The following is a 72089-nucleotide window of genomic DNA, read 5'->3' on the forward strand; positions in this document are numbered from 1 at the left end:
TTCCGGCGCTTCCCCGCAATTTCAAACTCACGGAATGTGTCATCTACTCAGCTTTGGGGGGGGGGGGGGAGCGGGCGTGTGTGCATATCCTTGTCCATAAACCTTGTACCTTATAAGTGTTTAGCCATGCAACAGTTGATGTGTTGCACCAACGATATTGTGCTGCATGACTAAATACTTATAAGGTACCAAAAGCGAGACCTATTGGCAATGCCAATGCTTGTTCTAAATGGCCCTTGTATTTTTATTGGAGCTGTTTGTGTTTATTCTTGTATACAGACAGACATGCACATACATTTCTCTATCTCTCTCTTTCATTACGGACAATTAAAACAACAGATTGATTTACATTTCTTTAACAGTTTCATAGCGAGATAAAGCGTTGTCTGTTCTTTTCACACTACAAAATGAAACAAAATGAATGAGCAATGGGGCGTGGCTTGCGCGCCGCTGCGAGATGGCGTGTTGCGCTTGAGCTCTGTGCCGAGCGAGGGCCGTCGGAGGTTTATCTACTGCTTCGAATTGCCCCATACCTGTCAAAAGTTGGCCTCATGTTTCTGACGATGCCGAGTGCTGCATGAGCGAGTTTCCTGCTCTCTGAAGCTGCCGGTGACTGCATTTCTGCCGTTTAAGGTGGCGCTCGGTGTTTTTACGAGCGACCGCCATTTTGTTTCCTCACTGACGGAGATGTTTTTTCTCCATAACACGACGGCGTTATTTCTACGAACTTGCCAGGAATGATGACAAACAGGTGCTGGTGACTATTTCCATACTTATAAAAGTCTATATTGGATTTCTTTCATTCCTCATGTTACATTGCTGCCTATTATGAGAGTATTTTGGATTTTATTCTACTATACCTCTCTTCAGAGCGCCTCCAATGCCTTTGTATGGTGCTTCTATGCTCTATGATACCCTGCTTCTTGGTTTTTTTTTGGTTTCGAAAGGCGTCCTTTGATACCTGCAGGGCGTGGTATTTTTGTGATGAGATTCCTCTCCTTTGTCATGTAAGCCCGCCATTATTATTATCCTGTATTGGTTGCTGAAAGTGCGCTCTCCACTTTTTGCTCATTTCTTTTTTGCATATTGAGTATACTAGTATCCTCTGGCTTTTTCCTTCCCTTCATTTATCTGAAGTGGTGTATTTTGCTCCCGCTGTGGCTGTGTGCTCTATGGCTGCGAATATGAGCTTCTCTTAAGAGGTCCAAACAAGTGTCTCCTACACCTGAGACTGCTCAAAAAGACACCAACTCCACTCTTGAGACTATTCTGACGCGCCTTAATGATGTTCATGACATTGCGCAGTCTACCAAGACTAACACAGATTTGCTGCAAGTGGAGGTGTCAGCCATCAGGAATGATCTCAAGGCTCTTTCCCTTTGTGTTTCAGCCACAGAAACACGTATTAGTGGTGCAGAAGATTCTATGCAAAAACAATCTAGGTCTCTTTGCCAGTTAGAGCGCTCAATGGCGGCATTGCGGAGAGATCTCACTGATCAAGAAGATCGTAACCGCAGATCCAATCTGCGCATTTTTGGTCTTCCGGAGGAAGTTGAGAAAGATGCACCTTCTATGATTGATTTCTTATATCAATGGATTCCTTCTACGCTTCAAATTTCTTTCCAAAGAGACTTTGAGTTGGAACGGGCCCACCGTGTTCCCACCTTTCGCTCTAAATCGGCCACGCAACCAAGAGCGATAATTTTTAAGCCACTGCGCCATCAACATACGGAACAAATTCTGGCTCATATGCGGAAGGTTAAAGCTGTCTCATGGAATGGCCATCGCCTTTCAATTTCTCAGGACTTTGCCAGAGATACGGTAATAAGGAGGAAAGGTTTTCTTAATCTCCAGAAGCGTCTCTCTGAGATGAATATCCCCTTCTCTTTTTCTGGCCCTTCAAAATTCCGCATTACCTTCAAAGGTCGTTCCAGAATCTTCGATGAACCTGCTGATTTGGCCTCGTTTTTGGACAATCAGATGGAGCTGCAGATGGAACTTCAAATGGAAGCTTCGCTTGATCCTGGTCCCTCTGGCACCTGATGTGGTTACATATAAATGCAATGAGTTTTCTCTTTTCCAGATCTATTAAGTTTGTCTTTTTTAGATATGCGTGGTGATCTTATTGTCCACTGTTGTTGGTGTGCTTTTGCTGTTTTTTTGTGCGTGGCTTTGTAAGCTATGTGGTGGGTTGTGTTTTTTCTCCTTTTCCTTATATGTTCTCCCTTCATATCTTTATGATGTAGTGGACCACTATCTCCGGTATATCTACTTTATGTATCTTCTATTCTTTCGTGGTATTGTTTCTTTATAGGTTGGCCTCACTCCTGCTCGCTTTTTTCGTGCTTATCAATCTTTTTCCTCCTTGCATGCTTTTTGTCCATGTCAGGTTCCGGTTCTTTTCTTATCTCACTTTATGGCTTCTTTTATTTCCTTAGAATTTTTGTGTGAGACTTGGTCTTATCTCTCTTTTTTTTTTTTTGTTCTTCTTTTCTCCCTGACCCAACTAATGTTACTTCCATTGTCGTATTTTTATTTGGTCCTTTCGCGTGATGTTTTGTCTCTTGTTGTTTTGTCTCTATGGAGTACGCCATTGATTATTAACTGTATTGTTGTATAGATTGGTTACATAAATTGCTTCATAGATGCTTATTAATTGCTATATAGAGAGTTAATTTTAATTTCTGTATAGTTAATTTTTATATCTATTTCATTGTTATATCATTGATTGGTTTGTTTACTTATTATTATTAACTGCCTCTCTCTACTAGGTCTAAATTACTATATTTATATTGCACTTTATAGTCTCATGTTTTTTTACTTCTATGGTTATATATTTAAGATATTCTTGCCTCTTTAAATTAAATTAAGTATAACAAGTTTTATATATTTGTGGACAGTTAACTAGATGCCTATCTTTAGATTTTACATATTTAAATATATACTTGTTTCTTCTATTTATCTTCCATAGGGTTTCATTGATTGATATACTGATCAGCTATTTCATGCCTTTCTCTATTATGTCTCATTTATTTTCTTCATACTGTACCTTATAGTCTTCTTTGGAAATATATTTCTTTCTCTTTATTCTTTCCTGCTTTTCATGATGTCTGCTTCGGTTTCGTTCTACCTAATATTAGAGATAGTTATTAGCTTATTTTTCATCATTTCTTCATTTGTAGCATTAGATATCTTTCTCTCTTCTGTTTTCTCCATTCTTTTATGATATACTTTATATGTTACCTATTTATCAATTTGGTATATACATGTCACCTTTATAGACTTACATGATGAATTGTTTTTGGAATACTCTAACTAATTCTAGTTCACATTTCAGATATTTCTTCTTCTTAATTAAGTATAATCAGTTATGTACTGTATTGGGGCTGTTTATGCTGATTGTATTTATTCCTCGTGATGGTCCCCTTGCTCATCTTCCCATGTTCCCCCTAGTATGAATTTGGTCTTTTTCAGACCTTCCTTGTTGGTTCTTCTCTCTCTTCTTCTTTTTACTTTCCTTCTTTCTTTTTCCTCTTCTTTCTCTTTTTCTCTTCGGATTTCCTCCTTGGATTCTCCCTGTTTCGTGTTGTTGTCTAGTGTCTGGAGACGAATTTCTATGGTTGTTGTATATCCTCTATCATATATGTAGTATCATTTTTCCCTATTATTGGCTCTATGTCTGGATTGAATATACTTTCCCTTAATGTTAAAGGGTTAAATCACCCAGTAAAAAGGTCAAAGATATTAGACTACTGCAAATCTCTTTCTTCGGATCTAGTCCTTTTTCAAGAGACAAAGGTCTCTGCCAGAGAGGCGCTATTTTTGAGGAAAGAATGGGTTTCTGATGTTGCTTGTTCAGATGCTTGTGGCAAAAGAAATGGGGTAATTACTTTAGTTTCTAAACATTCTGGTTTGTCTATTGTTTCCTCTGAACAGGTTACAGAGGGACGTTGGTTATTATCTAAGTTGTCTGATGGTAATGCTGATCTCTTTGTCATGAATATTTATGCCCCTAACAAGGATGATCCGTCTTTATGGAAAGTAATCACCAAAAAGCTAAATGACACACCTCATTCTGGTAATCTTATTGTAGGTGGAGACTTTAATTTACCAATGGATCCTATCCTAGATAGGAATTCTGCCTTTAATTTTCGTCCCCCTAAATCACATAAACAAATGATTAATATGTGCTCTCTTATCCATCTTCAGGATGTCTGGCGTCTTCATAATCCCACTGGCAGTGATTTCTCCTTTTTTTCTTCCCCCCATTCGTCTTTTTCACGCATTGATTATCTTTTGGTTCACTCCTCTCTTGTTCAATCTTCCTCATCTCCGCTTGTTCATCCTATTTTGATTTCAGACCATGCCGCGGTGACTTTCACACTTTTGTCTTTTGCCCCTAGAGCGAGATCTCGATCTTGGAGACTAAACACAGAAATCTTACATGATGATTCCCAGGTTCGAGAGTTTTCCAATGATATTGAGACGTTTTTCCTTGAGAATGTTGGTTCAGTCGATTCCCCTGTTGTTCTCTGGGACTCTTTTAAATGCACTTTCCGTGGTCAGGTCATCAAATGTATATCAAGGAGAAACGCTGCCATTAAAAAGGAACTCACGGACTTAGCAGCTGAGATTAAAAGTCAGGAATCTCTTTTTCGACAATCTAAAGATAAATCTTGCCTACAATCTATTAAGAATTTTAAATATACATACAATACTATAGTCACTAAGAGATCTCATATAGGTCTTCAGGCTCAGAAATCTAAGAAGTTGTTGTTAAAAAACCGTGCTGGCAAGATTCTTGCGGCTACATTAAAGTTCCAGGAATCTTCTTATAAATCTTCCCAAATCTCTTCTATTAATGACCATCTTGGTAAGAAAAAATTTCAGACTGAAGAAATTCTTGAGGTCTTTCGAGATTTCCATAATAATTTATATACCCCCTCTAACCAATCTTCTTTTGAACAATGCCAAGAGTTCTTAAAGACAGTTCCTGTGGAAACTGTATCGGAGGAAGATAATAACTCTTTGAATGGCCCGATTACCTCTGACGAAATTATTTCTGCAATTAAAGCTACTCGCTCCAGTAAAGCTCCAGGTCCTGATGGATATCCTATTTTGTTTTATAAAACCTTTATATCTGTGATTGTGCCGAAACTTCAATCCGTCTTTGATGCTTTTATGAAAGATGGTTCTGTGTCTGGTTCTGCTGCTGATGCTACTATTGTAGTAATCCCCAAAGAAGGAAAAGATCATTCGGACCCCAAAAATGTTCGTCCTATTTCTCTTCTTAACATGGAAGCTAAGATTTTTGCTAAAATCTTAGCTAAACACTTAGAATCCTTTATTCCTCAATTGGTTAATCCTTCCCAAACAGGTTTTGTAAAGGGTCGTCTTGCACGTGATAATAACCGTACTTTTTGTCACATTCTCGGTTCAGCCAAGCGATCCAATCTTCCGGCGGCGGCCTTGGCCCTTGATGCTGAAAAGGCCTTTGATAAGGTCTCTTGGCCTTTTCTACGAGCTGTTTTATGTGCACACAATCTTGGTGATTCCTTTATCCGTATGGTTATGTCTCTTTATTCCCGACCTAGAGCTAACATAAGAGTAAATGGAGCTACGTCGTCCTTTTTTAACCTTCGCCAGGGTACTAGGCAAGGATGTCCCTTGTCTCCTCTTTTATTTTTGTTATCCATTGATCCTCTTCTCAGAATGATTGACTTACATCCAGACATTAAGGGGTTCTCTTTTGGGTCTCATCAGATAAAAACAGCTGCTTATGCGGATGATGTTCTTATTTTCTCTGATGATATTGCACTGGCCATCCCTGCTATCTCTGATACGATTTCTCTTTTCTCAAAGGTTTCAGGATATACCCTGAACAAAGATAAGACAGAGATGTTCCCCTTAAATGCTTACTGTTTCTCTTCTCATATGGGTTCGGCGGGTTTTAAGTGGCAATCTAAACAACTAAAATATCTGGGTATTTATTTTTGTTCCACCCTTTATGCTACGGTTACTTATAATGAATCTCAAACTATTCTTAAGGTGCGACGTCTTTTAGAAACTTGGTCTCCGAAGCATATTTCCTGGTGGGGTCGACTGCAGACTCTTAAAATGATGATAACACCTATTATTAATTTTGTTTCTTCTATGCTTCCGATAAAGCTCTCTGATTCCTTCTTTCACGAACTTGATTTACTTACTTCCAAATTTTTATGGAATGACAAAGGGGCTAGAATTGCTTATAAATTCTTACGGAAATCTTACGATATGGGAGGCTGTAATCTTCCTGATTGGGGGAAATATCAAACTGCTTTTCTGGCGTCTCAGGGTGCGCTCTGGTTTTCTTCTCCCTCTATTCATGTTCCATCTTGGTTGCTAATAGAACAAGAATTGGCCTCCCCTCTGCCGACTGCCTCTTTTTTAACCACGAATACCCTTTCTATTCCATTCTCTCGATCTATTATTTTAGACACTATTGCTGCGGTTCGCAAGGTTGATAAGAAAGTGTCAATTCCACTGCATAAAACTAGATGGTCGTCTATTTGGCGGAATTCTAAAATCAAAATTATTATTGATCCAGAGTTGATGTCTTATTGGGCTGGGAAAGGTGTCTCACTTGTTAAACATCTCTATGACTCCAATAATGATCCTTTCCCTTTCTCCTCCCTAGCTCAACAATTTTCTTTATCTAACTTAGACTTTTATACCTTTCTTAAGATAAATGTAGCACTTGCTAAAGTGCACCTTCATCCTTCTTCCCCTACGATTACGCTTTTTCAATTATGGATCAGGACTGGTCATGTAGCGTCTAGGATTTACAAATTCTTGTCGTCCTCTACTCTTCCTTCCCAAACTGTCGCACAGCAAAAATGGCTACATCATTTTGATCATAGTGTTACCGATCATATCTCTTCAGACACATGGCAAGATATTGGTAAGCTTTCTCTTCGTAACCAAATCGCCCCCTCATTAATGCAGTCTAAGTTTTTCTCTGTTAATCTTCTTCACTGGACTCCCATTCGTTTGTATTTGCTAAATCTCAAAGAAGACAATCTGTGTTGGAGTTGTGGTCTTTTACGAGGCGATTTTCAACATATGTTCTTTGATTGTTCCCTTCTCCAACCCTTTTGGGATTTAATTCACAAACACCTCATGATTATCTTTAATATTAAGTTTCAACTCTCTTTTCCATTAATTCTTTTAGGCCCGTTGGCGGCCCCGGTCCCTTTGCCTTTAGATTCCATGGAATTACAATTGTTGGATCTTTTATTGACTATTGCAGTCAAAGTAATTCTCATGGAGTGGAAATCTTTCTCTTCAGTTTCTTACCATACTTGGTGGGCTTGGGTTTCCTTTTTACGAAGTGCTCATACGTCAGTTGATCACGCTCATCTCTCTCCTTCTATATCTACTGGTGTTTGGAAAGCCTTAGATACATACATGAAATTGGCCTCAGAGGGGTTGGTGGATCAATATCCTTTTGATTTGTCTGGTTAATGTTGTCTTGTGTGTCGGGTGAATCCTTTGGAAATCTTCTCCTCTTCCTTCACTCCTCCCTGTCTTTCTTCATCTCTGTCCTACTTTTTCTGTCTTTTCTTCCTTCCTTTCTTTTTTTTCCTCTCATCCCTAATTTGCTATCTGATGGTGATACTTTTGATAATTACTTCTGCCGGTTATCAATTTTTTCTTCCCTAATTAATTTATTTATCTGATATCTGCAGATTAATGAATGTTAATGATGTGTTTCTTATTATTTAATTTCAATCTAACATATTGTTTGTCTTTATCTGATATCAATTGTATCAATTTTGCTTGTATCCTATGTCCTTATTTGCTCCTTTAAAATAATAAAATTCTTTTGAAATGAAAAAAAATTAATGAGCAATGGAGAGGAACAAGACCTCACAATTTATGGAACACAAGCAGGTACATTTGTTAGAAGATACGCGTCTTCTTATGAGAGAAGGGCGAGATGATGCTTTCAACTGCACGGATCCCCTACTTGCATTATTTCCAGGACCGAAACCCCCCAGGGTACCCCCACTGCCTTCACTGTGCACCCCAACTGCAAGAGGAGACTTCTTTTAACCAGACAGAGCTCTTCTGCTTCTCCTACCATTTGTGTCATATTTAAGCTTCAACTTTGAACTTTAGGCTCCGCCTCTCAGTGATTTTAAGCTAAGGCGCTTTAGAGGTTCCAGGGTGGGATGTATGCTTCAGCAGCTCAAACTGGCCATTGTCATTCTGTATGCTCCCTGCAGGGCCCAGAATTACGGACAAAAGGCGTCCGTAAAAGCATGGGCATCCGTAGGGTGGCAAGGAGGGGTGCTGGGGGGGGGGGTCAAGCGCCCTCCTTGCCCCCCCCCTCCCCCTCCCCCTCCCCCCTGCGGACGCCCACTCATGCTGAGGTCCCACAAAATCCTTAAAATGACACTGGGTGAAGATCGGTAGGTAGAGAGAAGAGGGGTTCAGATAAAGAAATAGACAGGCGAGCTGGAGGGAGAAAGTTTTCTTTCCCAGGGGGCCCCTAGGCAGGGGAGGCCTGGTCTCGTGCACACTTTGCCCGTGTTTAAACCCTCTCTGAACCCACGCCCCTGGTGTGTTTCCCCCTCCACCTCCGTGGCATGTTCCTCTTTACTCCTGTTCTTGATCTGTGTCTCGATGTTCACCTGTATAGCAGGTGTGTTTCCATGTCGTCCACCATGTTCTTTGTGTGCCCTTTGATCTTAGAGTGCTCATCTGGATTCCGGGTTCTTCCTCACACAAGTTTGTAGCGTGTTTCTACTCGTGTTGTTGGCGTGTTTCCTCTTTACACGTGTTCATTCTATGTTCCTCCTTGTTCATGTAATGCTCCTGACAAATTCTCTATCATGTGTGCTTTTTGCTAGTTCGCCCAGGAACCTGTTCTTGCTGTGCCCCCCTTCTTCTGTGTTTTGTGTGTTTTTCCACTCTTGTTTTTGCTTGTACCTCGCCATCTGTGTTCTTAGCATGTTGTCTCACAGGTGTTCTTAATGTGTTCACCATCAACAGGGTTCTCGGCGCGCTTCACTCTCGCCCAGCTCTTGGCGCGCTTCACTCTCGCCCAGCTCTTGGCGCATACTTCTTCTACACGTGTGCATATGATGCTCCTACGCGCTCGGCGTGTTCCCTCACACATGTTTCTTGCCTGTTCTAGCTCTGAGGTCATACCTTCTCCCCTTTGTTTTCCTTTTGTCTCCCGTCATCTGTGTTCCTGGCATGTTCCCTCTGACTGGTGAGCTTTCCGCCTCACACTTCTCTGAATGTGCTTCTTCACAGATTCCTCCATGCCCATGTTTTATGTTTTTAGTGCGTTTCCTTCTCCTTGTTGTTTGCACGGTCTACGGAGCTCCGGGGGGGATCGTGTCTCTTCTTGCCCCAGGTCGCCCAGAAGCATGGCATTGGCAGGGAACGTGTTGGGATTCGTCCTCCAGGGCGGGTCCAGGGCCGCGGAGGCTCCAGCGCAGCGCGGCCTCCACCCGGGAGCAGGTATTACTGGAGAGGGAGGCTCCTGAGACCGTCGGGCCCTCACACCGCGAGCAGAGGGCCCGGAGCCATCTCATCGGCCCGACCCGGGGACCCCAGCACCGGCGAGCCCTCAGACAGCGAGCAGAGGGCCCGCAGACATCTCAACGGCCCAACCGGGGGACCCAAACACCAACCAGCCCTCCCCAACATCGGCCTGCCCTCCTCGGCGCGCCCCCGGGGCCTTCAACAGCACGGGGCCCAGAGACCAAGGTGCCGCTCTGGCGACCACATCCGGGAAGGAGGTGAGTACCTCTGCCAGGTGCTCCGAGTCTAGAGTACGCACTGACCCATCTCTCACCAGCCTCGGGGCCAACCCCGCCGTCGATCCTGCCTTCATCCTCAGTATGCCCCTTGAGTCACCACAATCAGAGGTGCTCTTCACGGGCCTGCCATCCCTTTTTGTGGTGGCCCCACCTGCATCACCTCGGTACCTCAGTGTTAGCAGTCCTTCGTCTGCCCCCCTCTCTTAACTCGGTGTTTGGGCGGCATCACCAGGCTTCCTTTCCAGCCTTCGTTTCAGGGGACCCTCCTATGAAGTTACCAGACCTCTTCATGTCATATGGACCGACATATTGTAGGCCAACTTTTTCAACATGGTTGTGAGCTAGAATCACAGTACAGCTGGTTCGATTGAGATGAACAAGGACTACAACTCCCAGAATGCACTGTGTTCCAAATAAAAGCCCATGTCCCTGGTGACGGCATCATCTGGTAACATTAACCCTCCCGCCTCCCTCTCTGCACATTAATGAGCCTGGGGTTGTCTCCTTAACGTGAGAAGATATACTCACGCGCCCTTTGGGCCCAAGACTCCCCCCATCCCCCTCTCTGTGCCTCAGAATGACGGGCGCCTCGCCTGCCACCCTCGCTAACCTCAATGAGCGGAGCACCTTCTCTCTCTTGCAGCAGCGTGAGGGTCCCTCGCACACCTACCTATACCTTAGTGTGAGAGATCCTTCTCTGTAGTCAGGGCTTTAAGTGGGTCGGGTCTCACCGGTGCTGAGCACCGGCAGTTGTTTTTCAATGGGGTCTCGAAATGAGTCTCTATCGGGCTCTGTTTTGTGCCCTGGCACAGGCGGCCCGTTTTCCCCGGACTGTAGTGACAGCAGACACATCGATGTGCGCTGCTCACTTCTCACTAGTGGAGAAGTTACGGCGTGACGTCATGCCAGGTGAGCTTGTAGGGTGAAGGGAAATCCTTTAAAGAGTCATTTTCTTTCTGGATTTCCCTTCTCTTTTTGAAACTCAGAAGCGGCAACCTTGTCGTTGCTTTAAGTAAAATCTTTTTCAAGTCATAGTTGTTGCTTATTTATCTTATGCAACTAACAACCATTGACAAAACCAATAATCTTGACTTCTTGTAGGTATGATGTTACTTGTTGTATCATTTATCTGGATGCAATGACAGAAACAGCATAATACAAGTCAGGAGGCACACTATGCTAAGCACAGATTTTTAGCTTATGTGTTTTAAGCCATGCCCTTAATTACATTGGCCACTCTAATTTTGAGAGACCACAGAGTTTTTTCATCCCACTTAAAGCCCTGCCTATAGTTATTAATGGTGCCACGTCATGCGTGACTCCTTCATGCAGTCATAGCTGTTAACCAACAGAATGTTGCATGTCTGAGTTTATGAACCCCTAAACTCCGTGTTTCACGGGAAACTACAAATCCCAGAATGCAACGTGATGTAGCCTAAAACGTCACGACTGCCGAAGTAATGGGGTCACACATGGCAGCTCTGCTTCACGTGTCCCCTACTCTGTAGCTTAGTGTTAGGGTAACCTGACCTGCGTCACTTCCTCTGTTCGACAGTTCTTTTCTCTTTTTACCTGGTGTTCCTACTCACCAACCTATGTCTTTTTGACATGATCGCCTACCTTCCCCATGTACATGGCAACAAGAATTATGCGGAAGTGGGAGGCCAAATAATTCAATACTATTGAATGATGTATGCGGCAAGGACAGTATTTAGCAATACATTGGTTCATTTAAATCGCCCGAGCAGAACGAACATTACAGTACGTTTCTTATTTAGCTTGTAAGTGCCTCGCTAGGGGACACTTTAGGATTCCAGACATGTGACCTTAAAAAGAGAAACCTTGTATTTGTTAGCCTTCCGTTGAAATATCTGAGACTCTGAGAAAGGTGTCTTTGATTTGCACATGAATTTGCGTTAATGCTGAAAAAAAAATCAATTTCCCTCTACAGTCCATCGACTGGGATGTTTACATTAACTGTGCAACTTGTCACCTTTTAAATCTGTTGCCGAAGGAGACCGGTTATTTTCCATGAAGTTCTCAGCACACGGCTTTATGGTGGATTATGTGGCAAGTGCAGCAAATTCATATTCGTGTGGAAAATGCAGCAGCCGCACAATTGTGTTTCCCCTGTGGGCCTTATCATGGTGCTCACCTTTCCCACGGTTTTCATATTCTCTTGTGTACAGTGAGCGTAAGTAACACTTCCGGTCTCTGTTGCCTCTTTGAATCCTGGTACTTGTGGTCCAGCAATAACTATCTGGGAAGAATAAAACATACGGTCCAGGATGCAATGATAAAAGCAGCACACATGTAATCAGGGACAGTGTGTCAACTATGTGCTAAACTTCTGTCTTCCTGTCCCAAACAACCCTACATCTGCCCTGATGCCTGCCCCACTTCCTGTCCCTTAGATCTCTCATTCCCTTCTTGTCCACCAGTAACACCTCCTGCTGCCTCTCACCCTATATTTTAGTCATTTCCTGTCTTTACCCAACTTCCCTGCCCCTCCCATCTTTCCCTCTGCCATGCAGGTTGTAACTGCACGTGGCGCTGTGCCAGTGTGACACCTTCAGCCGGCCTCGGCTTTCTTGTCAACACAACTTTCCATGCTGGGATTGTCTGAGCCCATAATAAGGGCCACTGGAATCATGTGGCAATGAAAATGTGACTCGCCAACAAATGATGGTTTTGTGTGGCATCTCAGCACAGCGGCATATTTGTATTAACACCACCCTTTCTAACTCCCAGGGTAAAGCAGATTGTTTAAAATATACGATGTTGCACGCAACAGAAAATAAACCTGTATGCAAACTTTTTTATTAAAAGCTGTGCTTCTTGTAATCCTAGTTATGTTTTCGAACTGACCTTTAGTTTTGAGTTTCCATTGTGCCATACACAAAGGGCATTTGAATACACATTGTCCCATAAAGAAGCAAGCTGCAGGACTGCACTGTACATTACTAATGTAAAATATAAGGGTCTCTCCAGGAGAACTGTTAGATCCAATAAGACAGGAGAAATACCAGTGAGAAGTAAAATGTTTGGGATTGTTATACCCTGTGAGTGCCCTCTTCAAAGAACTGCAGCTTTGTGAACATTGAATTTGACATAAAATTAATTTGCACGGATAATGAAACAAAAATGTTTATGAATAAGAGGAAATCGTTAAACACACAAACTTTGGTGGGAGGTATGTTAGTAAAAAGCATAAACGCTGGAAATGACCCAGTGTAACATCCCGACACATCGTTTTCACCCACTGTGCCACTCTAGACAGAGGCCTGCCTTATACACATCAGTGCTGGCCCTGCTCGTCGTGGAAGTCCACCCCAAACTGCCAGGCATTGCCCCCTTCCCAGGAACAAGCAACCCCAAATCTGTTTCAGACTCATTAGGTCTTGCCAGTGAGGTGTAGCTTGGACCCCGTGGCACAGTTTGTGTCCTGTGGTGCTCTGAACATGGAACCCCTTCTGGACATATGCTTCACTGCATAGGGTGTTACAATGGGACAGTGCTTAATTTGAGTGGGTGGTTTCCGGTGCTCAGCACCGGCACTTAATTGTAAACACCTACCTGTGCATGTGAGGTGGCGCTGTCTGGCTAATTTAGGGATGACCACAACAACAGTTACTGATTAATTCAATATATATATGTTTGTCGATTGTTCCCCGTGAGCAAGGTCTCGGTTGAGACTGAAACGCGTTGGGGTGCTGTGTTGGCAGCAGCTTTAAAATTAAAAACACCCTTGAACTACCAATGGAGGAGTAACGATTTACTGCTTTTTTCAATCAAACGGAGCAGCGAGTGCGGTGAGGAAATTCCTTTCAAAAGGATAAAGTGGCGATATTTGTAACGGCTTGGTCCTGCCATACTCGATACCCACCACCAAAGAGGCGCCCAGCAGTCAGTAAAACGGGACCATGCAGAAAGAAATATATATATATATTGTGATTCCTCGTTCTGCTCCTCTCCCAGAAAAAACGAGTGTGGACCCAGATCCGTGCTTCTAAATTAATTTATTTGTATGCCACCAAGCTAGTCCGCCATGACGCGTTTCGGCCGTGATCACATGACACGCTTCGAACTGTGATTGTCATTTTTAAAGTGCTAGTGCATAATTTGCATATAGTTGACATAGACAACATACTATAATTGCATTATGTAGAAAATCCTTCTGCATTATATATATATATATATGTGTAAATACAATTTGAAATGTATGCATATAGATATCTACATTATGAACGAGCATTATCAATGTATCCATACATAATTGTCCATATTAACCATACAGGTCCCTGTATAGCCCAATAATGTAATGTTGCCTGGACCCCATAGGACGGTATAGCCATATTAATAAATGCGGCAGGTAATAGTCATTATGACTATTACCTGCCACCCGTGCCTTTCTTTATAGCTTTGTGGGCCTGAAATAGTCAGAATTGTCACACTTGTCACACTTCTAGGAGTGTGCAGGTTAGTAGTTGTGGTGTTATCGTTGGCAGCTCTGGCAGAGGCGAGCTGCAGTAGTCTCCTGACCAGAGCCCTGGCACTTAATGTTTTACAAATGAAGCACTGTAATGGGAGGAATGCTTGCAAATAGTTTAACCACTAGCAATGACTCGCGGTAGCATTCCAATCCATCATTTTTTGCCCACTGTGCCACTCTAGACAGGAACCTGGCACATGCAAGTCAATACAGACCCTGCTCCCCATGGGACAAGTCCTCTTGAACTGCCAGGCAATGCCCCCTCCAGCAGGAAACACAAGCACCCACCTCACTCGGCATCTTCCTTAGAGCACATGCTGCACTATCTCACTCCAAAAGTGAGCCCAGGACCTGATGTAAATTAGGGCAGTTTGTGACCTCATCAGCGGTGTGAAGCGCTTCACAAATACCACCTTCAAATAAAATACATTTATATTTCCGCTGTGGTTGAATTACGTTTAAATCTGTTATGTTTATTTGGCTGCTGCAAACAAAAGCCATTTCCAATTCCCTCTTTTAGGGGCACTTATAATGCTTTGACAAAGGTTTCACCTCATTAAGTGCAGTCCTTGATAAGATTGCAAACTCAAAAAAAAAATAACTCAGTGTAGAAGTTCAGCCTGAGATGGGGCACTCGTGGAATTCTGCATTCAGAGACACATAGGTCATCCAGGCCAAGTTTTCTTTTTGAATTCTGTGATTTGTGTTCTAATTTTATAATGGGATGAGCAAAACTACAAATCCCATCATGCAAAGAAAGGAAAACGAGACTTAAGCTACTCACACATGGGCTTTGGAAAGGTGAGAGCCCTACACTGTATAGTAAATTGTATTTATAAAGCTCTTACTACCCCTGACGAGGCTTTGAAGTGCTTTGCGACGAGTAGCACGCTACTCCGGAACCCATGCTAAGACGTAAGAAGGTAGTAGATTACTAAAAAGTGTTTTTTTCCCCATTTTTGTAGATTAGTAGCGGTTAGTGTGTTAAGATGGTGCTCATTGTCAGGGCCGGCTTTAGGGCGTGCGACCGGTGCCACCGCACCGGGTGCTGGCTTCCTAGGGGCGCCTTGTTTGAAAGTTTATTATGCTTTTGAAGCACCTGCTGCAGCGTTTCTTTCCTCCGGCAATTACCAGGCCTCACATAAATGTCAAGATAACTCGTGTGATTAATTTTCTTTCTGGAGAGATGAGCATTTTGTATAGTTGAGGTTTTTACTTCGGTGAAGTTAGTGCAGAGGGTTAATATGCCTGCTGCAAAGAACGTGTACCAAGTAGATTACAGAGTGCGTATGATGTAAACAGGTCAGCAGGTTACTGCTTTCAAAAGAGACATCTTTTTTGTTACTTGCAATTTATAATTTAAAGTCCTAATATAGAATAGTGAGCTATTAACTTTCATCCTAGAACTGCATACACACTGCAAAGTATACATTATTAGAACATTGATTAATGTTGCAAAAAGGGTTAATTTGGCTAGAAATCGATTCTTATTATTAAAGAAAACTCCCAACTATGCTGTTTCTTTTTCGACTCCGAGTTTGTGCTTCTCCACACCAAGCACTCTTAAACTATACGGCCTACCAGTGTGGATGACATGTGACTCCTACACTTTTAGGGGCATATTAGCAAGGGCTGGAGATATAATTATCACCGCTTTAGCGTCCGTTTTCGGGCGATAAGCGGCAATAATAATATTCTAATATCATCAAGGACACGCTAGCGTGTGTTTCTTTGATGTAGAGCCCGTTTTTTCACAGCCTCGCATCGCTAATGAGATGCAAAGGAGGCATGGCTGTGAAAACAATACATGAAAATATTGCGAAGGCGATATTAACAAGGAGGTGCAGCGATAAAAAAAATCGCGCTACCTCGGCCTTAATGCTGGAATTTAACGTCTGTTAAATTCCAGACTAAGGCATACTACTAATGGTAGGCGAAGGGTTGTATCAGCAATGTTATCGCTGTTTTCCATGGAACATCGCTGGAAAACCAACGATGTTCCATGGTAAACACCGCTATCGCTGAAATATTATCGCCATAGTGCTATGTATTGTTAATATAGCGTTATCATGGCAATAATTTTCAGCGATAGCCGGCGATAATATTTCTAATGCTATGTGGGGCCAGTTAATATGCCCCTTAGTCCTTTGGCTTATGTAACATTTCCTATACACTGATTTACACAGGTATGATTGATTGTCTCTGTGTAATGTGTGTGTGATGCAAAGTGCTCGGACACCCTACACTGGTATGAGTGGCGCTATATAACTAATTCAATGCATCTGAGAGAGTGTGGTTAAGGACACTTGGGGGCATATTATCAAGGACGGCGTTAACAATTATCACTGGTTTAGCGGCAGAAAACTGCTGCTAAAGCGGCAATAATGGGCTTGGTAATATGCCCTGGAGAATTCCAATAGAAGTCCATGTTCTGGTGTGAACATGGGCTTCTATTGGAATTCTCCAGGGCATATTATCAAGCCCATTATCGCCGCTAAACCGGCGATAATTTTAACGCCATCCTTGATAATATGCCCCCGAGTCACTGTTAAAGGGTGCTAGTGAGAGAATCCGTGGTGGAGGTGGTCATTGGGGGGGCGCCAACAAAACATTGTCGCACAGGGCGCCACCAGCACTAAAGCCGGCCCTGCTCATTGTGATCTCCTGCATTTACTGTAATAGTTTTGAAACGGTTCGATGAATTGAAGTGGGGGGTAGTAAACTCCGGCTTACGACCGAACGGAGTTAAGTAACGAAATAGATAAATAAAACGAATTACATTGCGCGCACTGCATCGCCATCGATGCACGGGCAATGTAATTCATTTTAGTTCTTTTTATTTATTTATTTACTTAACTCCATTCGGCCATAAGCCGTAGTTTACTACCCCCACCCTGCCCCTCCCTCCCCCGCCCCGCAGCACTCCCACGAGGAGCCGCTACTGGGCCTTATGCCGCCCGGGGTGGCCCCTGCATTTGCTGAATGTAAGAGCGGGAATGGGTGCCGGCGAGTCCTGTAGGAGGAGCGAGTCCCGGTAGGAGCGGGGTAAGGCACCGCCCTCAGACCGCCCTCCCTTGCTACGCCACTGGAGTGGTGGACATGTGTGCCTGTTAGTTGGATGAATTGGATAAAGGGGGAGGAAGAGTTTGGGATGCACAGAGTGGAGGTACAGACAGTGGTTGAAAATGAAATTATTACAACTTTTTTTTCTTTATTAGTTTTTTTTATTTCCACCACTAAGTAAAATGTAATATATTCATCTATAGAAACATATCCACACATCTAATTATATAGTAATATGTATACACACATACACTCATAAACACATTATAATTCCGCAATTTTATGTACAAGGCACAAAAAGTCACTATATAAACTAGTATATAATATATATATATATATATAGAGAGAGAGAGAGAGAGAGAGAGAGAGAGAGAGAGAGAGAGAGTAATATTTACATGCTCGGACATTCACATGTATGTTGTGCAGGAATAAACATATTTTTTTTTACATATAAATAAATTGTTAAACACTGACACGTACATTCCCAATAATATTTTTTATTTTTGAGAGATCTTTTTATTTGAAACATGGCAAGCAGTAAGCTGACAAGTAGTTCGCATATCGTTATACATTAACGCAGCAAAAAAACGTACAGATTGCATTTTATTAAACAGTACCAGTGTTCCCACCTCCTGCCCCTCTGCATCACAAATCATGCCCATTGGGTTGGGGCAGTTAGAAGGCAAGACATCAGAGCCAGCTTGAATGAGGGGAGGGGAGGGACCCCCTCTGTAGTCTTTCCATTTCTCCCAGATTATCATCCTCCTATTTTAATATTGAGATATAAATGGATTCTTATAGAAAAACACAAACCTCTTAAGTACACAGTCATCTACATATATGGTATCTACACTATATGACATACATATAAACGTTAAACAGAAACATATAATTACTGTTTATAAAAAAGCGGAGATACATTTTTTGTAACTTATTTTTAATGAAAATATGTGTGTACACAAACTCTCTTTTCTAAATATATAAGCAAAACTATAAGTACACAGTTATACATTGCACTTAGTAATATTTCTGTACAATAAATGAATCACTGTGTACCTGCACCCATATGTACTTACACGTATTATATGAACATAGTAAACACACAGATATGTATGTTGTGCTTAATTATACATGGGATGGGCACTCTCTGTCTCTCTCGAGAAGGGCTCCCCTGACACTCCGCCCTGCCTCCACTCTCTCCCTCCCCTCCCCTATCGCCGTCTTCCTGTCTCTTCATCTCCCTGCATGTCTCTCACCAGTCCAGCCTTCTCCTCTCTCGATTCCCTCCTGCTCTCTCTCTCACCACTGTACTTTTGCTCTCCCAATGCGGCCTCAGGACATGTTTTGGGGCAGATTCTTGGGGAGTGAAGTGAAGAGAATGGAGGGAAGGAGGTAGGGGGGAGAGGGGGAGACGTGTACCGTGAATAAGACAGTAGCAGGAGGGACGAGTGACTCTAAGCAGAACATATTACGCGAATAGGAGAGTAAGCGAGGGAGAGCGACTGAGTAACCATTTGAACGAAAATGTGATGGAGTTCCAGTGTGTGTCTGACAGAGGGAATCACCGACCTGGACCAAGCAAGAGACTGAGTGGGTGGGAGAGGCAGTCACTCAAAGGGTGTTTTGCAGGCTATCTGCCCCCGCAGTCATTGGCCTCTCCGCTGAGACTGCAGGCCTGCGGCCAGCCATTACGCGCACATTTACGGACGTTAGTCCAGCGACGGGACGTGTGTGTCCCGGGCGCTTTGCCTCGGGGATGTCCCCGCCCTTGGCGGGCGCGAGGACTGACGTCAGCCCGGACAGTCCTGCCTTTGTCCCCCAGGATTTACTGCCCCTAGGCCTGTCACTGGGTGAATGCAGAGTCCCAGGATCCCAGGGGGAGCCCAGTGAGAAAGGCAAACAGGGAAAGGGCGCTCCCAGGGGACTGGGGCTGCACAGGCCACCATTTGTCCGGGGGTGGAAGGGGGGGGGGCGCAGAGGCACCTGCCACCAGCGAGGGCTAGTGAGAAAACTGAGGTGGGCCCTGGGAACGGTTGGTTAGTGAGGAAATGGGGTAGAGAGGTTTGGGGTCTTAGTGGTGCGGCAATGGGCCATCTTGGGGGCCACTAACAGTTAGAAGGGGGCGAGGGGCAGTTTAGCCGCCGTTGGGACCAGTGTCTAAATAACTGTATTGTAATTGCATTTATATAGCGCTTACTACCCCTGAAGAGGCGTCGCAGCGCTTTATTCGGCGAGTTGCCATGGTGCAATGGGTGCCGTGCGTACGTAGAGCGGCGGGACATGGGGGGGTCCAGCCTTGGGACCAATGGGGCGAGTAAGTGGGATGGGAGAGGAATGGGGCTAACTTTGGGACCAGTGACTAGGGAGGGGGTTGGAGGCAGCGAGGAAATGATGGATGAGAGGAACATGGGACCAGGGAATCTGATGGCATTGAGGGGGGCTATAGGGCAAACGTCTGGCGAACCGTTCGTGGGGGGTGGGAGGGTTAGGAACAATGGGGCTACTTCTAGGATCAGCGAGGGCTTCGGGCAGCCAGGCCAACCCTGGGAGTAGTTGGGAGGTGGGCACTTACACCTGCTTTGGGACTAATGGGTAAGTGGACCTGGGGCAACCAAACCAACTTGGGGACCACTCAGTAAGTGAGCCTGGGTGTGAGGGGCCAACTTTGGGGCCAGTAAATGTTGGGGCAACAGAACCAGATTTGAGACCAGTGAGCAAGGGGCTGAGAGCAGTGTGACACATTTGGGACCACTGAGTGTTGCGAGGGGGCAGTTTGGCCATCGTATGGACCACCGATGAAGCTCCTGTGTGGGACATGTGGGCCAACTTAAGAGACCAGTGAGAGAGTTGAACTATCTCTGGGACAAGTGTGGGCCGGTAGTAGGAAAACTGTGGTGGTGGGGGGAGGGGGGGGGGCGCAGTGGAGCAAACTCTGGAACCAGTGGGGGAGGGGCAACAGGACAATCTCGAGGGCAGTAAATCCAGGACTTGTGGTTGTAGGATCAGTTCTGAGACATTAAGTAAACGGTGGAGGGCGCTAGTGAGGGCATCTCTCGGGCCACTGAGTACAGCGAGTAACTCATCCCTTCCCAGTGGAGTCTGTTTCTATAGCGACAGGGCCCCGCCCATTTGGGGGACCTCTTGTATTTGGACATGTTTGTTTGTTTTGTTTTTACTGTTCTGAAGTAAAGGAAGCCCCGGTGGCCGGTTTCCTGGATACCCGAGCAGTCTGCCCTTCAGCGCCGTCCTCCTCCCTGCGTGCTGGAGGGGGTGGCAAGGGGGGAGAAAGCGGAACGGAGTGATAGGTGAGAAAGGGCACGAGAGAGATGGGGGGGGGATCGATTTCCTTTTCAAACATTACTAACAGGACGCCTTTCCTGGAAGAGTGCACACATATACTTTCCTTCTGTACATTGAGGTCCTGTCTGTTTTTCCGAATTTTGACCAAACGTTCTCACAAACATCTCTGCAGCATGGCCATTAACCTCCTGATTTAGCCTACTATAATAAACCCATGATGTCCCGGTTCCACTCAGATCTCCTCAGCAGGTGCATTAACCCATGAGTGTTCAATCCAAAACATTTCCATACAGAGATTATTAAACTTCTGCTGCGGGCCAGTGGAACCTGCCTTGAGGCATGTTTGGTCCACTTAAGAGTGTTCGCACAGGTTTACAGCAGCTCACCCTCCCCAGCACCAGAATATGGCTTAACGGAGAGAGCGGCCTACTTTGAAGTTGGAGAACCAATTTCGAGCCTGGGGGAGGCTCAAACATCCTGTGATCCTGGGCAAATCACAATCTCCCCGTGTCTAAAAATGGATGTGTCCGTCTGTAATGCAACTGCCGCTCGCGTACAGCGCTCTGACACCTTCTGGTCGAGTTCTCGCTATACAAAACAGCAACACCAGCAAAAGTGTTCCAGGTAATTGTTCTGGGGTCATTTCCTAGTCCCCAGACTGCTGCAATGTACTAACTGTCCTATTTCTATGTTTTCCTTGAGATGATGTGCTTTCAAACATGTCTGTGTTCTCACTCAGTTACCTCCTTTGAAGTATTTTTGTTCCACGGGGCTCGCCATTCTTTTTGGCTCCATGCATTGCCCTTCCGCCCCCTGGCCTAAGGGTTCATGAACGCCAGATCATTTACCTGCTCAGAGAGCCGGTCTCACCGGTCAGCACCGAACGAGACTGGCCTGGCCCAAGAAGGACCGCGCTGAGGGGGGGAACCATGACGTCAGATTCAGTCTTGAGTTTATTCCACTCCATTCAGGTTTGGGCCCGCCTCATACTTGAAACTGAACCTGTTCTGCACCTTGACAAAACCTGCTCTCCACCAACCACGGCGCAGTCCTGGCGTTGCCTTTAGTGACAAGACTCATTTTCTTGTGACACTCAGCGCCTCTCTCTCCGGTCCTGATTTCCGGAGAAGCCCTATAAACGCAGCGTGTTCTTGTTAAAAGATGGCATCCCTTCTTGTGGTCTTGGCAGAACACGGGTGCATTTTGGTTTGCATTGCTCGGTGCATTATCGGCAGGGCCACAGGAATTATGCGGCAGCAGAGGGCCAAATTATGCGGCAGGGTTGACTAAGTTATGCGGCAAGAAAGGCAAATTATGCGGCGTAATGAGGCACATTTCCTGATAGTTTTACTTCATTATGTTGTCCTTTTTACACTCGTTAAAACTGTCTGGGCATAACTCACACCATATTGGTGCCAGTTTAACATGCAAACAGCAATAAGCAACAGAAATGTGACCAGCCAAACTTTACAAATGGGCTTCCACTGCACTGGAACACGTGTTGCTGATATTTTAGTATCTTTTGAACCGTTTTAGCTTGAAAAAGTTTTTGGGGTCAAAATGTGCAGATTATGTATCAGATAATGGATTATTTGGCAAATGCAGGAGATCCATAATTATGTGAAAAACGCCACTGCCACACAATCGCATACGGTCCAGGTTTTGGCTCTGCTTTCCAGGACTTGCAGTTCTGCTTATACCATTTTAAACACAGGACTGCGCTACGAGTACCAGAATGCACTGGGGGAAAACTGGACTGGAGCTCAGCTTTTAACTGTCACCAATTTTCTGTTTTCAGTATATTTTATATACAGAGAGAAAACAAAATGTTTCCAGTTTGTATTGATTTGTAAAAATGTAAAGAAGGAAAGTTACAATATTATATATATATATTGACAAACGAGGGAGTTGTAAACATTTTCTGAAGGTTATTAGCTGCAGATACGCAGTCCAATCATCCTAGGCACTGATGTATTCAGTCAGTATTGTTGTTGGCTATACAGGTACATATAGCACCAAACATTACATCCAATGGTGAGTGCACGTCTGTCTGTTCAATAAATGTGGACACATAAACATGAAAGCATACAGCTGGCAATGTCACAAAATAAATACCACTAAAGTGGAAAGTCTTCAATCACGGGTACTCTTTTCCTGAGGGGCCACACTATGGCTTTTGGTGTGCCTGAGGGCCGGCTCACTCTGCCACTGGATTCAAGCTATCCTGGCTGATGAGGGGTGAAACCCCGAAACCGGTCCTAGGATGCTTGTTTCCGGTCCAGGGAGGACCTGGCTTGGCAGTTCGGGCTGGACTGTTCCCATGAGGCACAGGGTCAAGACTGATTTGCATATGGCCAGGTCTAAACTGGGGTGGCGTAGTGGGCAAAAGAACGATGGATTTAACCCAGATCTCTTGACTGGGGGTGAATGTTTTGATTTGTTCTGCATTCCGTCCATCAATTGTGTGTCTTTTGCCGCATTAATGGCAGCACGGTGGTAATGGGTCTTTGTGGGGGGTTAAGGTGGGCGTAGGGGAAGTAAATCACATACATTGTGTGGTCAGTGAGTCATGGAGTTATTTAACCCCTTCGCCGCGGTACGAATTCCGCCGCGGCGCTGGGGGGGTTCGGGGTCAGCGCGGTGCCGCCATGCTCGTGACGGAACCACTCGGTCATGACGGAGTGGTTCCGTCACGACTCCGCCCACTCGCATTATTCGCCTGCACAAGCGGGGAATCAGCGCCACGTGGGCGGAGCGGCCGCAACGGCCGCAGCATGACGGAACCACTCTGTCATGAGCACACGGCGCCCGTGGCTCATGACGGAGTGGTTCCGTCATGAGCACGCAAGGGGTTAAGGGTTTCTTTCCATACTGCTCTCAAAATGAAGTCCCTGGCCTCTAGAAGGATCATAGACTTGACAATACTGTGTTATTCTGTATCTGAATAGCCACCCCCGCCAGACCTTGGGGTCAGCATTTCTGCTCTCTATCTCTACTTTGGGAGACGCAAGCGTAAAAAGGAAGTAACTTGATTGTTGAAACGAATTGATATAGAATTGCACAATGTGAAATCAGAAGATCTAGGATCAATCCCAGCTTCCCCACTGGACCCAACTGTTTGATCCTAGACAATTGCCTATTTTCACTTTGCCTCCTTTTTCTTCATTATGACATATAAGAGCACCTTCAAATACATGAGTTTAGCCTATATGCTGTACAAATCTTGTGTTTGATTTAATAAACTATAACGTTGCTCATGTATAATAACAACCCTGGCCATCCGGAGGGTTCCACGTGGCAACTGACTTGCCTCTTCGTTCAATATTGGCTTGGTGTCAGAGTGAAAGGAGGCATAAATATTTCCACACTCATTTTTTTTAAACGGTCAGTTGTAAATACAGTACTTCTAAATGCACTCATCTCTTCTGATGTACTAATGTGTAATGCTTGTGCATGGTAATGAAATACACTTTTTGACTTTGGTAGAGACTAATCGTATGTTTACACGTTTATTGCAAGATTAATTGAAAAGGTAATGTGTTCCTAAAGTTAGGTTTTGCAGGGCACCTGATTGGCTTCTTTTCTTTCGCTTCAGTTAGCCCGTAAATGGACGCGTTCGCGTTTATTTAACATATTTTTTAACGCTAGTGCCCTCTGGAGTAAACTGCAGCTCAGTGCACTCATTCAGCTGGGGTTCGCATGAGCCCCCGGCCGTACTTTGAGTACCACGGTCCTAAAGCGTGATGTAGCAGTGGTGACGTGTAGGCCTCACTTGAGACCCTATTGAACCTTCAAACATAGAGGCAGCAGCACACTCGTGAGTACGGTAGCTTCCAGCTGCTACGACACCATTATTTAAACCTTCGGGTCGCGCCCGGCCCTCAGGGGGAAAGTGAATGCAATGTAGGGTAGGGGCCGGGTGGTTCACTGCACAGGAGACATTCAGCTGGCGTTGTTTGCAAGGTGCACGAGGCGAGGCATGGAATGTATGGATTTGTAAGCACATTTGTGAGGTTTTTTCTCACCTCTCTCTGCAGAGCGGCTCTTTATCTTCCCGCCTTCCTTCCTGAGATGCTTAGGTCTGAGTCTCCCTCTCAGTGGATGTCGTCAAAGCGCCAAACAGGACGAGACATGTCTGTGATTTTTGAACGTCTTTGAGGGACTTCTCGGCTCGCTGCTAGTATCAAAGACATTGAACTTTGTCAGGCTTTGTCAACCGACTTCCTTTCGAAGGCGGCTGTCTCCCTACATTCTGACACGCGCTGCTGCTTTTTCTGTGGTCTCTCATTTCCCCGGCTCTTTCTCCCGCCCTCTCACTTCCTCCCGTGTTTCGCTTTCGGCACATGCCTGTTGCGTCTCTCCTTTCACACCCCCAAACAGCAGGTGAGCACGCCAGCCACTCCCCGTTTCAAAGTTCACCACACAGAGAGAGACACAAAAGTAGATGAGAGAGACGGCAGCGAGGGAGGAAGAGAGGGGGCTGTGACCACAGGGACATGCTTCACACCGTCTCAGCACTTGCAACTGGCGGTACGGGGTGAGTGACGGAACATTGCTTTATAGCTCACGGTGCAAACCGAATCGCTTCTGGGCGCTGCCCGAGTCTGGGAGTTCAGGGAACGGAGGCCCAGGGCGCTGAGGTGACATGGGCGTCAACCATGGGTCGTGAAGTATATCAGCACCCCGGCCTGACCTCTGGTGCCCCTGCCCTTCTCTCAGAGGTCAACATGGCAGCGGCAAGAATAGAAAGTTAGGGTGGCTTCAGAAAATTACAGTCCTGTGTACTTTCTGTAGTTGCCAGTCCCCTGTCCATTCTCTGGCCTCTCAGCATCTTAATAAGAGGATGTTGATGGTCGGACGGCGGGAGAAGGGATCTTCGTGGGATGCCGATGTGTGACGTCAAGTCTGTCACCCCTGGGAATACTCTTGATAGCAATGCTTGTGAGTGGATTTGGCAAAGATCACACAATGAGTTCAATCAAGAAGCGAGACAGGTCCTCTGTGTTCACGATAGGCAGCTGCTTAACTTCTAGCCATGCCACATGTCTCTCCTCGGTGCCATCCAGCCGGGGTGTGCCAGCAGTGGCATCAATCCTGGCAGTGCCAGCAGGAGGGAGACCCGACATCCTGTGAGTTCGACCTTTGACACTGCATGTTCGTTGCCCAACCCAGAGACGTACACACAGGACTCAGGCAGGAAAGAAGGCGGCAGCCCTTGGCTCGTCTTAAGGGAGGGTTCTGTTCTTCATGGGGCCCTCCAGGCGCATCACAGTGGCACGGAGGCCCCCCCCCCCCCCCTCTTTCCTGCATGCTTGGTACATTCCCCGGCGAAGGGTCTTCTCTCTGTGAGAGTCTGTGAGGGGTCTTGGCTCTCCGGGACATTTCAGAATCAATGGGCTCTTCCTAGTGGGACCCCCAGTGATTGGGCGACCTCTGCTCAGCGCTGGCCGCTTGGTCTCTGCGCTTAGAAGGACATCTAGGCACTTTGCGCCCTTCTTCGTGGAATGTCCTCCTGCGTGGGGACCTGTTATGAAGACTCGGCTGATCTGAGGCTATACTCCAGTCCCAGCTGAATACCCCGTCTGTGTTTGGGGCTCCCTGCCATGTTTGGGTCTCTGCTCTGACGGGGGTCCGCAAACCTCCGGGTCCCTTCCTGTTGGAGTGTCCCGTGTACGTGAGAATCTAGTGTTGACATATTATGGGTAAGTCAGCTACCTGCAGCGGACAGCGAGCTTTCCATTCATACATTATAATACAAAACACAAGGAATTGTATCAGTAACAGTAGCCTCTTCCCCAGCAGTTCTCAGGTTTAGGGGCTGCTAAGACCCTAAAAACACAGCAGGTCCCTGCAAACCCTTTGCCATTACAGTATTTGTTCTGCAGCGCTGCTTCAACAGAAGCCTCATACATACGTTTTCTTGCATACGTTTTTATTTGCTGTTGAAGTTATTTCAGCCCCCCCCTCTGTTTTGTATTTATTTGATAATTTGAAGCATTGCTCTCACATTTGCATGGCTTTTCCTCCTAGATTCGGGTACACTCATTGGTTCTGTCTCTTTTGGACATCTTTAGTTTTGCCTTCAACTTCACAAGCTTTTTGCTGAATTTCCAATCCCTGTCACCGTGGGATTTATTATTGGAATCGTTCTTTACATCGCATTCCCATCTGTTCTCGAGGTCAACACCAAGGTCTTTATGTGGGAGAGGAAAGAGCCCCGAGCCGTGGGGAGCCCCGCCGTCCCTCAGATCCTGTGGGAGGCGCGGCTGAACCAGGGGTTCAGCCCCTCTGACCCTACAGAGGTATCTTTGAGCCCCTCCGACCTGGGGCCCTAAAACCGACCCACAAAGGGCCGGCGTTACCCGCGGCCTCCTGCATCTGCGGCGCAGACGACTACAAAACACACACACACACACATAGAAACCTAATGATGACACTGCGAATACTACTACTGCTGCTTCTAATAGTAACCCCAATAATACCGCTACCACTACTAATGAGAATAACAATACCACCACTAGCACCAATCATAATAATAATAGCCATGCGACTACAACTAGAAATAATAATAATAAGAACACTACTACTACTAATAATTCTACTACTACACTAATAATAATGACAGTAATAATAACAATAACAACAATACTAGTACTACTTCTACTGCTAATAATAATAGTACTAATAACAATAATGATAACACTACTACTAGTAATACCAACACTAATAATATTAATAACAACACTAATACTACTAAAAATAGTAATACAAGTAATAATAATACCAAGACTACTACTGATACTGCTACTACTACTAATAATACTACTACTTCCACTAATATTAATGATAACAATACTCCTACCACTACTAATGATAATAGTAATATCAATACTACTACTAATAACAGTAATACTGCTACTACTACTGCTAATAATAGCAATACTACATCTCATACTACTACTAGTACTACTGCTAGTAATAATAATTACATCAATACTACTATTACTAATAATGGTAGCAATACTTCTACCACTACTACTAATAATACTACTGCTACTACTAATAATAACGATAATAATAATACAAGAACTGCTACTGATACTAATAATAGTAATGACAACAATACTACTACTACTAATAATTATAGCAATGCTACTACTAATATTAATAATAACAATGTTAATATCATTACTACTAATAGTAATAACTACTAATAATAATAACAAGACTAATCCGACTATTACTACTACTAATAATATTAATATTAATGATAACAATACTACTACCACTACTACTAATAATAGTAATATCAATGCTGCTACTACTACTACTAATACTAATAATACTGCTAATAATAATAAAATGCTACTACTTATACCACTAATACTACTATTGCTACTACTACTACTAGTATTAATAATACTGCTAATAATAACAATAATAACAATACTACTTCTTACACTACTATCAGTAGTACCACTGCTACTACTACTAGTAATGCTAATGACAGCAACGCAACTTCTAATAATAATGATAACAATACTTCTACCACTGCTACTACTAATAATAATTACAATACTTCTACCACTACTAATAATAATAACAATAATGCTACTAATAATAACGATAACAATGCTACTAATAGTAATGATATTAATGATAATGATATTAATAACAACACTACTACTAATAGTAATAACAATATTAATATTACGACTATTATGACCACTACTAATAATGATAGTAATATCAATACTACCACTAATAGTACTAATAATTATACGAATGCTACTGCTAATAACAATAATAAAAATACTACTACTTGTACTACTAGTAATAATAATACTGCTAATAATACTAATACTACTGCTAATAATAACACTACTACTTATACTACTGTTACTAGTAATAATAATAATACTGCTCCTACTACTACTACTAATAATATTAAAATTATTAATAACAACGCTACTTATGCTACTCCTAATTCTACTGCTACTACTACTAATAATAATAATCCTGCTACTACTATTGCTAATATTAATAATACTACTACTTATACTACTACTAGTAGTACCACTGCTACTACGACTAGTAATAATAATGGCCACAATGCTACTACTACTACTACTACTAACAATACCATTACTACTACTACTAATAATAATAAAAGCCTAAACATTAAATATGGCATACTACCAACTGATTTCTTTCTTGGGTTATATACTAGATGCCACAGTTTCAAAATCAATGCTGCTCATTTTATCAACCTTACAAGGATGAAAGGCGGAGATCGCTCCCCCAGTGATTCAATCTGAGCCGAAAAAAATGGGAGAGTTACATTTAATGAAACCGTTCTCTGGCCCCCAATCAAATCTGTTTTTTTAACTTAAGGGGGTTCGCTGTCTGCAGATCAGTCTCCACCTCTCCCCAAAGAGCCGCCCAGCCCGAACTGCACGGCTACATCCCCTCTGGATAGGAACCTTGGGTGCTGGACATAAAGGTGTGGGGGGGTTGCTACAGCACCCCCAAAATAACCCTGCTGGAGTTCAGAAATGAATGAGCAATAAAGTCAAAGCTCATCCCTAACTTTTACGCCCTACCACTTTTAAATGTCACCAGCCACCACTGAATAAAGATGCCTGTACATCTTGCTTTTATCTCCTCACATGTGCTTCAAAGACAGAGGTCAAATGTCAGGCCGTATCTTGTGGCAAATTGCTGCTTATTCTTTTAACACAAAGATTGGTGTTTACATTCTCCAGCGGCTAAGTCAGAGGATTTTGTAAAGTGAACTATGCAGCGCCCTTGCTGGGGTACAGGGAGTGTGAAAGAAAGGCTGTAGGAAGCAAATATTTTTTCCTCTAACAAAGAACACAATTGAAATACATATAAATGAACCGCACAAATATATCAGCAGTTAGGAAAGAAGCACTGAAGCAATATATATATTTTTGTAATTCAGAAGTGTGATATAAAGAAAGCTTTTAATTGGATCCAAACAAATCAAGACCCTTTACTTGGTATTGCGTGAAGGATAATGCTCACTGAAACTCGATTTCCACACTTTTTCATATGTGCGCCATATCGTTTTATCAGTAAAACTGCCCATTTGTTTACATGTAGTGGCCATTTCAGTGGCAAGTGTGCGGTCTGTTAATAGCAGTGTGCTACTACACAATGTCCCAGTAATACATTTTTGACAGTGTTCTCTAAAAGGCACCACGAGCTACATATTACGCTCATATCACTCTCTTGCTGAATACATTTGCTACACTTGTTCTGTGAGCAGTAGCGGCCGGCGTTAGGGGAGAGTGGAGGGGTGGGTGTGGGAGCGGGGACCGAGAAAGAAAGAAGATCAAGAAAAGAACGTGCCTGCCGCATCGCCGGTCTTCTGCTCTTCTCATGGCTCCCAGCCTGCCCTGCAGCCAATCCTGAGGCTGCTCTCATGCATGGGAGCGCCCTCGATGTGCGCACCCAGGGAGACTGGGAGCCTAGGCCTGCCTGCCGGCAACGCAGCTCGGGTTGGAGCCAGCTCAGTGCGCATGTGGGTTTGTTGGGCCTGAGACCGCCGGTCAAACCCACATGCGCACTGATAGCAGTGCCTACCACTTTCCCTTGTGATTGCCCCACAATGGCCACGCCCCCAAGACGCAGAACTTAGAAGTTGAAAAGTAAAACAATAATTAATCTGTTTTATTATCGTTTTATTTTTCAACTTTTTAAGCTGCTGGCAGGTGGGGCGACGCTCTTGTGCCATAGCGGAGGAGCAGCCGCTGTCGTTGAGTGACGCTTGGATTTCTTTCAATCCCTGTGGGTTCAGTGATGTAACATTGATGGCAGCAGCCCCACTCTGAGAATTGTGCTGGCACCACAGAGAGGAACGCAGAAAACCTCACAGCCAGGGTCACCTTTAGTGGGCCCCGTCTGTGAAGTGCACCTTGCACCCTTATACAAGATGTGTGAGAACTTGTGAAATGTTTCCTCTCACTAACTCCCATAATTCTTGCAAACACAGCCATTATTCTGTGTGTGTTTTTACATTAGAAAGGGAACTTCACGCTCTTTAATTGTTTCGTGATAGAAAATGTCGCTAATACCTATCAATTTTCAAACTTCTGAAGAAAAGTTTAACTCACTAGGAAGTGGCATATATAATTTTCAGTACCTACTAGCACTTGTGGCGAAATTAGAAACTTTGAGGAAATATTACCAACATTTTGTGGGAAGCAACACTGGTGTGTAAATATTGGAAAAGTGGTAGGAAACTCTAAGGGCTACAGGTAGACCAAAAATCTGGATCTCCACATGACTTCCCTTGGGTGGTAAAAACTTTGCATACGCCTACCCTACACCCAGTCAGCTGAGGATCCATGCATACATACACCACTTAAGAAGTCCCACCTCTTGGAGGAAGTTCTGCCCCCCAATATCCCTGCTGAAAGCCTGACTCGCTGACAATGCCTACTTTGTGCAATATGGGGCCCGTAACCAAACCCAGGAGATTCTCAATCCCCAGCAGTGATGATAAAAAAAGGCAATTATTTTGCAATATTGATCGACTCACGGTTCGATCCCCAGCGGCAGCTCAGCTCAGCTCAGCATCATGTGACTCTGGGCAATAGCTCACTTAATCTCCCCGACGGCGCCTTGAAACCCGTAAGGGGGTGATATGTTTGCGCTTTACAAAAATCAATTATATTAATTATTCTCATCACCTCCTCTCAAGGAGAAAGACCAGTGTTCCCCTGGTCACAAACGTGCAGTGTTCACAAAGTGTTTGTTCACTGTCTAAACATATGCTCACATCACAGCAACAATATCCGCTCACTGTCCTAACCCTTCTTCCTTCCTCCCTCTCCAGGTCTGAAGGCTGCAGGCACACCAAAGGTGGTACCCCACCTCGCCACTGCATTGGCAGTCTGGTGGCAGAAGACCTCTCCTCACCGGTGTCCTCTCTCTACCACCAAGAGGACTCCTCCACTGCTGACCATCGGTTGAGGGCTGACATGGACCAAGGAACAGCGGCCAAAGATCTCCACAGGTATGGAGGCCGCATGTGAAGGCCAGTGTTCGCGGGGATGTGTGGTGGGGGAGGGCAGTCGAAGGCACGGAGAGCATATGACAGTCGTTGGCAGACGGTCTCACAAGTAATACTGAGGATCAGTTCTGAGAAACAAAAGTAACTTCACGTTTTGGTTCAATTTGGGTTATGTGTTGCTTGATGTCACCTTTTGGTTTAGATTTGAGTTTGACGTACGTTTGGGTTTGACTCTCTCTTTGATTTGGGATATGTTGTGATGTCGTGTTTCGCTTTAAGTCACTACTGAGTTTAGCTATCGCTTGAGTTGTATTTATTTTTGGATCATGTTTTGGACTGTCATGTTTTACATCAAGGCAAATTTTGGTTTGCATCCCTTTATGGTTTTGGTCGTTTTCTGGTAGGGCTCACATTGTGATTCGGTCGCGGTTTGGTTAGCAACATATTGTCGTTTAAGACAGTTTAGCTTGGGTCTCATTTTGCTCCAGGCCATGCATGTTTTGCACACATGACAATATCTGAGGATCACCGGCTTGGTGAGGGACAGACAGCTTGATCAAGAGTGATTGAGGAGATTTCTCAGGTCTTTATTTTTATATTTAATCTGTATTTTCCTTGGAGTGGGACAGTACCCGGTGTGTTTGCACACATGGCATAAGCAAACCTTTCCCCCGTTAGTGCTATATAAATACTTGTGAACAAATAAAGACCAGTTGCTGCACTGATAACTCATATCCGGGGTAAGTACCGGAGGTGGGTGGAGGAGTTGGGTGGGGGGAGCACACTCTGACCAGCCTCACCACCTTGCTACAGTGACAGACCTGACTTGCAGATGTCAACCATCATCATGAGGGGGACTGTCAACAAAAGCCTTCAGTGGCAGGGACTGGGACTTCCACATTTCTCACTATAGGGATGGGTCTTCAGATCCCAGAATACTTAGGGGTATATCAGCAAGGGCCAGCGATAATTATCGCTCGGCGCTCTTAGCGTGAGGATAATTATCGCTGGCCAACTCTGAATTTTATCGCGAAGATAGCGTGCTATTAGCAACTCTTATCTCCAAAGCGATAAAATTCAGAGCGCAAGCTGCCAAATGTGCGATTATCGCTGGAAATCCAGCGATAATCACACAACTTTTGCCGATAGTTTGCTGATAGGGACTCACATACTTAGCCATGATATCCACCTTCCATAGGATATCATGGCTAAGTCAGTTTCAAAGCAGGCGTAAGGAAAGTAGCGATAACAGAGGTTATCGCTACTTTTCTTGTCGCTATGCTGCTTTGCGTGAGGCTTGATAATAGGAGAAATGTCGCTTAGCGACATTTCTCCCGTTATCCTGGGGAGGAACGTCCACTTTGCATCTCATTAGAGATGCAAAGATGGGCGTTAAGGGAAATGGCGATAAGGCAGGGTTTCACGCGATAGCGTGACCTTGGCGATAAAATTATCGCCGCTTTTCGTCCAAAAACTGACGCAAAAGCAGCTAAAATCTTTTATCGCCTGTTTGCTGATATGCCCCTTATTTCTTTTGGAGCTTTTGATAGAGAACCGCAAACCCCGAGGAGTGACCGGCTGCTTCACAACCAGAGCCGAACTGGCCGTAGCAGGCATTGGGCGTTTTCCCCATGGGCTGGGATGTTGGGGGCTGGTTTTGGAGCAGTGGGGGCGCTTTTATTACAGGGGGCCGGTTTTGCATAAGTGCTGCAATATCGGCCCCCTGTAACAAAAGCGCAGTAGTGCTTCACACTAGCACACCCCTGCCCGGGGTCGGTGCTCTCACTAGCGCACCCCCACCCCAGGGCCGGTCCAGCTGAATTGCCAGGGCTGGTTTGTGTTCCCAGTCCGGTCCTGTTCACAACAGAGGTGAAAAGAGAGCAGCAGTTCATGCCACTCTTCTAAGTGGCCTCACAGTCAGCAAAGGTACGAACGGAAGCTCACACAGTGCCTCTTACGGAGTGAAAAAGACCCACACAGGTGCTGCGAAAGGGCAGCAGGAGGAACCGGTAGCCGCTGATGTGTCAATAAAGTGGTCGAGGGGGGGATGCACAGACAGATGACGAGACACATTTAAAAAAAGAACACTTACCTGCCACATCGTGCTCCTCTCAACTGCAGGTGCAGGATCCCAGAGTCCACTGTGGCCAATCCTGAGGCTGCTTTCATGCTGCTGAAAGCAGCGTCCGGAATGGCCTGAGCGCTGATGATTTGCGCTCCCAGTTAGACTGGGAGCCTGTGCCTGCTCTCTCCAACCCGGCAACGCAGCTCGGGTTAGAGAGAGCTTCAGTGCGCATGACGGTTTGGCTGTCTTAAGACGGCCGGCCAGACTGTCATGTGCGCTGAATAGCAGTGCTAACACTTCCCCTAGTGCCTATCCTCCCCTGCCCCGGTCCCAAGCCTGGGCTGCCAGAGCAAAAAGAAAACGATAATAAACAAGGGTTTATTATAGTTTTATTTTTTCATTTTTTTGGCTGTTGGCAGATGGGGCGATGCTCCTCCGCCATTGCGGAGGAGCCGCTGCTGGGAGGAACAGAGGTTGTGGGTACGGTTCAACCTTGGGTGGGGGAAAGGTGGGGGAGCAACAGAGAAAGCACACCGAGGGGGTTCGAAAACCATACACATAGAAAGAAAGTTGAGGCATATTTCGCTGCAGCGCCTAGAATTGACTTCTAGCACTTTTAGCAACAACTCACAGTGGATCTAAGCCAATGAACAGTCTGCGTACACTTTGCAGCTGGTGCAGTGGCACCGGAGCACAGGTGGGTGAGTAGACAACTACAGCCAGTTTCCAGCTCAGAGCACAGGGATGGTGATATCATTAGTGCGGCAGGTGCAGTAGCACATGTGTGTGGAGCCCAGGGCAGCCTGTACCCAGCACTGAGCACAGTGCCACAGCCATCAGGAGAGCAGCAGGTGGAGGGAAGCACGTTGACAACATTGAGCGAGAGAGGATTCGGAAGCAAGCTGACAGCAAAAGGTGGGTTTTAGGGGATTGGGTAGCAGCTAACAGCAGAGTGTGGGATGTAGGGGCTAGGGAAGAAAGCTGACAATGGACAGGAGAGGGTGGGAGGCTAGGCAGCAAACTTACAAGGGAGGGTGGGCCTGGGGGGCTCGGAGGGCAAGCTGACAATTCAGGGTGGGTGTGAGCAATTGGGGGAAACAAGATGACAAAGGAAGGTGGGTAGGAGTGGCTGGGAAAGTACACCAATAACAGAAGGTGGGTGACGATGAAGAAGCAACCAGACAATGGAGCGCAGACGACACAGGATGGGTAAGCAAACTGACAATGGAGGGCGGGCAGGAGAGGATGGGAGAGCAGCTGACAAAGGAGGGCAATTGGGAGGTGACTAGGTAGCAAGCTTACAATCGGAGTGGGCAGAATGGGTAGGGCAGCAATCAGGCAAGAAGGGATTGGGCAGCAAGCTGACAACGGAGGGTTGGTGGTAAGGACCTGGGAATCAAGCTGACACCAGAGGGTGGCCAGGAGGAGTTGGGGAAACACAAGGAAATAGGAAGGTGGAGGGAAGAGGCTGGGGAAGCAAATAAACAGCTAAAGACAGGCAGGCTGGGCTGGAGGAGGCAAGAGACAAAGTGGTGGTGGTGAAGCAAGAGCGGCAAGGGAGCATGGTCGGGAAGGAAACAAGAACGGAAACTCCGGGAGGGTGAGAAAGAGGAACATGGAGGGCAGAGATGTACACAAGGAAGGCAGCCGGGCAACATATCTTATAGTGTGCTTAAACAAAAAGAAAAAAGTCGCGCCTGACAAACAAACAGTGGAAGGAGAATGCGTCTATGCTCCATGAGAGAAACAAACACAAAAGGAAGGAAAATCTATGGAAGCTGAAAATAGGAAGCAAGAAAATGAGAGAGATAATGAAGTCAACCAGTGGTAAGCAATGGGCGTGCTCTAAGCCCACTGTAAGTTAACAATATGTCTTGCAACAGACAGCACATGTGCTGTCATAGGCGAGACCTAACAATAGAGAGAGAGTGACAGGGTTGCGTAAACTGAGTCTATGGCTCAGCTCAAGAAGGTTTGTTTTCACACCTACATGTGGCGCGAGTGAACTTAGTCCAATGCACCATCGATTAATGTGAAAAACAGCTTATTGCAGGCCTGCAAAACACCAGCCAATATATAAATGAGGTGGTGCCAATGCTTTGGGGTTACTACCAGGGGGCAGTGGTAATCCAAACAAATCTTGCCTTGCTCGAGGCTTCTTCGGTCAACACGGAATCTGGTGCTGTGCTCATCTTGATCTGCTATCTGCCACCTGGGTGAAGATTCTCTCCTATGTGGTCAAGTGACAGTCCTTATATACTGAATCGTATCAGAGATTGGAATTTCTGACATAAGTTAAGGAATATCTGACATATATTATGTGCATTAAGGTGTGTGCCCTAGACGTTTCCTTATACACATGTGTGGTGAGAGGACATTACCAGCCTGCACTATTTTGGCTATATGTCTGTATTTGTTCTTATTTGACCTTGAAAAGGGCACCTGTCCCAGACTGATGTCGCACCAGGGGTTTTGTTGATGTATATATCTGAATGATTTGACACTTTCACAGTTCTTGGAAAGATAGGAACAGACTACATCCGCGTCAAAGGCAGACATGTTAATGATTCTGCAGAGTTTGAAGAAAAATGACAGCCACCATTGTCAAAGAAGGTGACCTCCATTACCTAGGATGAATTCGGGCCAAAGGTAAACAAACTGGACAGGATAACTAAAATGGAGAATATAGCTAAAGTAGAAGGTGTCCTGTATGTTTTTAAGAACCTAAAATTAAAAGAAAGAAGCCTAAAAAAATGGGATACAAATAGATAAAAATAATACAATTATGGAAGGAACCAGTCATAAGATTTATGACATTCCTGGAGTAATTTCTAAGCTAAATAGTCACTAAATTATCACTGAATGTGTTTTTGATTGATCTTGCTTATTAGAAATATTCATTATACATTTACAGAAAAAAAACACATGCCAGAAACATGCGTTTGTTGAGATAGCAATTCATTACTTGTTACATGTTCAATAACACATGTCTTCAAACTGACATGAAATTGTGTCTCTGCGTTGGAAAACATGATCCTTACAACAGGAAGTGTGCATCTTAGGCAAGACCTAAAAAGAACCCACACGTGTGAGAAAAAGAGACAGGAAGTGTAGGGTGGTGGAAAAAAAGTGGCATGAAGTTGCAAATCGAGACAGCCGAAGTATTCCTCAGCCCCAGCATTTAGCAGCCTGCACATATTTTTTTAATTAATTATTTATGGAGCAGTCTTCTAATCTGCGTATTTCAGAACCACAATGGTTTTTACCTTTGAGTATCAGACAGTCCTTCTGCACAAAAACAAGGAAGAGGTTGGGTGAGGACAGAGAAGTTATTTTAAAATGTGCCCTCCCTGGACAAAGATAATTGCACTTACCAGTTGGAGGAGGTCGTTCTTGGCTGCTTATAAGGGAGGTAGAGTGATTTCCATGTCCATTTCCCGCCACCCATCAGCACAGGAAGTGACATCACTGGATCTCCCATCATCCACCTGCACAGGAAATGACATCACTGAATTTCCCATCATCCATCTGGACAGGAAGTGACATTACTGGTTATTCCACCAAAACCATCTTTAAAAGAAGTTGCCAAGCAAGGGGACTTAATTCCCACCATCTATCAGCACCAGAAATGACATCATGGCATCCTGGACTCCTCCCTCCAGGACCTACTTAATGACAGCTACAACATGGACGCTCAGCAGGCGTTCCAAAGGCAAGCCCATTTGCACCCATCCATGCCTGGACCAAGTCTAGTGCCAGGAACTCTGGTCCAATCAGCACCCAGTGATACTCTGTAGCACTCCTTAGGTCGCTAGACCCCGGATGCCATTCCCCCCAACTGCTGCCGCACTGCACCTCACACCACAGTAGGAGATTTCACCTGTACTTACTACCGGTTCTCCAACAGCCACCTACCCACACCCCCATACAAACACTAACAAGACCCTCAACACTCCTCCCAACATTCACACCTCACAAGCACCACCATCTACACACCCACCCTACGCCACAGCAAGCCTGCATGTTAACACCCACTTGCGTGCATGCTTTACAACACATGATCACTCAGCAAACACACAACCAAAATATGTGACCTTCTGAGCAGCGACGCACCTGACATTCTCTTCATCACAGAGACCTGGCTCAACCCCTCATCAGTTCACGACATCGCTATGGCAATCCCAGAGGGCTACAAGATCACTCAACAAGACTAGAAGAAGCTAAAGACCTGGCTCTTCCTATAAGCACATTGGGACCACCCACCTACACTCTGGCCCTCTAGGCCAGGGTGATTAGTGCGCTATACAAATCAAAATAACATAACATGCTGTGCTGGATTTCAGCGCTTTTGGCTTAGGACTTCATAGGATTTAGCTGCAGTCGAGAGCAACAGTGGGGTGGGGCAGGGGGTGAAGAGGCCTTTCCTTGCTGGGTTAAACAGCTGTTCACTAGAATGGTCATAGAACTTACAGGTCCGCGGAACTGGGGGGGGGGGGGACTATTCAGTTATGGACTAGACAACTGTTTATTAGGGATGTCATAGGACTTATAGGTCGGGGAAACTTGGGGTGGTAGACCATCCGGTGCTGGGCTAGACTGCTGTTTCGTGGGGAGGAGATGAGAAAAACGGGGGAGACCATTCCGTGCTGGGCTAGACAGCTGTTTACTAGGGAGGTCACAGGACTTACAGATCGGGGAAAAGGGGCGGCAAGACCATGTGCTTCTGGGCTTCACAGCTGTTTACTAGGGAAGTCACAGGACTTAAAGGTCGGGGGAAAGAGGCAACGACCATTTGATGCTGGGCTACATGGGTGTTTGCTAGGGATGTCATAGGAGTTACATGTGGGGGAAACGGGCGGTAGACCATTCAGGCTGGGCTCGACGGCTATTTACTAGGGAGGTCACGCGACTTTCCTCTGAACGTGCCTCTCCCTGTTTCACCCCTCCTCCTCTACCTTTACACATAAAGTGACAGGTAGGACTTTTTGCACTTTTATCTCTAAGCATCATGCACTTTTATGGATTAAGATTTTTTTTTTTTTCATACAACGCTGGGGTGTTTTTTTATCTGGATATATGTGACCCCCCTGAACAATGAGCATGTTCACGGCCTTGTACCGGAGATGCAGGTGTTATGGTGTTTACAGGAGTGTTTATAGATAAGGTGCAAAGCCTGGAGAGGGGTTGGGTTAATACACTGCTGTACTTCAAGCACCAGGAAGCTGTTGTGGTCCGGAAACATCGATTACAACGCAGTAATTACAACGACCTACCTTTGCAACGCAACTGTTACAACGCAGCTGCCTTTACATCGCATGCCATTACAACGCATGTCACTACAACGCATGCCATTGCAACGCATACCATTACAACGCATGCCAGTACAAGGCATTATAAGGTAAGTAATGGAGATTCTTTTAGTATTATGGTGGGTATGGGTTTTGGGGTACATGGGAATAGTAATTTTTACCCCTACACTATCCAACACTTTCCCTACTGTTGCACTCACTGGAGTGGGAATAGTGATTGTTACCCCTACATTATCCAACACTTAGTAATGTTTACCCCTACACTATCCAACACTTACCCTACTATTGCACTGACTGGAGTGGGAATAGTCATTTTACCCCTACACTATCCAACACTTACCCTACTGTTGCCCTAAAGGTATTATGCATTGTAATGGTATGCGTTGTAATGGAATGCGTTGTAATGAAATGCGTTGTAATGGTAGTTTTAAAAAATGTGTTGTAATGGCATGCTTTGTAAAATCATGCAATGTAATGGTAGTTGCGATGTAAAGACTACGTTGTAAAAGCATGCGTTGTAATGGCATGCGTTGTAACGTCATATATTCCTGTGGTCCAGGTAGGATTGTCTAGCCACGCTGATTAGATGATTCTTTACAAACCCTCCAGGCACTGGTTGCTTTGCCTGTGTCCAGCTCTCGCTTGCATCACCCCAAGTAGGTTTCAGTGTCAATAGGTGGTCCAGGAGGGTTGAGCCTTTAGAAATGCATGCAAATGTATCCTATGGGTCTAACCTGAAGATTTCTCCTGAATCCAGCCCTGCGGGGTTTACGTTGGACATCTGAGTGATGGTATTTGATTGACAGGAAGGGAGAGCACAAGCTGGGGTCTTTACTGCCAGGAGGGCGATATAACTGACTGTGAGGGAGCTCCTATGGCATGTTGGGCTAGACTAGAGAGCTATTCAGTGGCGGCTGGTGAAGTTTCAAAGTCATGACGCGTGAAATGCGAGCACATCAGTCCCAAAGAAAGGGGGTTGGTTATACCTGCACGGCCTAAGTCTTAAGTTAAGAGCATTCTGTCATTGAAAGGATTACTCCTTACTTTTCTTTCCTAAATACCCTATCTCCAGAAAACACATTTCCCACAAGAGTGCAGCTGGAGGCAGACAGCATCTCTGTCAAGGCGCTAAGAATTGTAATCTAAACACAGCATGTTACATAGCTAACCCTGGGCCTGCCTTTCAACCATTGTTAGTGGCACAGTAGGATTTGATGGCTTGCATTTAAAATAAATAAATACAACTAACTGTTCTCCCTCGTGCTCCTGCCCCACAGCTCGTTTCTCTCAAGAGAAACTGTAGCTATGGCAAAGCATTTAATATCTATGGCAAAGCATTTAATGTACATCGTATGCATGAGCAGAGGGGTCAATGAGGCATTTTTTTTTTTTGCAGTTTTATATTGCGAAAACTCGACTTGGAGGTATTGGAATGCTTTACATGAGCGCCAATTACTTTACACAAGGACACATTCATTAAAAGAAAAAAATAGATTATGTTATTTGCTCAGAATCACAGAATGTTGAACCGACGCCAAGACTCGAACCTGGTTCCTTACGAGCTGTGAAAGGGTGGTGTGATATAGCGCCAGTGTTTGATTGAAACTTAGCCCCTGGGGCTACGGGGATGCAGACTGGACCACCCAGGGTTGCGTTTTCTCTTTGTTAGGAGGGGCAGGTCCATTGCGTTGCACATCTGGCGGAAAGCCTCCTCCCGACAGTCAGAATCTCCTAGACCATGTCAGAACCCTTCCGACCGACTCGGTTGGTTTACAATCTAACCGACCGATTAAGATATCCGCGGTCGGTTTGTAAACTGCACGATCTTTCGGAATTTGTTCCGACTGGCTCTCGGAAAATTCATGTCGGTCAGACCCGCTTCGTACGGTTCTACGGACTGTGTTTCTGACCGAGCGATTCTCTTGACTTTTGGGGCCCCAAGCAGGGCCCGCTTCATCCTGCAGCCTCCAGACCCCCCTGTAAAACCCTGTACTGTGTGGCAGGCACCATGGGGTGCCTGCAACAGGGTGCAGAATTGTACGCACGCCCCCAACTTCCCCATAGGCGCCTGTGTTGTCAGGCAGAACACGGACTCCCATAGGAGTCAATGGGAATCCGACTGAGCAGTGTTCGGTCGCATTGTAATCGGTCAGGAGGAACTGCCGACTGCAAGTTGGTCGATTCCAAGTCGGTGTCGATGTCGGAAGGAGGAAACTCCGACTGACATCGTAATGAAGCCCTAAGTCTTTGCTGGGGTGGTGACCTCACAGGCCTCAGGGCTGTGAGATCATCAGCCTGGTAAATGTTAATTAACGGTAACCTGCAATGTCTTTTTACATGCATTAAAGCATGTACGAAGACAGGAAGGTGAATAGTAGTGAGTGTTTTTACACTCCCTGCATAGCTACTTTCTACATTTTAAAACTAAATAAATCAAAATCTTCCAATTTAATAAAAGAAAAAAGCTATTTGGATGAAAAAAATTAAAGGGGGCGGGGCCCTGGCACTCTTATCAATGAGCCGCAGCTGAAGCTATTTGGTAAGAAGGTTATAGGACTAACTAGGGAGGCAGTAGACCTTGCAGGTCAGGGACTGGCCCTGCTGCCCTGGGCTTGAGAGCTGTTGACTAAGGATGGAATTGACTTACAGGTCAGGGAGGGCTGTGCTCTGCTGGGCTATAGAACTAGTTACCAGAATGGTTAGAGCCCCGCTAGAGAACTTTCTTACTGAACCATCCCTCTATTAATATGAAATCTCAGTGGAAAGTGGCAACTTCAAGCAGTTTTGATTTGCAGTCAATTTAAAGAACTCCTAGATTGTGTGATTTCCTTTCCTTGATAGGCAGCTTCCATAGAAATGTATACCGCGGAAGAGACATGCAAAATATTATAAATGCGTTGGGAGTACATGCCATTCAACTAACTTTTTTTATTTTACTACAGACAGCTTTAGTTGTCTGAGAGACCTCAGGTTACCAATACTTTGAAAAAATACCTATAAGAAGTTAGACATCTGTACATAGAGTAGACTTTGGGTCAGCCAGCTTCAGCCATTGGCTTGCATAATTTTTTTGTCGTTTGCCATTGCTTGGATGGGCTGTCCACTAAAACCATAAAATTTTGTTAATGCTTACATTGTCTAATTTGGGGTGCCTTTGGGTCTCGGCTATGAGGCTCAATAAGTCCCTTTGTTGGGTTACAGATGCAACATGACGAGTATTAAAGTATTTACATTGCTGACGTGATAACATCTTAAAAGCTGCTTTGCAGGCTTTTCTTTAGAAAGTGTGCTATCTTTTTTATTTATGAAAAACTTAAGCTATTTAGTAATCACTCTTATATATGGTTTTGTTCTACTCTGTCATGTTAATATTTTTTTTGTTCATAAAGTGTGCACACATTGGCTTCCTTGCAGATGCACCCAACATATTGGTCCATTTTCAAAAGTATCTATTATGCATTGTCTTGCTGTTTATACCTTTTTTAATGAATCACTTACAAAGCAATTTCATCTTCCGACTCCTGCTTATAACACTCTACTTTCATTGCGTAGATTAACTCTTCTAATGCAGTCTCTTCAACAAAGGGGCCCTGCTCTCAGCTTCAAATACCCTTTTATAGAGATCTCCTATTTAAAAACCCAGTTTCTGTAAACCCATTAAATAATGAGATGTCTGTCTTTCTGTAAATCTGGCACATAGCATGCTTTTAAGTATAGGTACATCTTAAATTAAATTAAATCATATCCATTGTGTCAGGAAATTGATGACATTAATCACAATTGCTTATAACACTCTACTTTCATTGCGTAGATTAACTCTTCTAATGCAGTCTCTTCAACAAAGGGGCCCTGCTCTCAGCTTCAAATACCCTTTTATAGAGATCTCCTATTTAAAAACCCAGTTTCTGTAAACCCATTAAATAATGAGATGTCTGTCTTTCTGTAAATCTGGCACATAGCATGCTTTTAAGTATAGGTACATCTTAAATTAAATTAAATCATATCCATTGTGTCAGGGAATTGATGACATTAATCACAATTGTTCCATGATATTATACAAAAGCTACAAACTGATTAATTAGACCACACATTTTTAAGAAAAGAAATCAATTACAATTTAATGCAAGATAGTACACAATCAGTATATCTTACAACTCGACCTACTAACCAGTTACATTTAACATTAAACATTAAACTTGTTGCTGTTAGGGTTGATCAAATGTCTAAATTTCTCCTTCCACGACATGGCCAAAATGTGGTTGTGGAATTAAAAGTCAGACAGATACAGCATGTGAGTAAATTATTCCAATCTGTATCCACAAAAGCAGTTCACTTTACATACAGTCGATTCATTTTCCTTGTGTCCCACAACTACCAATAGTAATGAAAGCATAAACAATAATCTTAGGAACTTGTGACTCACTGTTCCTCTAAATCGATGTGAGATACTCTTGAGGACTCAGACCTTTGAAGGGTTATGTAGTATGTTTACTTATTTTTAATTTCCTTAACAAGATACCATCCTCATGAAGGGAAGTCAATTGTAACTTTTTTTAATCTCTTTTTAAACACCTCATAATTAATAGTTAATCCACATATATGTAATTGTGATCATAGGGATCTCTACTTAATTCCATTTATTCTCGCTACCATCTCAGACCACATTAGCTGCTTCTGCTTTGTAATATCACTGTTACATGCTGTTTAAATGTATATTAAACTTGCTGCTTCAGAAATTACATATAACTTTTCTAACCTCATTTCCAGCCTTAACAGCACATGGGGTGTAGATTTCTCTAATTGAAAAATAGATAATAAGAGCTTACCGCTATTTAAGTAGACAACCATCCAATGTGTTACAATTGACTGTAGCACTATAGAAAATAGAGGGAATAAGCTTTGCTCTCATCCCCCTCGGAACCGGTTCAAATATAGGAGATAGAAGGCTTGAATATACACGATAGATAGGAAAATTGGAAGAAGTCATCTCGCCCCATTAGTTTGCTAACATGGGCCTTACGACTGCCCTTCCGATCATGAATTACCTCAAGTTCGTCACAAGAGCTAGCCTTCTCCAATTGTGCCAATCCATCGGCTATAACTAGATTTAATGGCTTCACATGCCATGACTTTTGTCTTACTAGTTTTATCAGCAGATCTTTCTGGCATATTGTAATTCTCCAATGCATTCAATGCAACTTGAAGACCCATTTGAGTCTGATCTACTAGTATTGTGTCCTCCGTGTGCTGCAGCTATGTGGTCGGTCTCCCACCCATTTAGGGTGATGTGACCCACATTGTCACCAATGCCATTCCCATGTTTGCATCATGTACACTGAACAACAGGGTGCACACCCCACCCTTGCTTCAGTCTTCTATGTCTACAGGGCCTTCTTGTGTTGTGCTCATCCTATGCAGTCTTCACTACCTAGTATGTCCTGTGATTTAAAGACTGAATTGCTCTGAACAATCCTTGATTTGTTCCCAGTTCTCTTCTTTCACCCACAGTTTTTCTATGTTATCATGGCCCATTGCCTGGATGTACTTCGATCCCCTCGTCTGCTGGCCTTATTGTTCCAGCACAGTAAGTGCAAAGACAGATAATAGTTGCCTATTGCATACTATGTGGACTAGTTTGTCCAAAAATATTCTTTCAAACACCTTCTCCTCCCTCCACATCTAAAAAGGTGATCATTCAAGGGTTACTCCAGATGCACTTTTTGTAAGGTAGATGGATAACCGAGTATCGCCATGAGTTTGGTGTGCATTAATGATATAACACTACATCAAACACTGGGACCTGCTGTTTAGCTCAGAAAATTGGGTTATATTTTAATATGTCCATGAGGAGGCCATTTAAGTCTTGGGCCCTGAATTGTCTTTTCTTGTAGGTTTATTTTGATTCAACTATACTCATCCCCCGCCACCCCAAGAAACTTTGGTAATGTAACTGTATGAAACACAAAGTCCTCAGTGGTAGTGGATAGTCAGTGTCTCTCTCTCTGTACTCTTGAGAAGGTGGGAGGACTCTAGTAAGTTCTTCTCAGTTGTTCACTTAAAGTTGCTACAAGCAGAATTTATAATAAACTCTTCTCTTATAATAATGTGGCTCACTTATCATTCTACCAGTCCAGTGGAATGTAATATTTCTGATCTATGCTTCCCTTCTGTCTCCATAGCTCCTGGCACTGAAGGACTGCTGCAAGAATCTGACAGAGACATGGCGAACGTCTCAATTAACCTTTCGGTGTGTGAGAACTACCGCTTCAACCACAAGCTACACCTGGTGGGCTACAGCGTTATCTTTTCATTTGGACTGCTCTTCAATTTGCTGGCCTTGTACATCTTCTTGCGCTACCTGCGGCTCAAATCAGTGGTCAGCATCTACATGTTCAACCTTGCAATTAGCGATCTACTCTTCACTCTCTCACTGCCACTGCGCCTCTACTACTACTCCAAGCACCACTGGCCCTTTGGTACACTCCTCTGCCAGCTGTCAGGGTCCCTCTTCCAGATCAACATGTATGGAAGCTGCCTCTTTCTCATGTGTATCAATCTGGACCGATATGTGGCCATCGTGCACCCACTACGCTGGCGGCACCTGAGGCGACCCAAGGTGGCCCGCCTGGTCTGCATAGCTGTCTGGGTCCTGATCCTGATGGGAAGCATCCCGGCTGCTCGCATCCACCTGTCCAATGACTGTCGCTATGCAAATGGCTCCATCTCACGCTGCTTTGAAGGCTTCAGCACCTGGGAAAAAAGTGTACTGCCACTTATAGTGCTAGCCGAGATTGTGGGCTTTCTGTTACCCCTGGTCACTGTGGCCTATGGCTCTGGCCGCATATTCCGCGAATTGTGCCGGGCAGGAGGCACGCAGAGTGTGCGGCGGCAGAAGACTGTGCGGCTGCTGATAGTCAACCTTGCTATCTTTGTTGTGTGCTTTGTACCTTACAACACCACACTTGCCATCTATGGGATGATGAAAGCCAACGTGGTAAAGGTGGAGGACGACACCCGCAGCTTGGTACGACAGGTTTTGGTTGTGACTGTGCTCCTGGCAAGCCTGAACTGCACCCTAGACCCACTGGTTTACTACTTTAGCACTGAGGGCTTTCGCAACACCTTCAAGAGACTGCGTATGGGGCAGGGCTGGGACTCTGAGGGAGGCACGGACAAGACATTGGTCAGGAGGTCTGGCACAACTAGAAGCAACTCTAGCAATGGCGAGGCAAGGTATTCAACCATGGAGAAGGGGTCACCTGCCATCGAGAAGGACCAGCCCTCCTTTAAAAAAGGCTGTCTCACCACTGAGAAGACTCAGCCTGCCCAGCCGATCTATCCACCGGTGATGCGACTCCGGGGCATACCCATCCAGGACTCTGCAATATAAGGAAGTAGACAGAGTTCTTTTCAAAAGAACCACTTCTGTTACTTTCCAGGAGGTTGGGTGAACGTACTGTCTTAGTGCCACCCACGGAAATAAAATAACCCAGCTTCGAAATTTGGGATACAGGTTGGGATGTCTTTAAAGTTACTATGTGAGGCCTGCTGTGCTAGGCCATAACTAGTTTGATACCTTTTAGGCAAAGACAGATGCTGACACTTCTAGGTAAAAGGGAGGTTAAGTTATGGCATCTGGGGCAAAACCAGGATCCATTTAGAGTTGGAACAAGTGAACCTGGTGCCAAGAGAATTTATCGTCCTGCCAGAGGGAACAAAAGAAGGAACGGAAGAACGCATTTGCAAGAACAGCGATATGGCAACAGAAAAGGAATCTGGTAAAAGATTGGAGGAGGGAATGTGTAGTAGGGGCATGAGGGAATAATTTTGCTAAATTATGAACATTAGCATTCAAAAGAGGGTGCACCCTGGGTTAAGGTGCCTAGACCACAGAGAGAGGATTTCGACTAAAAACAAAGACAGCAGTGGGCGAACAAACCTATAATAATGAAAGGGGGTGTAGTAAAAACACATGAAGCAGAGCGCACAGGAATATCTGAAAGGGCACCCAGATTACTGAAAAAACCTGCAGTATGAATACCTAATCTGAGCAGATTGGGGGAGAGTGGAGTAAACAAGTTAGAAAACGGGGAGCCTCAATAGGTAAAAGAGTCTAAGACACTGAGATAAGGTTTGGGATGAAAGCAAGGTATGACCACAGAGGACGATAATGGGGAAACCAGCCTGTAGAAGGCATGTAGAAACATCTCATCAGATATGGGTAAAATACACTAGAATACTGAGATAGTCTAGTGGCTGTTAATAATCTTGTACAAAGGAGACAGGATGTGAAGAAAGCTTAGAACAGGGGCAGTAGGAAAGAGGCTTTAAAACGGAGGGGTGTTGGGCTGACTAGGTTGAACTAAACAGACGGAAATGTATATGGTGTGTGGGCCTAAAAAACTAACACTTAAAGATGCTTCCAAGATTGAGTTAACCTCACAAAACCGGCGGTACATCAGTTAAAGGCAGCTAGAAGACCCAGTTTGGGTTAATAGCTATAAGATTATAACACGAGGATTGGAGCAGTTGTAGAAAGAGGAAGGTTAGGGAAATATAGTTCAGATCCCTAGAAACCATACACCTGGATAATGAAGCTACACGTGAAATGCAATAGATGTGGGATGTGTAAAGAAGATTAAAATGATTTGCACCTTGAATATCAACCCCAAAATATCAACAGGACACAATATTCAGGGCAAAATATTGAAATAAAAATATCTCCCAGTAAGTAAGCCTAGATTTTCTATACCTAATTCCGCATGTAGCTATCTATGCAGTGCATAAGTCTTCAAGGTACGTAGAAGTGGAGTTAGGAACAGTAAATCTATACCCTTATTTTGTCCCTCTATATTCTGTTCTCAACCTTCTTGACCACGATATTCTGGGGGTCAATATTTAGTAGTTCAATCGAGTAGGATGCACAAACGCAGTTATCGTGAATGTTAACTAGGAACTGTAATGGAGAGAAAGGCTTAGAATACAAAAATGGAGTGCTCTGTAATTCTAATGTCTGGTAGAAGCCCGGAGCATCAACATTCCAATGTTTGTTCACGTCTGTTGCTGGGAACAAAGGCCTCATGGAGCCCGAGGGGATTTGAGGCCTTTGTTTTACCAATTAGAACATTCTGCCCTCTAGGAGCGGAATGTTCTAATAGCCTTAGAGCCCTCCGTAGCAGGCTCTCCCGTCCATTAGAGGCCCGCTCCCCTTCGGAACAGCTCTTAGAATGTACAAAGTTGGAGAGGGTTAGATTAAAACATGAGACGTGCAAAGAGCAGAGAAGCCTTGAACACACAAAATGGTAAAGTCTATCTTTTAAAGTAAGTCACCTGCAATGTAGAGTGTAACACGGAACAGAGAAAGAGGGCTTGGTGCAAATGAGGTGCAATTGTTAGAGGAGCTTTGAACACACACACAGCCTGTGACGAAGAATGGAACTGCAGTAGGAGGCCTGAACCTAGAACAATTGATTGAAGACATTTTTCAATGTGGCCATTTCCTATGCGTGAGATGTGGGTCACTGAACCAAGAGTCTGCCTGATGTGCACATGGAACAGGCTGGGCGTAGAAGCCCGGAGCTACCCACGACTGGAACACATCCTGCGGGACCTTTCCCACATTGTTCACAACTGTCCATGCTCAAGAACATGGGATGCTAACTGAGAATTAATAAAGGCTCCTTGAAAACATGACAACTAGAATGTTGAGTGAGTCTTTGCAATTAAAAAAACTATTTCCTGTGACTGGTGAGCATAGGCCATGATAAATGTCCTGTTAATTGTGACCCATGAGGACATCATGTTACTTTTCATGGCAGACAACAGGTCATTTTACGTGCGAGAACCGATGTATGGTTAATGTTACCTGTGACTTATAAAGAAGTAATGCGACCTGTGACTGGTGAAGGGCCCGACCTTTTCACCCAATAGGAAATGACCAGTCATGCAAAAACCTTGAACTTTTGAGGGAGTCAGTGCAAGAGTCAGAAAAGTCACGGATTGGGAATGTTACCTGTGGCAGGTGTTACTTGTGAGAAGTGAGAGACAGACATAGCAGATGTCGCAAAAGAGCAACACGTCATGCTGCATATAACACGTAAGTAACTGCTCTACTGACATGTATCACGTGAGAGACAGGCCAGGTTACCTGGGACAGGTGAAGGGCATGTCGTGTTAGCTCTACCGTCGAGGGACATTATAATGTCTCGTGTGACAGTGAGGGACAGGTCTTGTTCCCTATGAAAGGTGGGTGACTTAAGGTCCAGTTTTCTGTGCCAAGAGAATGTATGCCATGTTACCTGTTATAGACATGTCAGAGGGGACGGGACTGGTAATGCTAGCTGAGATGAGCATGGGATCGGCCATGTTAGCCATGAAAAGTGGTATGTAACGTTTACCACACATGTTAAATTGCAGGTAACTACCAGTCAGGCTATTTTTGGCTTGTTTACCACGCAGTACTTTACAACACAGGTAAGTATTTTTTTTTTAACAACACATTTAAAAAAATGGGTATTTAAGAGTTGAGGATTTTTTTTTCTATAGACTTATGGGGTGGTTCAGGGGTGGGTATAGGTAAAGGGAGGTAAGAGTTTTATAGGGTTTAGGGTGGGTAGAGGTAAAGGGGGGTAAAAGTTTTTTAGGGTTAAAGGGCCTATAGAGGTAAGATGGGGTAAGGGGTTTTTATGGTTCAGATGTGGGTAGAGGTGAAAGGAGGCAAGAGATTTTTAAGGTTCAAGGGTGGGTAGAGGTAAAGAGAGGTAAGATTTTTTAGGGTTCATGGATGGGCAGAGGTAAAGGGGGCAATGGTTTTTTAGGGTTCGGAGGCAGGTAGAACTCAAGAGAGGTTAAGAGGTTTTTAGGATTCATGGGCAGATAGACGTAAAGGGAGGTAAGGGGGTTTTAGGGTTTAAGGGTGGGGTGGGTAAAGGTAAAGGGAGCTAAGCGTTATTTTTTAGAGTATATGTGTGTGGGTATAAGTACACACACACATACATATATATATATACATATATAAATAATATCAATTGTTACATTGCACAATGGGTTGTAAAATATCACATATGTAAAACAACATGTAAAAGACAACGCAATGTACAAATCTGTGGTAAAGGCACGGTTGTAAACAACAATCGTAACAACTGATTTTCATACAAAGTGACTGAAACATGCTACTTGTGGCAAGTGAGTTACAGGCCATGGTGCATGCCACAGCCTAAAAAATGCCTTATTCCTTGTGGTAGGCACGAGGAGACACCTCCACTGACAAATGATGGAGATGCCATGTTACCTGTCACCGTTGAGAAAGGTCATGTTAGCAGTGCCAGGTGATTGGCAGGTCAGGTTAACCTTGAAAAGTGAGAGACCTTTGTTATCCGTGATAGGGAAACTATGGATCATGCTACATATGACAGCTGATAGATAAGGAGAGCGAAGGGTCGCGTTACGTGTGACAGGTGAGTTGTGGCAGCCAAGAGACAGGCCATGTTACCAGTAAGAGGTGAGAAGACACCTTACCTGTAACAGGTGATGGACAGGTCATATCACCTTTGACATGCGAGCGACACATCATGTTATTTGTTACATGGCAGGCCTCTGTCATGCCACCTGTGCCATTTGACGACGAGATCATGCCACCACGTGTGGGGATGTCTATTTCGGAAGTGCTTGGAGGCCTTGTGTACCTGGATCTGTGTGTGCTGCCCCAGGCTGCCCTTGGCTCTGCTTAGCCCAGTCTCACTGTGAGCTGCTTCCAGGCTTTCTTTCAACTCCAGTTCCAAGAGAACAGGGGCTCGCCCGCGTGTCATGGCCACCATTCACTGCCTTAGTGTGGCATTAATGGTCTCTTACCTGGGTCACCTAGAAAACAACTCAGCACAATGTATGTGTGTCCTAACATCTTATCAGTCACAGCTCTGGGCTCAAATCCTCCTTGGAAGGTCATTCTCAGAGCAGGCTGTCGAAAGTGAAAGTGAAAGCATTCTACTTGGCACACCTGAGCTTCCTGTTATAGGGACAAATAAACCAACATGGTTGTGGAAACGTTTTCTGGAGTCCGAGGACAGACAAAGTTTACTGGCCTCAGACTGTAACAATCCATGACCTCTACCTCTGGTGTTTTGGGCCTTTACTTTACTGCAAAGTCCAAAACAGAGCACGGGGCACAACTTGAACATACGGTAGTGAGTTTGAGCAGTCCAAGGCTTACACAAGGAACAGGGGCAGGTTAAAGGTCAGAACTCAATGAAAGATACAATGGGAGTGTAGGAGAGTAGGATCTGCACTTATGATGCCCCCACTTTTTTTCTGATGTATACACTGGTTTCTGACTATAGTTTGGCTGGGTCCCTGCTAATCAGGGCCCCAGTCTCACTGATCTCTCTAAACAACTTGGTGTGCATATTAGATGCACTAGTGATTGGATACTGTGGTACCTTATGAGCCCCTAGTATATGGTACCTTAGGTACCTAGGGCATTGGTACTTCACATGCCTACCAGGGGCTGCAGCATGTATTATGCCACCCCTGGGAAGCATTCACAATCTGACACCACAGGCCTGCTACTGCAGCCTGTGTGAGGTAGTGTTAGCACTCCTCACCGAGGTATAGGTTCCTATATCTCACCATGCACACACATATAAACCTATCAGTCACCCCTCTTGCAGGCCCTAACAATCCTGCGGGCAGGGTGCTTGGTTTACTATGTGAGGGGGTGCTTCTGCATGAGCAGGACCCCTCTGCAGCTGGCAGAGTCTATTCTCTGCTGCTGTTTGTGGATGCGGTTAAACCATATACTCTTAAGTGCATTATAACCTTGCGGTAAATGCTAACTTTGGAATGACTGCATCAAAACATGTCGTGTTTGGTGTCAAACAACTTGGAATCATACCCCCACACCAGTAACTGGTGTGGGAGTATGATACCACCCTTCTAGAGGGGACGACATGTACCCACTGTACTAAGCGGTAGAAATCCCATAGAGCCCTGGCATCACAAAATGGATGCCACCAGCACAGACACTGGGCAGCCCTCCTGCTGCTGAACGAAACTTTCAGTGGAGGAAGCCCAACAAAAGGTATCCTGTCACAGGGAGGTGTCACCACCTCCCAGACAGGATTTAGTGTATTGGAGCTGGGTGGGTGCACTCTTAGAGTGCTTTGAAGTCCTGCTCTGGGGGAGCAGTAGGCTCCTCTGTGCATATGCCAGCTCAAACCAGTTCAGGGGCTACCTGCCCATGCTCTGGCGCGAAACTGGACAAAGGGAAGTGGGTGTAACCACCCACTACCCTGACCCTCCTAGAGGAGTGGTCATAGAGCTAGTCCCTCCCCTATCTTCACTATAAGATACCAAGCATTGCCAATGCCATTCAGATTACCCTGGACGACGCTCTACAAAGAAGAATCCTGGCCCTTCGACGTTCCACTATCTCTGGAAGACTTAAGAATCTCCCTTGTAGTCAAGGAGTGACTCCCCTGCTTGGCAGGCACCAGTAACTTTACTCAACGGTTGCAAACTTCACCGCTCCCGCCGGAGTCCGAAGTCCCTGTGTCCCCTGAAGTGGATTTCCTGACCTCTCGACGGCCATTTTGAGTCCCCAGCAAAGCTGTGGCATCTGGACCCCACGAGTGACGAGGAACAGCAATACCAGGGAACCGTGCACTGATTTCGAGTGCAAACCCTAAACAACGTTCTACGAACTTGTGCTTTGGACCATCTGTAGTTCAAGCCCCTAGCAGGTCTGGTACCGAAAATCAGCGGCCTACCCTGTCCCAAGTGACCGTGGGCTCCTGTGGAACTTTTCCTGCAAAGGCGTCTTTGCGGTTACTTGCCCGTTGGCTAGTGACTCACCCGAAGACTTTCTCATCAACTTCAAGGGCACTCCTGGTTGCTCCGGGCCTGCCCTCACTTACCATCACTGGGTAAGTCCATCAGACCTTGCTGGTCTGCATCATCGTCAATCTTCAGTCCACACATGACTTGAAGTTGCCAAGGCTTGTTGGCTCCAATCCGGTTGCCGACACCGTCATCAGCTGCAGACGCCGTGGAACCCTCCGAATCCAGCTGCTGGTCACCGTCGATCCCTCCTGGACCTCGTGAGCGAAGAGACAAATCACCATCGACGACCTGAAACGACGCAACATCAGTGGTCCTCCATCCTGCTGGCCACCGGTCACTGGCAAGTGACTTTGAACACTGTCCCCTCAATTTTCAGGTCCTCTTCAACTTCAATCCATCTTCGGATTCCCGCGGACACCTCTTCAGTCGTCTCAAGCAGCAAGTCTTCATTGGTCTCCATTGAAAACAGCATCGCGACCCGACACCAAAAGACACCTATGCACCCGGCTTCCCTGGGTGAGGTAACTCATGCACTCCGGTGCCCAAGTGTGTTTTCGTCCTCGAAATACTTACCCTGTAAGTGGCTTGCTTGTTGACTTCTTCGAAGTGCCCTAAAACTTTAAAATACAAACCGCGACTTGCGCCATTGTAACCTATAGGAAACCCGCGGCTGTGTTTAGACACTGCACGCGTCTCCCGTGGGCTTGTTACTTACCTGCTAACACTGCAGTAGTGAAGCCCCAGCGATTCCCAAGGCCCTAGGCGTTGTTACTTTGCAAGTCGAGTTTGTTAAACCATTTTCTTAGTATATGGTCTGGTACGCCCCTAGGGCTACAGCCATATTTGTGCTTAATTTATTGAGAACTGTTGACATTTGAATGTGTATCTGGGTTCTAATCTCAAAGAGATTAGTAGAGTGTATCTAGAAATAAATACATATATTTTTGATATATATACCTGTGTGGTGTCCTTTTCATTTGGTAATTCAAGAGATTATAAGGTAAAACAAGCTGCTTTACATTCCTCAGAGACTTACCCTGAAGGCTGCTCTCCACAGCGACCACTAGGATAGCTTTCTTTAAAAGGTTGTCTTAAACCTATCTACCATAGGAGTCGAATTGGACTGGTGCAAGGTGGCCACTATAACTAGTGACCGGCATATGCCAGGCCAACTTCTCACATTGGTGGGCAGCGTGTGGGATTCCAGCTTGCCATTGTTTTAACAGAAAATCTCTATTTGAATTACTAACTGAAAACCACTAAAGGTCCACAAGGTACATATAAAGTCAAGCTAGTATCAATAAGTTCTACTGAACTTAGAGCTGTTTGTGAAGGGATAAGCACACCCTTGCTACAGCTCAAGCTAGGTCCAGTAGGCCTCAACTAGTGTAGGTAGTACAACACTGCACAACACTAGTATGTCTCACCAAGGTGGAGCCAGTGGGTCCACCCCATCTCAGTACAAAGACATAACCTACACTGAACTGAAGGCCTTATGCTTTGAAAGACAACTGAGGGTGGGCAGGAGTCCCTCATCACAACACCTGATAGATCTGTTAGTAGCAGATGACCTGAGACATGCTCTAGGAGCTAGTGGGTCTGCATCAGGGAGTCGGTCCACCATAGTCTCTGGGTCTGATGATGAAAATCAAGATGACCTGGAGTCTGTGATTGAAGGGCCAGACTCAGAAGGGTCTGAAAGGAACAGAGGAATTCTCCTTAAGGGAGCTGACAAAGTGGGAGAAAGGCCTAGGTCCCCCTCAAGGGACTCTGACCATTCATACCACTCTGGAAGAGAATCTGTTCAGCAGAGGAACTCCAGGGAGTCCTCCTCCGACAGAAGGTTCAAGTATGAGGAAGCTAGGATTGCCCTCAGAGCCAAGCAATTGGCCTTAGATAGGGAAGCCTTCAAGCTCCAAAGAGCTTCTAAGAAGGAGGGGTTAGATACCCCTGGTGGCAGCAACAGTGTCCCTAGATGCAGAGATTACATTCCAGACCATAGGAACCTGTCCAAGGTTGTTCCTCCCTACCAGAGTGGGGATGATATCCACAAATGGATTACTGCTATGGAGAGGGCCTGTAAAGTTCAACAGGTCCCCCAGACACAGTGGGCAGCAATCTTGTGGCTCTCCTTTTCAGATAAAGGTAGAGACAAGCTCCTCACTGTTAGAGAAGAGGATGCTAATGATTATGAAGCCCTGAAGAGTGCTTTGATAGATGGGTTTGGCTTAACCACTGAACAGTACAGGTTGAAGTTCAGAGACACCCAGAAAGCCCAGACTCAGGATTGGACTGACTTTGTTGATTGTGCAACCAAGGCTCTAGAAGATTGGCTGGTTGGTAGTAGAGTAACTGACTTTAAGGGATTGTATAATCGTATAATGAGAGAACAGATCCTTAATAATTGCCAGAACCAGTTGTTGCATCAGTACTTGTTGGACTCTGATCTGACCTCTCCCCAAGAATTGGGAAAGGAGGCAGACAAATGGGTCAGAACCAGGGTGAGGCAGAAAAAACAGAACCAAGGTGGTGACACTAAGAAGCAAGATCCTAAAGGCTCAGATAAAGGTGGGGATAAATCTAAAGACCAGAAGTCTTCACAAGGGCCCCAAATATCTGCAACTGTTGGGGAGTCACAATCTGCAAAGGGAAAAGGCAAAAAGAAGCCCTGGTGCAAATTCTGTAAACAGAAAGGGCACTGGACTTCTGACTGTACAAAGTCCAAAGACCAAATCATCACCACTCCAGCCCCTTAGGCAACTGTTCCCCCTAGTGCAGTCATTGGTGGAGGTAATACTCAGAATAAGGGTGTAGTAGGGTTGACCCTGGGTTCTGATGTGGACTCTGGCCTAGTCATAGTACCAACACAGGCATTGCTAGTTTGTGAGGGAGACCTTGATATGTCCTTCCTAGTGAGCCCCAGTAATCTGGGAAAGTACAAACAGCAGCCTATCATAAATGGCAAACAGGCTTTGGCATTTTGGGACACAGGTGCTAGTGTTACCATGGTGGCAGAGGACCTAGTGGACCCTACACAGATCATCCTGGGTAACATGTACCAGGTAACCAATGCAAGCAACACCAGGACCAACCATAGCCTGGCAGTTGTGAATTTCTACTGGGGAGGGGTAACTGACCTCAAAAAGGTAGTAGTCAGTGCAGACCTCCCTGTCGAATGTTTGTTGGGCAATGATCTGGAGACTTCAGCCTGGTCTGAAGTAGAATTATGGACTCATGCTGAGATGTTGGGCATACCTGCAGCGGTATTTGCTGTGACCAGGTCACAAGCCAAAATGCATAGAGCTGAACCAGCTCTGAATCCTGAAACTATGGACCAGATGCTACCCAAGAGGAGGAGCAGTAGGCTTAAGGCTGGGCCTTCCCCTCTGTCTCAGATCTCAGATTCCCCTCCTGAGGGAGGAGAAGCAGAGCCTGAAGAAGGAACTGCCCCAGAGGAACTTGAGCCTGGTCAGGTTGAGTTCTTGGGGGGCAGGGGTACCTTCCAGGGAAGATCTGAGCAAAGAGCAACAGTGCTACCCCACTCTCGAACCCCTCAGATAGCTGGCTGCTGCTGAGGCTGCTGGGAGTGCTAGTGGGTCCCATAAGGTTTATTGGGATGAGGGGCTCCTATATTCTGAGGCTAGAGATCCTACCCCTGGAGCCACCAGCAGGTCGGTAATTCCTCAGAAGTTTAGGGGGTTCCTCTTGACCCTAGCACATGACATCCCATTGGCAGGACACTTGGGCCAAAACAAGACCTGGGACAGGCTTGTACCTCATTTTCATTGGCCACACATGTCTGAAGACACCAAGGAGTTGTGTCGCTCCTGTGTCACTTGTCAAGCCAGTGGCAAGACAGGTGGCACCACAAAGGCCCCCCTGATACCACTACCTGTGGTGGGGGTTCCCTTTGAAAGGGTAGGGATTGACATTGTTGGTCCCCTTGACCCACCAACTGCATCTGGGCACAAATTTATACTGGTGGTAGTGGATCATGCCACCAGGTATCCAGAAGCTATACCCCTAAGGACTACCACAGCTCCTGTGGTAGCAAGAGCCCTCATTGGAGTTTTCTCCAGAGTGGGTTTCCCTAAGGAGGTCATCTCTGACAGAGGTTCTAACTTTATGTAAGGATATCTAACTGCAATGTGGAAGGAGTGTGGTGTCAACTACAAATTCACTACTCCCTATCACCCACAATGCAATGGGTCAGTTGAGAGATTCAACAAAACCCTAAAGGGAATGATTAAAGGCCTCCCAGAAAAGCTTAGGCAAAAATGGGACCTTTTACTTCCCTGCCTTCTGTTTGCATACAGGGAGGTTCCTCAGAAGGGGGTTGGCTGCTGGCTACAGCCCTTTTGAACTTCTGTTTGGGCACCCTGTTAGAGGACCATTATGTCTGGTGAAGGAGGGATGGGAGTTACCTCTCAAACCTCCCAAACAGGATGTGATGGACTATGTACTTGGTCTCCGCTCCAGGATGGCAGAGTATATGAAGAAGGCCAATGAAAAACCTTGAGGCAAGCCAAGAACTCCAAAAAGCTTGGCATGACCAAAAGGCTGTCCTGACTGTTTACCAGCCAGGCCAGAAAGTGTGGGTGTTGGAGCCTGTGGCCCCAGCAGCTCTCCAGGACAAATGGAGTGGCCCCCATACAATTGTTAAAAAGAAGGGAGAGGTCACCTACTTGGTAGATCTTGGCAATCCCAGGAGCCCCCTTAGCGTGCTTCATGTCAACAGACTTAAGGCATATATGAACAGGGCTGACATGAGCTTGCTCATGGCAACTGATGAGGACCAGGAGGAGGAGAGTGACCCTCTCCCTGACCTGCTCTCACAGAACCCTGATGATGGGTCAGTTGATGGTGTTGCTTTGGCAAGCAGCCTCACTGAACATCAACAAACTGAATGTAGACAAGTGCTACATCAGTTTAGACATATGTTTAGCCTGACCCCAAGTCAGACTTCCTGGTGCACCAATGAGGTGGACACTGGAGACAGTCTGCCTGTAAAGAGTAAAATCTACAGGCAACCTGACCATGTCAGGGATTGTATCAGGACTGAAGTCCAGAAAATGTTGGAGCTAGGTGTTATTGAGCCCTCAGATAGCCCTTGGGCTAGCCCAGTAGTCCTTGTCCCAAAACCTCACACCAGGGTGGTAAGAAAGAGATGAGGTTTTGTGTTGACAACAGGGGCCTCAATGCGGTCACCAGGACTGATGCCTACCTAATACCAAGGGCAGATGAACTAATAGACACTTTGGCCTCAGCCAAGTATCTCAGTACATTTGACCTTACAGCAGGCTATTGGCAAATCAAGTTAGCTGATGATGCCAAGGCTAAAACAGCATTTTCGACCCCTGGTGGGCACTATCACTTTGTGGTAATGCCCTTTGGTTTGAAGAATGCACCTGCCACATTTCAGAGGTTGGTGAATAAAGTTCTGACTGGTATGGAAACCTATTGCTCAGCTTATCTTGATGATATTGCTGTCTTTAGTTCCACCTGACAGGATCACCTGGTCCACCTCAGGAATGTACTGGAGGCCCTTCAGAAAGCAGACCTCACTATCAAGGCCACTAAGTGCCAGATAGGGCAGAGTCAGGTTGTGTACCTGGGCCACCTTGTAGGTGGAGGCCAGGTTCAACCATTGCAGAGCAAGATCCAGACCATAATGGAATGGGTAGCTCCAACCACCCAGACACAGGTGAGAGCCTTCTTGGGCCTGACTGGGTATTACAGGAGGTTTGTTAAGGGATATGGATCTATAGTGACCCCCTTAAATGATCTGACCTCCAAGAAAATGCCAAAAAAGGTTCAGTGGACAGCTAGCTGTCAAAAGGCATTTGATGACCTCAAGCAGGCAATGTGCACTGCCCCCATCTTACAGAGTCCAGATTACAAAAAGAAGTTCATTGTTCAAACAGATGCTTCAGAGCTGGGTGTGGGAGCTGTACTGTCTCAACTTAATGATGAAGGTCAAGACCAGCCAGTAGCTTTCATAAGCAGAAGGCTGACCCCTAGAGAGAAACGTTGGTCAGCTATTGAGAGGGAGGCCTTTGCTGTGGTGTGGGCCCTGAAGAAGCTGAGGCCATACTTGTTTGGCACTCACTTCATAGTTCAGACTGACCGTAAGCCCCTCCTATGGCTCAAACAGATGAAAGGTGACAATCCTAAACTGCACAGGTGGTCCATTTCCCTACAGGGGATGGACTATACAGTGGAACATAGACCTGGTACCCAACATGCCAATGCAGATGGACTCTCAAGGTATTTCCACTTAGAACATGAAGACTCAACTGGTCAAGGTTAGTTTAATGTCCCTGCGTTTGGGTGGGGGGGGGGGTGTTGTGTAGGAGAGTAGCATCTGCACTTATGTTGCCTCCACTTTTTTTCTGATGTATACACTGGTTTCTGACTATAGTCTGGCTGGGTCCCTGCTAATCAGGGCCCAAGTCTCACTGATCTCTCTAAACAACTTGGTGTGCATATTAGATGCACTAGTGATTGGATACTGTGGTAGCTTATGATCCCCTAGTATATGGTACCTTAGGTACCTAGGGCATTGGTACTTCACAAGCCTACCAGGGGCTGCAGCATGTATTATGCCACCCCTGGGAAGCATTCACAATCTGACACCACAGGCCTGCTACTGCAGCCTGTGTGAGGTAGTGTTAGCACTCCTCACTGAGGTATAGGTTCCTATATCTCACCATGCACACACATATAAACCTATCAGTCACCCCTCTTGCAGGCCCTAACAATCCTGAGGGCATGGTGCTTGGTTTACTATGTGAGGGGGTGCTTCTGCATGAGCAGGGCCCCTCTGCAGCTGGCAGAGTCTATTTGCTGCTGCTGTTTGTGGATGTGGTTAAACCATATACTCTTAAGTGCATTATAACCTCGCGGTAAATGCTAAATTTGGAATGACTGCATCAAAACATGTCGTGTTTGGTGTCAAACAACTTGGAATCATACCCCCACACCAGTAACTGGTGTGGGAGTATGATCCCACCCTTCTAGAGGGAACGACATGTACCCACTGTACTAAACGGTAGAAATCTCATAGAGCCCCGGTATCACAAAATGGATGCCACCAGCACAGACACTGGGCTGCCCTCCTGCTGCTGACCGAAACTCACAGTGGAGGAAGCCCAACAAAAGGTATCCTGTCACAGGGAGGTGTCACCACCTACCAGACAGGATTTAGTGTATTGGAGCTGGGTGGGTGCACTCTTAGAGTGCTTTGAAATCCTGCACTGGGGAGCAGTAGGCTCCTCTGTGCATATGCCAGCTCAAACCGGTTCAGGGGCTACCTGCCCCTGCTCTGGCACGAAACTGGACAAAGGGAAGTGGGTGTAACCACCCACTACACTGACCCTCCTAGAGGAGTGGTCATAGAGCTAGTCCCTCCCCTATCTTCACTATAAGATACCAAGCATTGCCAATGCCATTCAGATTACCCTGGACGACGCTCTACAAAGAAGAATCCTGGCCCTTCGACGTTCCACTATCTCTGGAAGACTTAAGAATCTCCCTTGGAGTCAAGGAGTGACTCCCCTGCTTGGCAGGCACCAGTAACTTTACTCAACGGTTGAAAACTTCACCGCTCCCGCCGGAGTCCGAAGTCCCTGCGTCCCCTGAAGTGGATTTCCTGACCTCTCGACGGCCATTTTGAGTCCCCAGCAAAGCTGTGGCATCTGGACCCCACGAGTGACGAGGAACAGCAATACCAGGGAACCGTGCACTGATTTCGAGTGCAAACCCTAAACAACGTTCTACGAACTTGTGCTTTGGACCATCTGTAGTTCAAGCCCCTAGCAGGTCTGGTACTGAAAATCAGCAGCCTACCCCGGCCCGTGTGACCGTGGGCTCCTGTGGAACTTTTGCTGCAAAGGGGTCTTCGCGGTTACTTGCCCGTTGGCTAGTGACTCACCCGAAGACTTTCTCATCAACTTCAAGGGCTCTCCTAGTTGCTCTGGGCCTGCCCTCACTTACCCTTGCTGGGTAAGTCCATCAGATCTTGCAGGTCTGCATCATCGTCAATCTTCAGTCCACACGAGACTTGCAGTTGCCAAGGCTTGTTGGCACCAATCCGGTTGCTGACACCGTCATCAGCTGTAAACGTTGTGTAACCCTCCGAATCCAGCTGCTGGTCACCGTTGATCCCTCCTGGACCTCGTGAGCGAAGAGACAAATCACCATCGATGACCTGAAACGACGCGACATCAGTGGTCATCCATCCTGCTGGCCACCGGTCACTGGCAAGTGACTTTGAACACTGTCCCCTCAATTTTCAGGTCCTCTTCAACTTCAATCCATCTTCGCATTCCAGCGGACACCTCTTCAGTCGTCTCAAGCAGCAAGTCTTCATTGGTCTCCATTGAAACAGCATCGCGACCCGACACCAAAAGACACCTATGCACCCGGCTTCCCTGGGTGAGGTAACTCGTGCACTCCGGTGCCCAAGTCTGTGTTGGCCCTCGAAATACTTACCCTGTAAGTGGTTTGCTTGTTGACTTCTTCGAAGTGCCCTAAAACTTTAAAATACAAACCGCGACTTGCGCCATTGTAACCTATAGGAAACCCGCGGCTGTGTTTAGACACTGCACGCATCTCCCGTGGGCTTGTTACTTACCTGCTAACACTGCAGTAGTGAAGCCCCAGCGATTCCCAAGGCCCTAGGTGTTGTTACTTTGCAAGTCGAGTTTGTTAAACCATTTTCTTAGTATATGGTCTGGTACCCCCCTAGGGCTACATCCATATTTGTGCTTAATTTATTGAGAACTGTTGACATTTGAATGTGTATCTGGGTTCTAATCTCATAAAGAGATTAGTAGAGTGTATCTAGAAATAAATACATATATATTTGATATATATACCTGTGTGGTGTCCTTTTCATTTGGTAATTCAAGAGATTATAAGGTAAAACAAGCTGCTTTACATTCCTCAGAGACTTAGCCTGAAGGCTGCTCTCCACAGCTACCACTAGGATAGCTTTCTTTAAAAGATTGTCTTAAACCTATGTACCATAAGAGTCGAATTGGACTGGTGCAAGGTGGCCACTATAACTAGTGACCAGCATATGCCAGGCCAACTTTTCACAGGGCGCCAATAAATTACCGTCCATCCAGTGCTTTTGCATTTACTTCTAACACACAACGTAATACGTATCGAACAAAATTCAGAGGGTAGCCATATTGGCTAGAGCGGTTAAGGTAACAGCCACAGGTGCTTCTTCTTGTTATGGGAAGACTACAAGATGCAGTTCTGGTTTCCGGGTGTGTAAAACCATCACAGGCACTTTAGCTTCTGGTACGCTACCGGGGCCGAAGGGTCTCGATGCCTCACCATAGGGCCCGACAGTGGAGATCATCCCTGGGTCCCAGCAGGCTGTGTTCTGCTCCTTATGTCACAGCGCCTCGCGATCGATCCGCCTCTTCTAGGTAGGCTCTACTTCATGCGAAGGCACCTCTAGCATCCCTCTTCAGCAGCCAGGTAGCTCCTTCCCTCAGGCAGGCCCAAGGCAGCTGTTCCTGGCAGGCTGCAGATCACCCAGGCTCCTGGTCCTGAACTTAGTAAAGGGGAGTTGGCCTTCAACAACCCAAACCTGGAGCACAGAAGAGTTTCTTGGTCGCCACTGATGTGGAACCCTGGCTTGTGGTAGAGAAATCTTGGATTCCTGGCTCATGGTTTCTGCCTCATATATATCCCAAGTTTGTCCACACGTCTGCATATTCCACAAGTCCAACAAGGCAGTTCCTGACTTTTTTTTATTTCTTCCAGACAGCTACAGCCTTTGTCGTTGTCTCACCATCTCATCAGGAAATGGGGTGGAGATGGGAGTCTCCTGTCAGTGAGAGCCAAAACAAAGGTGCAAAAGAGGGAGGGGCTCCCCCACTCAATTACCACTCCACCCGGTGGGGTAACAATCCTAGCGAACAATCGCTACCCTTCGAAAGGGCACTGACTCCTAACGCCCACGCCCTAGAGTTGGGTCCTCTCGAAAGAACCCCCAGAAGGCTTGGGAGGAGCCCTGCTGTCCCCAACCCTCATAATTTTAAATGTTCTGGTTCAGGAAATCAAAATGGGTGCCATAGTCCTATACATCAAACTCACCCCACGCACATTCTATGGCACATTTAGAAACTACACACACATGTGCCATTCAAGTCCCACATGTATGGAGGGGTGGACCCAGTTGCTGGGACGTACAGACAATTTTAAAACAGGGGAGAGGCAATTATGTGTCTTTGCCTGGTAGATGAAAGATAAAACAGCCTGTCCTACTGCCAGACTCTGTTGGGGCCGCTACTGTCAGTCTAGTTATGCTCAGAAGGGGGGGCATGATGTGCCCCCAGACCACAGACTCGAGCCCTGAGTCTCTTTCTGTGAGACGCAGCGTCCGTTACTGGGACAGAGTACCGGGATTCAAGCTGAACTACCAGCCCCAGGAGCCTGAGGGGCAGCGCCGATTGCCGAGGACCGGCCCACCTGACACCGGGGCCAGTATTTAAACAACTCGCGTCTCCCGCTTCGCGGGAGACGCAGCGTCCGTTACTGGGACAGAGTACCGGGATTCAAGCTGAACTACCAGCCCCAGGAGCCTGAGGGGCAGCGCCGATTGCCGAGGACCGGCCCACCTGACACCGGGGCCAGTATTTAAACAACTCGCGTCTCCCGCTTCGCGGGAGACGCAGCGTCCGTTACTGGGACAGAGTACCGGGATTCAAGCTGAACTACCAGCCCCAGGAGCCTGAGGGGCAGCGCCGATTGCCGAGGACCGGCCCATCTGACACCGGGGCCAGTATTTAAACAACTCGCGTCTCCCGCTTCGCGGGACGCGCGCGGGTGTGCGCCGGGCTAAGCCCGGGCAAAGGGCGGGCCGTCTGAGGCCGTCAGAGGCAGAAGGAGGCTGGGCTGGGCCACGTCCCTTGTTTCTGCAAGACCTGTGAGTACATATTCCGGCTTCCTACCCACTAAACTATGTCTACCCGTTCTGGTAAACTGTTAAGGAATGAAGGCGTAAGGGGGCCTAATGCAGCAAGCCCCATTATTGGAACTATGGACCGCTTCATTACCAGGGTGGCGGCCGTGATTGATAAGGAGATTGCAATGTCTGAGCGGCGTTTATCTGAGGTCTACCTCCCTTCGAGACGTTCATCCCTGGGGGGCGATGCTCAATCATCACTATTAACTACAAGTACCCAGTTCCAGGGCGATACTGCGCCCAGTGCTTTTGGTACTTCCTCAAACCCACCCCAGTTGGTTGACATCGAACAAAATATAGGCAGGCTAGAAAGTTTGGCTGCTCTTTCTCCAATTGGCACCATGGAGCCGGTTGGTCTTGGTAAACTGATTGCATCATCATCCATCAATGTCCCAAGTGAAGCCACTACTGTTGTGGAACCTTTATGTTCGTCCACCTCGCTCTTGGGATTACCAGAAGGGGAGATAGTTAGGTCCCCCAATAATTCCCAAACTACCATCATTAGACAGGAGAATAGGCCCATAAGCAAAAAGGTTCGTAAACGGAAAAGGGGCTGCCCAGCTAGACAGGCCGCGCTTTATCAAAATCTAAGAAAGCCTTTTGGAGTGGGTATGAGAACTTCAAGGGCCAAAGCTGTAGTGAATAAACTGGCCATTCCTGGGGATGTTGTAAACTCTCCTGAGGAGCCACACTCTGGCCCAAATAGTGCGAAACCTTTAAAGTCTACGGACTTAGCAACGGTAGAAAATCTTCTTGAGAAGGTCTATAGACTCTTGAACCCGTTGCTAACTCAAGTTAAAGGCCTTGGGGATAGGATCGACAAACTCGAGCAATCAACCCTTGACGGCTTCCACTCACTTAAAGTAGCGGTTAAACAAACAAGTAGAGTGACCGAAGCTAAGAACCTGGTTGCAACCGGAAACATGCCTTCATCTCAGCGAGCTTCTAAGCATCCACTATGTTGTGAGAAGGGAGCTTCTAATAGTCCATCTACCATAGCTTCCACACCCATTCCAAGTCCCAAAGCAGGACTTCAGCAAAAGGGCCTTCAAACTCAGATAGTGCCTGATAAAAATAACCCTAAGTCTCCCCGACAGAAGCAGCCACAGGTAGTGAGTGGGATAATGGAAATTCCTAAAAAACAAGGGGCTTGTACCAACTCTAGCAGGTTAGCCTTAGAGAAATCCCTTAGGTCCGTCCCCCACCCTACCACTAGATCAACCCTTTCACCTGTTTCTAGTAAACAAGTACGACTAATTCCCCCAGTAAACCTTCCACCAGACTGCCAACCCTTTGCGGCAGTCATGGTTAATGTGCCTCCTTTAAAGGACGGCCAGTGGGAAAATCATCAATCACTTAAGAATAAGTGTATCCACTGGCTAAAGGCAAATAAGCCAATCCCGCTAGGTGTGGACGGCATTATACTGAGTGTCCGTCGAGTGGACTGGGTTGGACACGGAGGAAAAACTCAGGAGGGGGACTGTATAATTGTAAATTTCCAAGACCCAAGAGTGGTACCATCGATTTGTACCCCTGTCCCTAATATGGGGGTCCCGGGGGTTAAAGTGGTAGATCTTTCCTTCTTCTACCCCAGGCAAATCATTGACGCCACCGGTCGAGGCTTAAGTCCCCCTGTTCTTGACCAGAATAGGAATGGGGTTTCAAGGGACACCAGGGAGAAACATTTGTGTTCAGCAGGACCCATTTGACTGGAAGTTGGGCAGAGAGTAGATTCAGTGGAAATATTATCCCCTAGCAAAAGTAAGCCTATAAGTGGGACAGGTGACCTTATACCCTCTTTGCAAGACCCTTGCTGTCCTCACGGTTTCCCGAGGAACTCTACAGGTAGGGACATTCCGGTGCCCTGCAGCACTCCGGCTGTGACGGACCTTGCCTTTAAGGTTTTCAGCTGGAATGTCGCGGGGATCGCAGGAAAGCTGCCCCTGGCTGACTTTACTACGCAGGTTGACGAGCACTCTCTGTGCCTCTTTCAAGAGACATGGAGTTGTGTACCGGTCCACAGGGTGGGTTTTTCCTCCTATTTCTCCCCTGCGCAAGTCTCGACTTCAGGGAGGGGGCGCCCAGCCGGTGGCCTCCTTATCTGGGCTGCGGCATCTCTTGATTGCAGAATTATGGATTTCCCCACAGGTTCTCCTGATATTCAAAACATAACTTTAATAGACCAAAGGGGGAGAGTTGTTTTAAACGTTTATAATGTTTATGCCCGGGGAACCGTGGGCGGGAGAAAGTCTCCTGTAATATCTTTACTCGAGACTTTGTTAAACAACACCCCATATAAGTCTTGTACTTTGGTTGCAGGTGATATGAACTGTACGTTCGAGCCTTTGGGTTCGGATGTCTCCCTCGACCAAGAGGAGGAGGACACTAGGTGGGGGATTCCGGCTCTGGAAATCCCACCGATCAAGAGGTGGTCAGAAGTGGCGCTTCAGTTATACTCCCTGAGCCTTGAATTCAATCTAAGGGCTGCTAATGGGAGGACACCCTCGGATAGGCTGGGCGCACACACGTATAATAGGCCTGGACATACCTCTAGGTTAGATTATCTTTTAGTAGACGTGTGTCTTTGGCCCCATGTAAGGGACATGCAGGTGGTCCCCTCGGTTGAAAGCGACCACAACCTGCTTTCTTTAAGTATGGCTCAGTGGTGGCGCCACTTAAGTAAGGACTCTATAAACCAAGTAGCAGCACCTCCTGAGGTATCGGAAGTCTCCCCTTGTGGTAGGCGAATTAAATGGGCCAATCTGGTTTTGTCAGAGGGGAAGGTAGAAGAAATAAAATCTCTCCTAAACCATACAGTATTAAACCTTGGAACATCCTTGGAAGGTGTGGGCAGAGCGAGTGGGCTCTTTGTCTCCCTGACAGATGCCTTGACTAATGTCTTTACTCTTCATCATAATAAATTGGGTAATAAACTCTCTAAAAAACCCCCCGTTGGTTGGTATTCCCAACCATGTAGGGTCCTTAAGGCTAAGTTAGTTGAGGCGATCAAAGTTAAGTCCCGCCTAGAGATACAGGAAGCAAGGAGGGCCTACAATAACTCTCTTAAACTAGCCAGGAGGGAGTGGGAAGATAAATATTGGGATGACCTGCTCCAGGCCAGCAAAAGTAGAGACCCAAGGGCATTTTGGAAACTTATAAGTGCACGGAAAAACCCCGATGCAATTATGAGACCCTGTAACATTCCGCCACAAAGCTGGGTAAAGCACTTTGGGTCTTTATACCTCCCTCCAGATGGGGTTTGTAATGCGGGGATGGCTCTTACGCATATAATTGAACCTCATGCCTACGACCTCTTTACCCCGCTAGAACTTGAGGGGGTTATAGGGTGGGTAGCCCCACGAAAGGCTGCGGGTCCCGATGGCCTCCCGGGAGACCTTATGAGGGCATACCCAGCGGAATGGGCACGGGTCATAGCAGCGCTACTTAATGACATCATGATGGGAGGGGCAGTACCTGAATCCTGGAAAGGGGCGGTGGTGGTCCCAGTTTATAAAAAAGGGTGCAGGGAAACTCCAGGTAACTACCGACCCATAAGTCTGATCGACTCCACCCAAAAGATAGCAGGTAAAGCTATCCTTGGAAGGATTCTCCATTGGGTGGAGGAGAATAAAATTCTTTCAGACTTTCAGGCAGGTTTTCGGGTCGGAATGGGGACAATTGAGCAGGTGTTTAGGCTGGTATTACTGGGGTGGAAGGTGGTGGAACTGGGCAAGGGCAGCCTTTATCTGGCCTTTATTGACCTGAAGACTGCCTTTGACCTAGTCCCCCGTGAAGATCTTTGGAGGGTACTTCTCGAGCTGGGCTTACCCCCTTACATCTTGTCACTTCTTATCAGCCTTCACGCCCATACCTTTGCCCAGGTCCGCAAGGGTAAAAATGGTGAACTTACCGAGAAGATTCCAGTCTCTAGGGGCGTAAGGCAGGGCTGCGTCTTGGCACCAACCCTGTTTTCACTTTATGTGAATGGGGTGGTAAAACATCTCCAGCAAGAACCAGCCGACGCCCCCTGTCTCGGTGGAGTCCGGATCCCCACCCTGCTATTTGCGGACAACACGCTCCTGATTTCGAAGACCCCTCAAGGTCTCCAGAAATTATTAACACGATTTCAGGAGTTCTGTGATGTAAGAGGATTAACAATAAATGTGGATAAAACAAAATATTTAGTCCTAAATCCTCCTAAGAAATTGGGTCACCCTCCGACTCTAAATTCGACCCCCCTAGAGAAAGTAGCCGAATTTGACTACCTCGGCATCCGGATTACGGATAGGATGTCCTGGGCTAGTCATATTGACAAAATGGTCCTCAGCCACAGGAGAGTGGGAGGTGCCCTTATGAGGGAGTTCAGGGCCTCTCCAAGAAGATCTCTCACCCCAGTAGTTGACATTTACAAGGCTAAAGTAGTGTCATCAGCCTTGTATGGGGCAGAATTGTGGGGCCACTGTTCTTTGAAAGATCTAGAGACAGCGGAGAGCAAGTTACTGAAATCCCTTATCTCCGTCCCCCTGAGTACTCCATCCGTACCTGTCCGGCTGGACAGGGGCTGCAAAAATATTAAAGACCAGGCCCAGCTTCGCCCGCTCTTGTTATGGGCAAGAATCTGGAGGGGTGAAGAATTGAAATCTTATGCTGATGCCTTGGGAGAAATTATGAGTTCGGGGGGTTGGGCAAAAATAAAGTGGCTTAGAGATACCAAAAAGCTTTTGGAGAATGTCGGTCTAGGAGGCTGCTGGTCATCACGTTCAGCCCCCACAAAAGAAGTTGTCAAGGCGCTTTATTGGAACTGGTGTGCGGAGCGGTTAAACACAACCTCTAACCACTGCAAGTCGACTGTCGCCTTTTTGCAAATTAAAGACACTGTGGCTTTTGAACCCTACCTGGACTTGATAACTCTCCCTTATGACCGAGCCCTTTATTTCAAATTTAGAGTTGGATGCCTCCCCCTAGGTGCATTGGTTTCGAGTTGGTCACCTGTGCCCCGCATTTCTCCCAATTGTACGTGTTGCCCTAGCAAGGCTGAGACTATTGCACATGTCTTATTTGTTTGCCCGGATTATGCAAGGCCCAGGGGTGTCTGGTTGAAACCCCTCTGTCGCAATATGGGTACACGTAGTCACCTTGAAGCCCTGCGTATTTTAACTACGGACACTTCCCCTCTCTTTGTGTGTGGAATTGCGAAATTTTTAAAGTGGTCCTGGCTTATTCGCTGCAAGAGATTGTCAGTAGCTGTTTAATTCTCTTTTTAGGTAATTTATTATGGGAAATTTATGCCCCTTTTTATATTCTTATGCTTTTCATACTGGCTTCTTGTAATTGTGATTTTTATGTGTCTATTGTATTTTTTATGTGCTTACAAGATATCTTGCATATCGAATAAAAGCTTTTGACTTGACTCTTTCTGTGTCACAGGAAGCACTCAGTGCCCGTGCAGTATTGTCATGTTTGCGTAAGTGAAAATTAAAATCTAAGGGAAACTCTTTTTGGGGAACTCGAGACAGGGGTGCACAGTCTCCAACCCACCAGGAATGATGGTATTTTCAGGGGTTGATTTGTAAAACAAAATCAGGAGGCAGCTTGCACCAGCCCATTTCTCCTGTTAGCACCGCCTAAAACAGAACCAACTGCTAACCATGAAAGTGGGGAGAGGATGGGGCGTAATGGCCCGAGCTGCCAACTTCGAAACTGGGGAACCAGATTTGAGCCTCTGCCTCGGCTCAACATCCTGTGATTCTGGGCAAATCACTTAATCTCCTGGTAAATTAATGTGTCCTTAACTGGTGCTCAAGAAAAGCGCCAGTGTTGATGACTAAGCGCCGGTTCTGAGCACCAGAAACCACCGCAACAAATTAAGCACTGCCGTATTTCCATGCCCTTGCCAGAAGAGGAATGCTGGTGAAGGTAAGTGCATTAATGACATATGAGGCATGCATCAGGTTAACTGTGACAGGAGAACAGTACCTGTGGCAGGAGAGGGACAGAACATGTTTCCTTCTGACATCTAATGGACGAGAATGTTACCTGCCAGTGACATATGCAGGATACAGGCCGTGTAGCCTCTGACATGTGATAGTCTGGTCATGTAACATGTTAACAGATGAGTGACAGGCGTTTTTATCATCAAAAGAAAAGAACAGGCTCTTTGATAGGTAAGAAACAGGCCCTATGATATGTAGCAGGTCAGGTTCAGACCATCTCAGCAATGACTGGTGAAAGGTCCTATTTAGTCATATTTCCAGTGACAGGCGAGGAGCAGGCTATGTTTCCATTAACAGGTCAGGGCATTTTGAGCTAGAGCGTTTCATCTTACCCGTCACATGTGATGTGCAAGTCATGTTACCTGTGACTGATGGGTAACAGTTCCTTTTATCTGTGTCAGATGAAAGACATATCATGGCATCTGAGGCGACCGTGGGAACGATTATGTTACCTGCAACAAGTGAGTTCAGCAGGTCAAAGTAACTCTGGACTGTGCATGTGTGATCTTGCTGAAACCGTTTTTAGGAAGCTGCTTCCATCTGAAAGCCTCAACAAGGCATCAGAGGACCAGGATTGGTGATGTCTCCCCACCCCACCTATCCAAGAGGGGCTCTAATGCAATGCCGGACCATCCACGTCACAAGCCCAAGTGTTCGAGCACAGCAGGTAGATGACTTCCCCGCTGCAGCAGGGCAACAACAGATTCCAACAAAATGAAGCAGGAACCCACCCGGCCCAACCCCCTCGGAGGATCCATTGAAAGAAACTGACCGGCTGTGCTTGGACCGAGTGAAGGGGCGACTCATGTTATTGGCGCTCCCACAGCACCCTTACTCATTGCCTTGCAAAGAGAGCTGAACCAAAGACCCCCCCCATAGAGCGCCTATTGGTCACACTCTATGGCCTTGAGGCGCTCTCCACTGTCTGCGTCTTCGGGTTGAGCGGTGAGGGCTTCTTCAGTGAGTTGAGGCCGTATGCTTTTTGCTGCTGGTGAGTTGTGGCTGGCGACCTTGAGCAGTTGCCAAAGCATCTTTGATCCATGACATACCACCTACCCGGCTGTTTGAAGCAGTCTCCAGGTAGAGTGGTTGAATGTGTGGCATCTTTGATCCATGACATACCACCTACCCGGCTGTTTGAAGCAGTCTCCAGGTAGAGTGGTTGAATGTGTGGCATCTTTGATCCATGACATACCACCTACCCGGCTGTTTGAAGCAGTCTACAGGTAGAGTGGTTGAATGTGTGGCATCTTTGATCCATGACATACCACCTACCCGGCTGTTTGAAGCAGTCTCCAGGTAGAGTGGTTGAATGTGTGGCATCTTTGATCCATGACATACCACCTACCCGGCTGTTTGAAGCAGTCTCCAGGTAGAGTGGTTGAATGTGTGGCATCTTTGATCCATGACATACCACCTACCCGCCTGTTTGAAGCAGTCTCCAGGTAGAGTGGTTGAATGTGTGGCATCTTTGATCCATGACATACCACCTACCCGGCTGTTTGAAGCAGTCTCCAGGTAGAGTGGTTGAATGTGTGGCCTCCTTGATCCATGACATACCACCTACCCAGCTGTTTGAAGCCGTCTACAGGTAGAGTGGTTGAATGTGTGGCATCCTTGATCCATGACATACCACCTACCCGGCTGTTTGAAGCCGTCTACAGGTAGAGTGGTTGAATGTGTGGCATCCTTGATCCATGACATACCACCTACCCGGCTGTTTGAAGCCGTCTACAGGTAGAGTGGTTGAATGTGTGGCATCTTTGATCCATGACATACCACCTACCCGGCTGTTTGAAGCCGTCTACAGGTAGAGTGGTTGAATGTGTGGCGTCCTTGATCCATGACATACCACCTACCCGGCTGTTTGAAGCAGTCTCCAGGTAGAGTGGTTGAATGTGTGGCATCTTTGATCCATGACATACCACCTACCCGGCTGTTTGAAGCAGTCTACAGGTAGAGTGGTTGAATGTGCGGCATCTTTGAGTTGTTTCTGGTGTGTTTGCTTGTGATGCTTCCTGGTGTCAAGTGCATTTGGGATCCCTGTTGTATGCAGCCATGGACGATATGTGCAGTTTGTTCTGTCTAATTTGTTCTGCTGTGTGATTTGGCGTTACATATTGTGCTTGAAAGTCCTTGTAGGCTCAACGTGATATCCAGCTGTATGGGTTTTTCTTGTGCGGAGTCA

General features: G+C 46.0%; 1 protein-coding gene across 2 annotated transcripts; it reads left to right on the forward strand.

The window, feature by feature from the left end:
* The first annotated feature begins 9492 nt into the window (after positions 1 to 9492).
* LPAR5 (lysophosphatidic acid receptor 5) lies at positions 9493 to 48778 on the forward strand. 2 transcript variants are annotated; one of them, XM_085619806.1, is made up of 3 exons: positions 9493 to 9794; positions 31535 to 31714; positions 45265 to 48778. In XM_085619806.1, the coding sequence occupies exon 3, from the start codon at positions 45306 to 45308 to the stop codon at positions 46473 to 46475; it is 1170 nt and encodes a 389-aa protein (XP_085475932.1). In that variant the 5' UTR covers positions 9493 to 9794; positions 31535 to 31714; positions 45265 to 45305; the 3' UTR covers positions 46476 to 48778. The 2 variants fall into 2 exon arrangements, with proteins under 2 accessions (XP_085475932.1, XP_085475933.1); XM_085619807.1 differs by lacking the exon at positions 9493 to 9794 and adding an exon at positions 25073 to 25207.
* The last annotated feature ends 23311 nt before the right edge of the window (positions 48779 to 72089 follow it).

This window comes from Triturus cristatus, chromosome 7 (assembly GCF_964204655.1).
Source record: "Triturus cristatus chromosome 7, aTriCri1.1, whole genome shotgun sequence".
In the NCBI taxonomy this organism is placed as follows: Eukaryota; Metazoa; Chordata; class Amphibia; order Caudata; family Salamandridae; genus Triturus; species Triturus cristatus.

What these genes read in the sequence shown, in the direction of transcription:
- LPAR5 (XM_085619806.1), top strand. Translation starts at nt 45,306, where the DNA reads ATGGCGAACGTCTCAATTAACCTTTCGGTGTGTGAGAACTACCGCTTC.